At 38.6% G+C, this 72089-nt stretch overlaps 1 protein-coding gene across 1 annotated transcript; it reads right to left on the bottom strand.

Annotated features, from left to right (window-relative positions):
* Positions 1-31822: 31822 nt before the first annotated feature.
* OPRK1 (opioid receptor kappa 1) lies at positions 31823-56293 on the bottom strand. Its single transcript, XM_060775302.2, has 4 exons — positions 55908-56293; positions 54932-55247; positions 37188-37540; positions 31823-34222 (listed from the first exon to the last, which is right to left on the bottom strand). Exons 2-4 carry the CDS (start codon positions 55192-55194, stop codon positions 33684-33686), a joined length of 1155 nt encoding a protein of 384 aa, XP_060631285.2. The 5' UTR covers positions 55195-55247; positions 55908-56293; the 3' UTR covers positions 31823-33683.
* Positions 56294-72089: the final 15796 nt, after the last annotated feature.

Below are 72089 nucleotides of genomic sequence, written 5' to 3'. Positions count from 1 at the left end.
CTTACAACAACCCACTACTTTGAGCTTATTTTAAACTTTCAATTTTAATTTTTACCTCAAATTTGTTACTCTTATTGAAAACTGTTCTGGTGTGGTTAATGCAGTCTTAAAGGTTTTCATAGAATCATAGAATCATAGAATCAAAGAGTTGGAAAAGACCTCATGGGCCATCCAGTCCAACCCCCTGCCAAGAAGCAGGAATATTGCATTCAAATCACCCCTGACAAACGGCCATCCAGCCTCTGCTTAAAAGCTTCCAAAGAAGGAGCCTCCACCACACTCCGGGGCAGAGAGTTCCACTGCTGAACGGCTCTCACAGTCAGGAAGTTCTTCCTAATGTTCAGATGGAATCTCCTCTCTTGTAGTTTGAAGCCATTGTTCCGCGTCCTAGTCTCCAAGGAAGCAGAAAACAAGCTTGTTCCCTCCTCCCTGTGGCTTCCTCTCACATATTTATACATGGCTATCATATCTCCTCTCAGCCTTCTCTTCTTCAGGCTTCTTCAGGTTTTATCTGGGAACTGTTTGGAAAACACCTAAGCTGCCCTTTGAAGTGCCTCATATGATGAACTTTTCTTAGAATGTATTGTCAAACGCTTTCATGGCCGTAATCACTGGTTTGATGTGTATTTTCTGGGCTGTATGGTCATGTTCCAGGAACATTCTTTTCTGATGTTTTGCCTGCATCTATAGCAGGCATCCTCAGAGGTTGTGAGGTCTGTTTAATGTATTGTCGAAGGCTTTCATGGCCGGAATCACTGGTTTGTTGCGTATTTTCTGGGCTGTATGGTCATGCTCCAGGAGCATTCTCTCCTGACGTTTCACCTGCATCTGTGGCAGGCATCCTCAGAGGTTGTGAGGTTAGAATGGTTTATTCAAGAAACAATTATACGGAGAAAGCTTTACCTTTACATGGACAAACAGTAGCAACTGAGAAGATATAGCTAGCTGTTGTGACTGAGGAGAGGGGGCTTTCTGCATTAGAGAAGAAACAAAGCCAAGCAAAAATGACTATTTTTTTCCCTCTGGAGAAAACCCATCGGGGCAGTTGGTAAACTCAGATGAGGGCCCGAGGATTACAAGGAAAGGTAATACTATTAGGCCTGCTAAAGAACTGAAGGGCTGGCTGATTAACACCAAAGGACTGTTATTGAAGGATAGTAATATCATGGATTCAGGTGTTGGGAGAAGTTTGGCTGAGGAACTGGCACAAGCCGAGATGGAGAGTCCTGAGGCCAATTCAACACAGCTTCAGAATGCAGACTGACTGCATTGAACTGGATTATATGAGTCTATACTGCCATATAATTCAGCTTAATGCAGTTAATTTCAATTCTGAAACTGGATTATATGGCAGTGTCGATCCAACCTAAGATTCCTGAAGGTGCTGCGTCAGTGGAATATCAGCATTCTACATGAAACTGAACATTGATTTTGTGCTAGGAGGGAGACTGGGAAGAGGGAAATGAATCAAGCTTGTTAGCAAAATAACATTTCTCCCCCTTTCATCAGCATCATCATCATCATCATCATCATCGCCATCACCCCCCTCCCATTCCCCATCTTCTAAATCATGCTTCCCCCCCCCCCCCAATTAATTCCTACCAGACAGCATTGACTGTAATGGATCCATTTCATCTCATGGGTAATTTAATTGATTTAAATATCTCCTTTAATTTGGAAAAGAAACATCTGGACCTTTCCCTCCTAATTATCAAGTGCCTATCAAGAAACAAATTCAGGGAGGGGGCCCCTGTTCATATGGGTGATATGCTGGGTTTACTGAAGCATTTCATAGTTTTCTCTGAGCTCAGCCTGTCATTTGTTCTAGAGATCTGATAGAAGGCTCCAAGAGTGGGAGGAAGAGGGCAACAACAATAGGCAATCAGTTTGTGCAGCAATGCTGAATGGTTCACGCCTCCTTCATCAGGAAGAGGCAGAAGGCACTTGTAGCCCTTGGGAGGATTGAAGCTAGTTTCCGAGTGGAAATGATTCAGAAGAAATCTCCCACCTAAAGCTGAGTATCTAAAAGAGGGGTGTAAAATATATATTAATTAGCTAGAGGTGGGGAACCTTAGGTTCTCATACAAAACATATCACAGAACAAAACGACAGAGTTGGAAGAGACCCCAAGGGCCATCCAATCCAACCCCCTGCCAGACAAAAGCATACAATCAATCACCCAAGAGAGATGGGCATCTAGCCTCTGCTCAAAAGCCTCCGAAGAAGTAGTCTCCATCACACTTCGAGGCAGTATATTCCATTGCCAAACAGCTGTATCATTAGAAGGCTCTTCCTAATATTTGGGTGGAACCTTTTTTTTTTTTACTGAAATTCGAATCCATTACTCCATGCCTTAGTCTTGAGAACAGCAGAAAACAAACTTTTGGTGTCCTTTGATCATTTTAGACCGAGCTGTGTCACAGCTAGTTAGTAGCCAGCTGCATTAAATCACTACTAACTGAGAAGCCAACCCAGATCGGAGTGAGCTCCTGACAATTATTAGTCAAGCTTGCTGTTGACCTATGCAGCCCGAAAGACAGTTGCATCTGTCAAATAGGAAATTTAGGTACTGCTTTATGTGAGGAGGCAATTTTAACTAATTTACCACACCATAAAAAACCTTCCAGCAGCATGCGTAAGAATGAGGAAGTACTCCACCAAGGACTCAGTGTCACAAGTGGACGGTGAAGCGGCAGCTCCCCTTGTAGCCAGAATTGAGCATACCCTCATGAAGCCGGAAAGCTGGAATGTTAAATATCCTCTGTGTCTGTCTATATATGTTGTATGTCTAATGGGATTGAATGTTTGCCATGTATATGTGCATTGTAATCCGCCCTGAATCCCCTGCAGAGTGAGAAGGGTGGAATATAAAAACTGTAAATAAATAAATAAATAAATAAGTCACCCTTCTCTGGACATGGTCCAACTTGTCAACATCCTTCTTGCATTGTGCCCTATTTTCCACAACATTAGAAATGTGAGTATTGAAAAAAGTATTTCATGGGAAATGTAATTCTTATCACTATGATTTGTTTCATTATTTATGATTTTGTCAAATCGATTCCAAGGCCTTTATGTTAGATGCCATTGAATTGCAAAGTTGATGAGAAAGGAATTAATTATATATAGATCATTGTTTAGAAGGAGTTACTTCCAAACTGTAGATGCATCAATATAGCTGTGTGAAAAACATAGCAAAATGAGAACTTTGCTCCCTCCAATAAGAATTATGTTTCCCTGTGGAAATAAAATTTCCCACCTTTCTAATATTGTGCAGAGTAGAGCATCAAAATTATTTGCACCTAGCACTTTTCTACTTGCTGTGTTTGCATTCCTCTTGTCACTTTCCTCCTTTTAGTTTCACTGTCTACATTTTGTTTCCCACTATTCAGCTGAGGTCTTAAGTGACTGATGTGCTAGTAGGAAGACTGAAGGAAAGCTTCATGGAATGAAGATAAACATTCCTATTTGAAGAGGGAAATGTTCTCCATTATGCTTCTCCCCCATAGCTTCATCTCTGCATGGGAGACACACTACACCAACCGAAACCTGCTGGCTTGTTATGTTATCTTGAGGGCAGGACATGGGGGTTCATGATAGTGTGTGAGCTTGCATTACTTGGTGTCAGGATCGTAGATATATATCATTTCTGGCTGTGATACAGCTTCATGTGAAGCATGTGTTCTTGGGGCTAGCTCCCAGTGTAGTGCTGGATATATTTTTTAAAAAACCAATAGTTAGTGAGCTAATCCAGCCACTGTTATCAGTCAGTTATAAAGCACTCCTCCATGCACACATTTGCCTTTATCCTCCACCCACAGGCAGAGTCTTACCTGACTTCTTGTATTTTTGTGATTATGAGTTAATGCGTTCAAATTTTTGGTCAGTAAAATTTCATATACCACCAATTAACCTGAAAGTTTATCTACATGTTTAGTTAGAACAGCAGCCTCCATATTTCCTAAAATAGCTAAGCTATGTTTAAACACTATAGAATTTTAAAAACTGAATTAAAATGGCACACTGAGCAAGCACAAAAGGGGAAAAGGTTGTTGGTTTCAATTTCTTTTCAGTTTAGTTTGAACAAAATGTCTATAGTACTATATAACCAGGCAGTTAAATAGCTGAAAATTTAACTTCCATAAATTGCAGTTTTTTCTTGAGGGAATTTGTCTTGGTTCTTAAAAGTATGTTTTTGAGTTGTTTTCCCTCCTGTAACAAATGCCTTTTTAAAGACTGTTGCCCACAATTTACCTTATCTGGATCAAGTTATATTTTAGGACTGCAGCTACATGTAACCCTCAGCAAGCAGACTTCAGTTGAGCCTGGTGGATGAATGGATTCTGAGAAAAGTGATAAAAAAGTAAATACATATAATTTATTTATTTTAAGTTGCATATTTTAACACATGGGTCAGATTCCCTACAATATGAACATGTTATAGCAGCAACCAGAACCCTAATGTGTATCTCAGGAAGCTTACTTCCAGATCTCATGCGGAGTACATACAAATATCACACATACACATACACAGAAAGAAGCCTAAATCTTAAATGTTAATCCCAACATCTTGTCAAAACCAATCAATCAATTAGATTTATCTACCTGTCAACTCACTGTATGCAACAATAAGGTGATGGCATTTACTTTAGTTGGTACTACCAAGATTCTAGTTATAGTGTTATGGTTTGCACTAGACTTGGGCCCGAATCACTGTTAATGAAAATATTTTTAGTTTTTGGAGGGCTGTTTTTGTTTAATTCCCAAAAACAGAAAGGGGAAGAAAGAGACGAAAAACCAGTGAAACAGATTCAGAGAGCCGATGTTTTCAGAAAGAGTTAAGTCCACAAAATATTGGAGGGGATCTGTGTCATCTCCCCAGCAGAAGAAGCCTCCTCCATTTTTTCTTGGAAAGTTACTTCCTCTTCCAGAGAGGGCCCTGGGAACTCACTTTCCCAGTGACGTTAGCATATGGTGGCCATTGAAAAGTTCCTCTTGGAGCATTATGGAAGTTGAATTTTTTCTCTGTCTCTCAGCCAGTAAAAAGCCTGGTGATGCCATGCTCTGATTGGCTGAGAATGGATACAACCAGCAACTGCGATTCCCAGAATACTCTTTTGCAGTATGTCTTATTTTTTAAAAAAATGTTATGGTTAAAACTTAAAATAATTCTTAAAAAATCAGTAGATTAGTGAATTGTTTTGAAACTTGGCAGGCCTGCAGTTGTAATTGCAGTCTGAGGTAGGTTTCATGCAGATAGACCTTAAAGTGGATGAGGATTGAGCCTTTAAATTTTCCCATTGTAGCCTATGGGCCAAATCTCTGCCGAATGAAATCTCTCCCCTTTTGGGTAACTTTCCAGTAAACAAAATGAGGGGTCAGACAAAAATGGACCAAAAACATCATGGCTTTTGGCCCAAATGCCCATGCCTAGTTGCACATCTACTATAATATTGTTGTGGTATCTAATAGGCATGTGTGATTTAAAAAATTGGTTTAAATAATTGATTGTGGCACAGCTGGCTGAGTGTCAGCTGCATTAAGATCACTCTGACCAAAAGGTCATGAGTTCGAAGCCAGGATTGGAGTGGGTTTCCAACCAATTGTGTGTAGCCTGTTGTTGACCTTTGCAACCCGAAAGACAGTTACTTCTGTCAAGTAGGAAAATAAGGTACCACCTTAAAGTGTGGGGAGGCTAAATTAACTGATTTATGAGGCCATAAAGAAGACTCCAGCAAAGCATTCCAGCAGGGAAGCATGCAGGAATGCAGAAGTGCTTCATCAGCGTCGCAGATGGACGATTAAAGCGACAGCTTCCCTGGTGGCCAGAAAAAGTTAAATAGCCTCTGTGTATGTCTGTATATATTGTATGTTAAAATTGGCATTAAATGTTTGCCATATATGTGTACACTGTAATCCACCCTGACCCCCCTGTGGGGTGAGAAGGGTGGTATATAAAAGCTGTAAATAAATAAATAAATAAATAAATAAATACATAAATACATAAAATAAACTGTGTTCAAAAGTAGGGGGCACTGGCATTTAATTTCTAAAGTCCTTTCTGAATTTTGGGGGCAAAAATTTCAAAACTTCTGAATCTTCACAAGTACCTCATTAATGGAAAACATTACTGTCAGTGGGAGAGGCTTATCTCTTCCTAATTTTTTAGCTATCCTGATGAAACTTGCTACATCGGTAGAACACATTAGCTCACCAAATTTCAGAATGTTTGTCTTAACCATTGATTTTTGGCAAATTTTCAAAGCTTTTATAAAAACATTTTTAATAATAAAGAAAATCTGTTCCTGGTTTGAAAGTGTTATTTCCTGTGGTCTTTTCTTTGAAAGTAGTTGTTCTACTCCAGAAACTGTCTTTTGTGGCATGAACTATGTTAAATTGGTGGAGACTTAACAAAGCAAAAATATGCTACTTTGTCCCTTGAGAAAAAACAAAGTTTTTTCCACTGTAATAAACTTTCACCATGTTTTTATGACAGAACCAATTAGGAAATGGCATTCACAACCCAGGAACAGAAATCACAGTACTGGCACCATCAAGAGACATCTAGACCAGGCATAGGCAAACTTCAGCCCTCCAGGTATTTTGGACTTTGACTTCCACAATTTCTAACAGCCAAATTTAAAGGAGCTCTCCAAGGTATTCGCAAAATAATTTCAGCACTTTCAATATGTCTCTCAAAGTTTGGGCTAAAACTCAGTGGATTAACCTGCTATGTTTTGAAGCAATAAAGTACATTGTAAAGCATTCCAGCATCCTGCCACACAAATCAATTTACACATCCCTTTAAAATCTGAAACATTTAACTTGAACTTTTCCCACATTTCAGGAAAGAAATAATATAATTTCTGACATAATCCAAGGTTATAAATCCCAAATTGTGCAAATAATTTCTGCTTCAGGTAAAATGATTTATAAAGAACTAATCCATTTTCACTTATTTTTGTATCAGATATTTCTTCTCCAATTTATGCCTTTCTACAGTAGTAGGGGTCTTACAGAGCCTTCAATAATTCATTCATGAGAGGAGTACACAGAATTTATTTGTCACAGGTAGTGATCAATCAATTGCAAATATGATACCTATGTAGATTAAAATGCTGATAAAAACATGAGCTTCAAGAATTCAGCCTAAGGCCCATATGGTACCAAACATGTATGGAGAGGTGCTGCCTTTGATTATCTTCCTGGGGTGAATTCAGTGTAATAAAAACCAAGGTGTATCCAGTCACAATGTTTTGCATGAAGGGACTGAAAGGTATCTAAAGTCTAACCCTTCTACAGCATCTTTGCTTTATGCTTAGTAAGGAGTCAAAGTAGCTACAGAGAGTGAGGCCCTTATTGGCTGGCCTGGTGTGAAAAACAGTAGGCCTGGGTAACAACGGAAAAATTTGTTTCTAAAATCGATTTTTATTTGGGGGGTTTTTTTGTTTCGATATTTAAAATAATTACAAAATTTTCCTTTTAAAAAGTTCGATATTTACGAAATTTCGTAAATGGTAAAAAATTAACGAATCGATTTCTGAAACAATAACGAATCGATTCATTAATGGCGGACGCGACCGCGAAATACGCTAAAAAACCTCCAAAACCTTCTGAAGCTTCCCTCTCCCTGTTGACTGTTGGTGTGATATTATAATTTTTTTTCACTAATTAAACCATAAAACTGGCCCAGACATGCGGAAATAATAACGAAACGACCTCAAAACAATAACAAAACGAATACAATATCGAAATACGAAGCATTTACAAAACATTTTTGAAAATTCGGTTTTTTTAATAATTGCTCCAGAATGGTTCGTTATCGTTTTGTAATTGAAAAAATTAACGAATTATTAACAAATTACGAATTAACGAAACAAAACCGCCCAGCCCTAAAAAACAGAGTAAGCAGATGCTTGTCCTTGTTCATGGCAGATAATGGAAGAATAATGGTAGATATCTTGGAACCTTTTTAATGAAGAACAGGACTCTGGCATTGCATATTTAGGTACTGTGACCTAGAAGGAGGGGTGAGAGGAGTCTACATTTGCAGTAGACCTCAAGATTTTGTTCTCTTTCAAGAAGTCCTTGACTTTAGGACTCTACATATTTGCTGTCCAGTAAATGGCTGATTGGGGAGCAACCCAGTTGTTGGATTGCCCGCAAGGCAATCCAGTATTTTCTCCTAAGACTAAGGAGAAAGTAAAGGGTTAAGGCAATCACACACTAGGTTGTTCCCCATCTTGCTCCTTTCTAGGTTGAAAAAGGATCTGAATAAGTTTCATGTTAAATAAAGCAACACTTATTCGGCCCAGTTATCTGTGTCTGGTTGAATTTCTACATTATTTCTACATTATTAGCAAAATGTTAAATGGATGTCAGTAAAGCAATCTGATTTTATAGTACTTGGTGATGCATGTACCTCTTGAAAATTCTTAGTTTCAGGCTCACTGCTGAAAAATGAGTTGAATATTTCCCTTTCTAAAGGATACCTCACATCAAAGAATCTTATCATTGCACAATGTCCTAGCTATAATTTCTGTAATTTGCAGTGCTTACGATATACATTTGCTTTTATTTATGTTAGGTTGTGAAGTTCAAGGTAGTGCTTTTTTATGTATTATGTTCCTATGGTACAATCGTTAATAGGGGTGTAAATCTTTCCTTGTTTCATTCTTACACATAGAAAAATAGTTTCAACCATTCTCTCCCTGCAACACAAGAATATAGAGGGTTCTTAATTATTTACATAGGATTATTTGCAATGTACAGGATGTTTTTTGCATGGAAACTTGCCAACCAAACTACATTCAATTTTTATAGGAAACAGAAAATAGAAGACCAAGATCCAGATGTAATTGGTTGTTCCAACAAGTGTAGACCCATTGAACAAACAGAATTGTTATTGTTGATTCCCCATCAACAAGAGATTTCATAAAAGTGATTAACAATAGGAATAAAGTCCAAATATCCTGTTCATTCATTGTAAAGCTTACAATTTTTCTATTAATAAGTGGAATACTAAGTCTACTTAGAAAGGAACTGAAGGACAGCAAGATGCTTGAGCTTCTAACTCAGATGTAACATTTATAACCAGATGAACACTTCATATTTGAAATGTAACTTGCAATTAGTTGGACGAACTTATTCAGAAGTGAATTTCACTTCCTAGGGGTAGATTTCTCTCACTTGAAGAGAAATTGTCTCATTTGGATGTTTGTAACTAAGAGACTCCCCAAAGTCTGATCTTCAGCACACAAATATTCTCTGCATCATCATTTCATGGCCTTGGAGTATGTTCACTCTTCACAGGGCTGTTTTCAATTCTCCATAGCTGTGTCTTCAAGAGCCCCCTCCTTTTTTCTCTTTTATGATTGTTTGGTTTGTTTTCTTTGATTTCTTTTGTATTCTACTAATTATGAGAATATCCTGAACTTGCTGATTCCTGCCTCTTGAGAGTGAATTGTCCTGTTTTGGTTTCATTAAATGTCTTCTCATGGAGAATGAGTTGCTATCTATCTATCATCTATCTATCTATCTATCTATCTATCTATCTATCTATCTTTACAGTATTTATATTCCACCTTTCTCAACCCTGAAAGGAACTCAGAGCAGATCACAGAAGACATATATGACATTCAATTCAGTTATACAATGACAAGACAGGTAACTACACACACACACACACACACATATGATAAACTCTTCAGACTCATATTACAACAATATTATTGTATGAAATTTCTGGGTTGTATCTGGGATTTGAAAGATGCTGAAATCATGTTGGCTTGTTTCAAATTAAGACATTGTGCCTTGTCAGTAGGGAAAAAACCAAGTGCAAGTCGGAACTGCATCTATCATTGGAAGCTTGTAATGATAAAACAGTGTTCTCCAAAACAGATATTATTATTACAACTCACAAATGGTTTATTCTTTATGCTCACCAAGTTGTACCAAAAAAATATACAAGTTACTTTCTATAGCATCCCAAGAAAACAGCACACTGACCAACACACATTTTGGTGCCTCAAATGCTAGACCTGTTTCTGGGTATATTGGACCTACTGTACAATGGTACTAGTTTCTCCTTATCAGTTCCAATATTTTAGATAAAGAGCACATACCATATATCAGTTGCCATCTTCTCACTTATAGAAAATCATGATAACCATATATAAGAAATTTGGACTGATGGCGGTTTATCCAATGCAATGGTCTGATTTGGTGCTCCAGATAACCCCAGGAGCAGGCCTAAATAGCAAAACACCAAGAAAAAAACTTTAATAAATTGTTTCATCTAAAATATTTATGTATCAATCTTTATAAAGGGACCATCTTGTGCACATTAACTTGTTTTGATCCTATGGGATAGCTAATGAGAACATTGTAATAAAGATATATTTGTTTGAATTGAAGAGTAAAAATTGCACATTAGACTTACTCTGAACTGAGAAGTATCTAGTTTCAGATAATGAGTTATGTGTAATTAATTCCTCTTTCTTATAATGAAAGTTTAATCACATTACAGTTGTACTTTTACACAGCTATAACTCCAAAAGTTGCAAGTTGCTCATTATAATGTCCCAAAAATGTTGCAACCCACGAATGAACTGTTTTTATGAAGTGTATGTATACATTGATCAAATAAATTGACTCTTCTGTACACCTGCTTTGATTCAATAGAACAAGTAGTGAAACACTGACAGAGATACTTTCCCTTGTTTTTAATATAAAAATGGATGTTAGAGTAATGAAGACCTTGAAGTACTATTTACTAGGGCTGTATGACTGATGAAAAAAGGTTCCAAGCTCATTACAAAATTAGGGGACAGTGGTGTTTTATTTCTAAAGTGTTTCTAAAGTATTATTAGTGAAAATTTTGTTATTATAAGAAGAGTAATGAAATTTCATTACATTTCATTATAGTACACAAGTGGGGAGATTTCAGGAGCTCAATTTCCCCTCATTATTACAGCTATTGCGGTAAAACTTGCTACAATGGTAGAACAAATTTATCACTGTTAGCCCATCAAGTTTTGGAATATTTCACTCATCCTTGGATTTGTGGGGAATTTTGGGATTATTTTCCCCAACGTTCAGAAATATTCATGCATCTACTGATTTTAGGGATTTTTAAAAAGTTTTGACAAAAATGTTGGGTTTTTTTTAAAAAAAAAAAAAGCCACAGCAACTATCTCATTGAATGTCTCTCATATTAACCAATAGAATTTCCATTTAGGGATTTCTTCTCAGCCCAACACAGAGATTTACTTACTAGAAGTATCAGCCAGTCCTCCTCTTTGCAGGTTCAACAATTTATTAGAACTGTGACTGGCTGCTGCTACGGAGGGACAAATCTCTCCCCTACCTTGATTGGGGCTTTCTGTTGTTGAGCAGAATTCTGGGAAATGTTGAATTCTCTGGCATAGGGTTCCTTGCCTTCCCAAACTACATTTCACATTATCTGTGCTTTCTCAATCTATTTCCCAGTGAATTCTGCTTTCTCCTTGCTGCTTCCCTGTCCTAATGGCAAGAGACCATTAATTTAAAGAGGAAAGACAGCCTTTTTGGCTTTGCTTTGCTTGCTTGTGCTGAAAATGAAACTGACTTTGGGAGGCTTCCAAGATTTGCAAAATGCAGACGAAAAGGTATTGGGTAAGTTTCAATTTTTATGTTTTTTGGTACAGGTTGTGCCCGTGAGTTATATGTCGCATTGTAAGTATGAATTTAACAAATTTGATATGACTTATGATGACTAACGAAAAAATTGCACACCCCTACTATTTACTTGTAACAAGTTGCATGCAATTCATCCCTTTTTATGTCATGAAAGTTAATTACGTTATATTATAAAATTCATGAAGGATAACTTTAACTCTTTGGTAATGTAGCCAACTTTTTAATTGATAGTCATAACTAAAGTAGACCTATTGAATCAGTGGAATTTACACAATAATTTAGTTGCCATTTCATTAGACCTTCCCTGGTTGGCACTAGCAATTAGATTTAGGCAGGAATTCCATATATAATATAATTATTAAAATAAAAGTGTAATATGACATAGTTCAAATATTGTCTTTGTTACACTTTTTTGTACTTTTTCTTATCATTGTTTGATGGAGTTTAATGGATGTAAGGGATGATGGGAGGAGATAGTACTTTTTCTTATAGGTTGGTGGCTTCTGGCATTCAGTTTGCCCTGCCTGGAATTTAGATACTTCTGAAAACAGAGGCCCCATCTGCGCTGAATGCAGGTTAACTGCCTTGAAGTGGATTACATGGTAATCCAGTCCAAAGCAGTTAATCTGCATTCTGAAATTGGATTATGTGGCAGTGTAGATCCAGACAGAGAAATATAAGAAATCATTTTTAAAGACATTATATTTGTAATGGCAACTAACTACATTCTGGAAACTTGGTCATATAACTGGAACTGATTTTTTTTAAAAAAAATAGTAATAACATTCAAAACCATGGCTTTTTGCACCAACGTTTGTGCTGTTATACATAATATTTTTCACCCTGTAGATTATTGCATCTGTAAATTATTTCCAGCTATTTTTGGTAGCATACAAAAAACCACACCAGAAACTAATATATGTAAAAAACCATCTTTGTGAGATGTAATTGACTGATGTGGTGCTTAATCTATTCATACACAGACAAGAGGGAACATTATGCATTTCAACAATAAAGTTGTTGTTCAGTGTGTGTAAATAATACTCTCTCTTTTTTGCAAGCAATAGCAACAAACTGCCATAATGCAAAATGTTTTTCTTTATCTGCTGTCAACTTTCAGAAAACACCCACAACTGATTTCTCAGCAATGGTTGTCTCAAAACAAGAGGTATTGCAGGGATTTTAATTTGCAGCCGAGGGCATTTGTAACAGATTTGAATACAACACACTGTACCATGATTAGAAGACAAAGGTTGAAATTCTAAGTGCTGCCCCATCAATTTGATTTCACACCTTAATTATTCTCATCAGTATGCTTTTTTTATACCTTTGCTTAGTTGCCAAGGATTTACTATATTGTTGACTTAGATGATGTGTAATTGGTTGAGTAACAATGTAACAGTTGGAAATATGACATCAACCGGAATGAAATGTAGGGTTTTTTACAAAAGTAAAGGATCTAAATTTTACATTCACATTAGCATGACCCTAATTATATGATTTGTTCCTTATGAATTATGTTTACTCACATCTCTCTTCTCAAAAATGATTTATTATTTAAATATTTTCTCTAAATGAGGCTGAGGCTGCAATCAGCCAATGTTTCTAGGATGGCTAACAATGCAATTCTTTAACACAATCAGAAAACCAATAAATCAACACTCCCCGAATTAGTGAAAAAAAATATAATAATTGAAAGTAAATGTAAAAGCAGCAATAAAAATAATAGTAATAAGATGAGTAATTCAAATAGAATAAAATCATCTTCACAGGACCCAAATGTTATCAAAAGTAGACCCCAAGAAAAACAAAGAATGTCTTTTCTCCTAGATCCAAAGACTTTACTCTCAAATGGCTATTATCTTCCAGCTTTGCCCAAATCCCATTTTCAGACCTTTCCAAGGGGCAGATGCACCAGGAAACAGAACATAGAAGCTTTAAATTCAACCAATGACATTTTTTTTTTTAGATATTCAGCAACTCTTTATTTGACCAAGGCTCTTACATGGGCAGAGACACAAAGGCACAATGGTGGCATTGACATGCAAACATTCAATGTGGAAGTGGACTGGTCACACAAAAGCTCCAACATGGCACTTGGGGACACACAGTATGCAGGTCTATGCTTGGCTAAAACTCTCACAACAATCCCATGTTTAATTTTAGTGCACAGGAACACAAAGTGGTTGGGCAGAAACAGAGCAGTCCAGTGACCACTCACTCCCAACTCAACCCCCACCATATGATTTTGTACTGTCAGTCTTGCTATATGACAGTGAGCCTCCCTCCTACTATTCCAGTCTGCCATTTCTAAAAAGACTATAGTTCTAGCCAGGGGCTACACTTTACATTGACATCATTGTTGCATTTTAGTATGCCAATACACTACACAAGCTTAGAAGAGTTATTTTCTTGAAGAACTTCCAAGATCCTGCAGGCAGCATGGTAATTGCCCTTGGCAGATGATGATTCTTGGAGTTAGCTTCCAAAAAGGAACTTTTTGAAGCTGTGGTATTAACGATGCCCCACAGTCTCCATACTATAAGCTGTTGTGCTAGGTTCCATAGTTTACCGACTATACAACAAAATGCTTCTAAAGGAATTAACAGCATTATTATAGCTGTGAGCAAGCAACCTCTTTGAACCTTGAGAGTTAAATAGGGAAGGTCACCATTTGGTTTATGTACCTATAGGGCTGTGCATATGTCATTGTTCTGTAATAGCATTATGAAGTATTGAACACAGGGATCAGCAACCTGAGACTTTTTTGTGGAAAAAAATATTTTAATTGGAATGTCTACTCATTAAGATAGCAAGGAAAGGATAAGAAATGTTAATACTATACCAAAAGAAGGATTTGAGAGCTATATAGGATGTATGACAGTAGCAATAAAGAATAGCACATTCGTGAGTGCAAAACCATCTGCCTTTTCCCCATGACCAGCAAGCAGAGAAACTATACAACACACACAAGTATATGCCTTCTTCTTTTTTGGTGTTGTTTATGTAGTTGATACAATCTGTTGGACTCCACTTTGCTTGGTGTAGAATTTTGGCTTCTGATATTCAGGATATGCACAGCCCTGTCTATGTGTCATGGGGGTGCATGGATGCCATGCAACAGCTTTGGAGGCAAATTCAAGTAGTGTAGACCCTTTGGAAGGGGTCAAGGCTGGGAAACATTTACTTTCATCCAAGAAACAGCCAAAAAATTCATGGTCAGAGTGCTCCAAATAAATTGGAGAAAGCACAACACAGCTATAATGAAGAGTGGAAAGAGAAACCAGGTGCATGCTGGAGCTTAAAGGGCATTAGACACTATAGTCCAGGCCTCCTGTCTGATGGTGATTCACAAACCTGGGGAAAGACACATTCAAAAGATGCAGAATTCTGATTTCTATCTCCAATGTCATCATAACCAATTTCTATTAATTGGACAAAGGAAAGCTGAACCTCATGCAGCCAGGAGAACAACAAGAGTCTTTTGCTCATGGAAAGGGAGAAACAACTGCGCTAAATGCAAGTTGCAGCTCCACTTTTTGACCACCAAACACAAATCCAGTAAATATCCCAACCTCCCAGATGCATTCATCCTAAGGATGGAAAAAGTGTATCCTTGTGAATTCTCACAGTGTATACAAATAAACAACCCCTTGCGTCCACTGTAAAGCTGGAAAGGACAGGACACAGTGATTTCCATTTTGCCAGTATATTTATGAGCCTACAGCATTAGCTAACTGTCTGTAGTATGGACAATGTTCCTGACAAAAGGAAAGCCAATGTCTCAGGAGTGACAGAACTGGTTTGGCATTGCAAGGCAAATGCATTTTTTAAACCCCAGTGTTCAGATTCCCAATTTTTCTATAATGTACCCAGAGTAGTTTTTACTGACAGGCACTGTAGACATTTTGGTAATAAATAACTCTTCACACAACCTGATATAATATAGTGGAGAATAGGACCATTACTCTTAGCAATAATAATTTGAACATCTTTCTGAACTAATCTAATCAAGAGAGGAGTTAATTTTGTTTTCAAAGAACAGGTCATCCAATTAGGAAAAGATGCATTTGCAATTAACAATTTTAAATTTTGTTTTCTTTATTCTTCTGAAACTGTTATGTTTCCAAATTATGGTGAACACTTTAATTATTCCCTGCTAGATAAATGTAGCACTTATATTTCCTTTCTTCAGTTGGGTGATTAAATTAACACTATTGGCAAGACAGTGAACAGCTGAAAATTCTGTGCACATAAGAAGGACCATGAAAGATCCCCATGAAGCACCATTAGAGTTGAAATATCTCGTCTTTCATCACTTGCCTTTGGAAAGTAAAAGCAGTGGGAACAGCAGGAGCTTCTCAAAGATAACAAGCTTGCAACTGGAAATCAGTTTCACAAAGAGTTTTCTCCCTTTTAGGGCACATTCAGATGATTGAACTAGATGATTCTAGTTCTTTCTGATTTTATACTTTGTTAAAATATGGATTTTAATGTGAAAGATTTTAACTGAAATTTTAGTGCTGTTTGTGTTTAATTAGCTTTTATTTTATGTCAAGCCACTTTGAGTACCCTTTGCGGAGATAAAGCATGGTGTAAATAAATATAATAATAATAATAATAATAATAATAATAATAATAATACAATAACCTGTAGAGCTAGTATAAAGAGTCTCTGTACCAAGGGTAGATAAAGGTATTTTGGGGTAAACAAAATACCCCATTTGATTTTATTTCCAGAATAAAATCAAATGAACATGAACAAAATCTGTGACTTTGGGGTCTTTAAACCAGACTGGATGCATCTTAAGGCTACTATTCTAGTTTCTGCCTCTCAGCTGCAAACATGAAATAACCGTTTACTCCTTTATAGCGCTCCTTCCACATCTCCCAAGTAGCCAACCTTTAGTGTAATTGCATTAGTGTTCCTTCAAGTCATTTCTGACTTATGGCAACACTATCACAGGGGTTTTCAGAGCCACGGTTCAATACATATCACTACACCAAATGTGTGTGTGCCTTCAAGTCACCTGCCAACTTATGGCGATCTTATGAGTTTTGTGGGTTTTCTTAGAGAAGGAAAACTCAAGAGGTGGTTTTGTCAGTTCTTTCCTCTGAAATATAGAAATATAGTCTAAAGCACCTGGGATTCACTGGTGGCCTCCCATTCAGTTACAACCAGGTCTAGCTCTGCTTAGCTTTCAAGATCAGACAGGATCTAATGCCTTTAGGATATAGCTCAGAATAAAGAACAATTTCTCTAAACTCTGAGGGAGAGCTACTTGAGGGTCAAAACTCAATAGTACATTTTTACATGACATGCTGCCTCAATCATAGCTCACATGTATTATTCTTATATAGAAGCCAGATGACAATTATTTATTTATTTTTAATATACAGCTACTACATAGTATTTTTTCTTCATTTCATTTCATTCTGAATGCAGAACTGACACGTGTGTTTCAAGTTACTATTCTCATTGATGTGAACTGGACAAAAAAGAGCAGGACAGAAATGGACAGTTTGGTACATAAACAAGAAATTTGCTGTAGAATAGCATTCTACAATTTTAATACATTGGGATATTCTAACCAGTACCACATGTGAAGGTCTAAACCAATAGCATTGCATCCTGTCCAACAATATGGTGGAGCAGTTTTAGTCATTCTGGACAATTGTACAGCTGTGAAATATTAGATACCATTTATGTACAACTTTTAGAACACTTTATTTTGTAATAGCTTTTCAGGACTTGTAGTGGGGAGAGGATCAAATGCAGATTCAGTCAGCATTTCCATAACAGGTCAGATTGCCATATTGATAGGACATCACATCAATTACTGTATAATATTTTGGTACAGTAATTCATGTATTTTACACAAAACATGCTTACTGGACTGGAAAATTCTGTACATTTTTGCTTGGATTTTCCCCAGTTGAGAAAAATGGCAAGGATTTTGGGGCTGTTCTCTTTCTTTTTCTTTTTGCTGTTATGCAGTAGAGTGGGAAGCCAGAGAAGCTGAGTTCTGTGCTTTTGTGCTGATATGTTATCCAGAGCTTGCTTAATGAATATGATTGATGTTCTCTTATCATATTCTGAAAGGGTGATCCCTAGAGAAAATATTGACACTTACACATGAATTTGTTTAAATACCATCATAAAAAACTCCATTAGGAAGTGAATGTCAGAAGAAAAGACAATCCAAACAAGACTGTTTTCTTAATGTTTGGATTATTGCTATTATTATTGTTGTTTGTTTGTTTATTTACCCTATTTATACCCCACCTTTCTCTACCCCAAGGGGTACTCAAGATGGCTTACATACGGCAATTAGTCAATACCTAGAGACATACAACATTGTTATTGTTATTGTTATTATGATGACAGCTAATACTACTTTTATAAAAGCTTTCAGTAGCTGAAATGTATTTCAAAAGTATAATTCTTTCAAGGCTAAATGCTATTACATGGTTTCTCTGTTACAGTTCTCCATGTGAGTTGCAGGAACATTGGCAACAGAGTTGTCATCAGTGGAAAAATGAAAACACTAAAACCTTGGAATTTAAATGACCTCTAAATACATTTTATGTGTTACTTTGGTGAAAAACTGAGGTTGCAGTTGCTTCTGTAGATTTTTTAATGTCATTATCACATGCAGTTGTCCTTCCGATATGCACATCTTTATCTGAGTCCCTTTTCTCATTCTGAACAAGGTTATTTGTTCAGTTTTCAAGGATTTTGTATTGTAGTTTCTACAGATATAGTAATTGTTCATTCTAATGTTTGTATGTGTCTGAAGAATTAGGATGATAATTTATATGAAACATCTCATATATATCCAACCCTTAGGACTTTCACAAGCAACTACCCATTGCTAGTCTAACTGTACCATGCTGTGCAACTGCTTCAGGGAATTATAGGCACTTGGGCAAAGCAATGCATGGGGCCCTGCCTACACAACCACTCGCGGGAATAAAATGTAAATTATTGATAAAACAAACTTATATTTATTGGTAAGGTAAAGGTAAAGGTTTCTCCTGACATTAAGTCTAGTCGTGTCCAACTCTGGGTGGTGGTGCTTATTTCCATTTCTAAGCTGAAGAGCTGGCATTGTCTGTAGACAACTCCAAAGTCATGAGGCGAGCATGACTGCAGTGTATCTGTCCGAACGGATCTCCCTCTACATCCCACCTCGGAGTCTAAGATCTTCTGGGGAGGCCCTGCTCTCGACCCCGCCTTTATCACAAGTGAGACTGGCGGGGACGAGGAGCAGGGCCTTCTCAGTGGTGGCCCCCCACCTGTGGAACTCACTCCCTGGGGAGATCAGATCAGCGACTTCCCTTCTCTCATTCAGGAAAAAGCTGAAAACTTGGATGTGGGACCAGGCCTTTGGAAACTCTGGCAGCTAAAAAGAAAGACCATAATGATGGGCAAATAATGAAGTAACCTATTGGACCTATGGAACGCGGAACACTGACCATGAGACTGTTTATTGATGTGCTATTGTGTTATATATTGATGTTTTAATCTGTTAATTGTTTAACTATTGTAATTGTTTTTATATTTGTATGTATTTGGATAAGGGCATCGAATTGTGCCTTCTTTTTGTAAGCCGCCCTGAGTCCCCCCTCGGGGGTGAGAAGGGCGGGGTATAAGCAGCAGAAATAAATAAATAAATAAATAAATAAATAAATAAATAAGGAGCACCGTTGCCTTCCTGTAGAAGTGGTACCTATTGATGTACTCACATTTGCATGTTTTCGAACTGCTAGGTTGGCAGAAGCTGGGGTTAACAGCTAATGGCAGGAGATTTGAATGCTGAGGAGAGTGATCAGGAAATTAGTGTAAAATTTTAATGCCCCACATGTTCATCCATTAAGATGGCACTGGGCCTGTAGGTCTTGATTCTTTTTGATTAGAAACAAGAGTGGGTGAAATAACCTAGCTCCTTCTCTTCCTACTCCTCTGCTTTCTCCTCATGGCAGGAAACAACAGCATATTAAAGTACAATGCATACAGTCAGTTAATAACACAATGTAGACAATCAGTACATGTTGAAACAACTAATACATAATTTGTAGTGATGTATGAGTATTCATGACTACAAAAAATAAAAATCAATGTGCCTAAGAGCAATTTTAGTATGGATTCGGACTAGAAGTCAAAATGTCTAATTAGGCTATCATACTTTGAACACATCATGAAATGGCATGACTCATTGGAAAAGATGATACTCAGTAAGGCAAGTGAAAGTCCAGAGTTCACAAAAATTGAACAAGGCTGTTGATTAACACAGCTCATGGAGGTCCTGCATTTAACAAGTCCCATAAGTTGAAGCTGATTCTATGGCAAACGGTATCTCATGCTGCTATGGCAAATGGTATCTCATGCTGCTATAACTGTGCTGGACCTAGATGAGTAATTGGAAATCCTATTAAAATTACCTGCCTATCCAGAGTTATTAAATTGCTATAGTTTGTCTTCCTCAGCATTTTGCAGGAATGAATCATGCAAGAGCTAGATATCAAGTTGGCAGCCATCAGTCCAAGTCAAAGCATATAATATGCAAGACCCATCAAGTTATGTTGGCAGGTGAGATGCAAAATACTACAAGCACTCCTCTCCCATGTGCACTGTTTCTATTATTACTTTCCCTCCCAACCTATCTAGCCAGACCTTCTGGTTTTACTGCATCTGAAGCCATTTCAAATTGCCAGATGGAATTAGGCTAGTCGATGGGAGAATAAATGACCATACTTTAGATTCCAAGTTTATTTATTCGGAAGGGTGGGAAGTATTTGGTTTAGAATTTGGTAAATGATTTCCTTTCTAGAAGAACCTAGTTGGTGAGGTATAAATAATACAAACACAGAACAAAAACCTGTCTTCTTTATCTGCTGTGCTTGTCCATGAATTAATAGAAAATCTCCTAGGCAACAAGTCCAGCTGTTCAAGTTAAACACCGTGGTGTATTTTCTTTCTTTGTCAAGAAAAGAAGTCAAGCTTTTTAAAAATTAAACTTGACCTCTGTGTTGAAATCTCTCAGCTGTATAATTCAAGCACTTTTATATATTTAGCTCTTTGATAAAGGAATATGCTCAGTGGTGTATATGAAGTTAGCTGGCTACCTATGGTCTTAGATGTCCCCTGCCCTAATTTAAAAAGTCATTTTTACAAGCAGTCAAACAGGGTCGGGAAAAGAAACAGAAAGGAAGCAGGTGTCTCCATCTAAACTTGGTTTTCAGGTCTATTCATATTACATAGTTATAGTATGTACTATGATATACTTTAACTGACATGGCAACATCCTGTGCAGTTTGTAGTTTGGTGAGACACGAGCTCTTTGGCTGAGAATTCTCAATACTTCTCCTTGAACAGCAAATCCCAAGAAGATCCCATAGGATGTTGCCATGGTAAAAGCGGAACCACAGTGCAATAACTTTGACTTCAAGATTTGTGGCTGTAGGTTTTTTAGGTAAATTGTGATATTAACTATATATTTGACAACTTTTAACCGAGGAAATGGGATACAAATCAAATAGTGGTGATGGTGGAAGAGGAGAAGGAGGAGTAGGAAAATGGGGAGGAACATTTGGAAATGCTTGAAAATACAGGACAAAGTCAAGTCTCATCTCACTGTATTCTTTGCAATAACAATAGTTCTCTGGGTTGTCTAAACATTTCCCGAATAACTTGCATTTAGGGCTTTGAGTACCAAGATTTGTTTAAAAATCAATTTCTATACCATATTTCATTTCATATTTAATTTTTATCTGAATGGTTTTGCATCTTTATTGCCCATATTTTACAATGACATTTTGTCACAGTTAAATTGGCTTTCTACAACACAAAGGGACCAATGGACAATAAATGACTTAGCAAATATATTTTCTTGATTTGGCTCAGGAGGAATCCTATGCTCATTGCCAGGCTACAACCTCTAAAATTCTATGCTCATTGCCAGACTACAACCTCCTGTGGAAATGTGGTCTTCAAATCAAAAGACAGTCCTTATTCTGATATAGAGTTGTCAGATATCAGCATTTGCTCCATTTTTGTAGTCCTTGGGTTGAGGGGCAGGAATCTCAGGGTGAACGATCTGATTGTATATGTTTTTCTCATTTATTACACTTTGTGTTTTATCTTTATCTATGCTTAATGTATCAGGCGTAATAGCTTCATCAGATGTACATTTTTCTCCCAACATTGAAAATCATAGGTGTATCCATCATGTACCTAGGGAGAAGAGATGCATTGTACATGCTTCTAATATATGGTATTATGGGATAGATGCATTCCTAGCTTGGTTTTATAAGTAGATCAGTAACCAAATTTAAATAATAATAATAATAATAATAATAATAATAATAATAATAATACTTCATTTATACCCCACCATCATCTCCCCAAGGGACTCGGAGTGGCTTACATGAGGCCAAGCCCAACAACACATCAATAAAAACAACAAGCAATAAGCAAAATAAACAATACAATTAATATAACTCACATATAGACAAAACACAGAGAGATTTAAAAACCCAAGGCCGGGCCAAATGTAGTAGTTAAAACTTTAAAATAAAGGCTAGACATGAACAGAGGTAGGATGTATCTAGTAGGAGGATTTTAAATGAGAAGTAAAAGGAGCAATTCAACGGGTAATTAAAGTGCTTCTCAGGATATTTTGCAGGGGATTGTGTTCTTTATTCAGGGAAGGCACACTGGAACAGCCACATTTTCAGGCTCCTCCTAAAGACTGCCAATGTGGGGGCTTGTCTGATATCCCTGGGGAGTGAGTTCCAGAGTTGGGGGGACAGCACAGAGAAGGCCCTCTCCCTCATCCACATTGCTATAAAATGTCTGTCTCATGAAAATATCACAATCATGTACACATTCAATGATCCATTTAGATCTGATATTACTGCCCTACTTTTAAAAACCCATCTTTTCAAAAAGCTTAAAAATAGACTGCTTACCACTTGTCATCAGTGTATCTTATCTAGAGAGCTCTTTTGTATATTTGTAGAAATCCTTCCTCCATAAAGATGATATTTACTTATTTTCTTCCTGATGAAAGGTTTGAGGATGGAAATTGTGGTGAAATTGGTCATCTTATTTTTCTTTAACTTCTCTCTACTCTTTTATGGTTATTTATAAAAGGTTTACTACAAAAGACCCTTCAAGTCCTCTTGTGCGTGTATACCATAAGAGCATCTTTCTCATTATTGAAATCAAATTGTGACTGATGTGAATCACTTTGTTCCTGTCTCATTAGTAATCCCCAACCGCACTTGATGACCTCCAATGATATAAATCACCATGTAGAAAAGTCCCTTCCAGGACAATTCTGCAGGAGCAGGACTACCTCAGCCCACCAGCCCTGCCCCAGAGCTCATTCCATTTGGATCGCTGGAGGAGGCAGCACTGTTCCAGGACGCTCCAACATGTGAGTATGGAGGAGAGCGGTTTGTGTGGGCCCACCCCTTTTCTCCTCGGTTTGGCTCAGGGTGGGGACATCCTGCTTGATGACCCCATTGTTGGTAGGGAGGGGCTTCTTTTTGGCCGAGTAGACCCTTGGATCCAGTTTTTCTTCTCCCCCCCTCCCCACCTTTGTATCTTTGGTGATGGAAGGTCTCAACTTCACAGCGGCCCAGGCTCAGCACCATGGGACTTGGCGGTGGTGCTGGTTACCTTGCTGGCTCACTTCTCCCTATGCTCAGCCCCTCATCTGTGGCATGCAGCCCTGGCCATCCTTTCAGTGGGCCATTTGCACAGTATGGGTAGTCTTTACATGCCCATGCTGTGAGGCTTCTCCCCGGTGGCCCTGGTCGATGTGTAGCTCTCAGTTCACCCACTGGCTGACTCTGGTAGCCTGCTGTCTGTGACTGCTTCCCCTCAATGTTTTCTGCCTTCCCTCCAGCCTATATATAGATGTGTGTATATAAAAAGGCCCCTCAATGTTTGCCACCTTCTCTCCAACCCAATTTGATTATTTATTTTTTTTAAAAGATGCCACACAGCCACAGCCATTGCAGCCATTGTGGTTCCTCCTCATGGCTCCTTCTGGCAGCAACCATCTTGGGGGCACATGACATGTTGTGGGGAGCAGCTGCCTTCTGCCATGTGGCTGCCCCAGTGGTAGCCATTTTGGGATGCATGGGCTCTGATGCCATTTTGAAGTGAGTCCTCCAAGGTCATTTACCCAGCCCCCACCCTTTCATTTTCTTCACTGCATTACAACTGACATTATATTCTGGTTTTTAAAATATATTGTTCCAATTCCATTGCACTCTCAGATTGGTTATATTTTTTGCTGAGTTGTAACCTTGGCATTTCAATCCCTGGTCTGTTGCTTATTTTGCATTGAGAAAGAAAATGTGCTGCAAATTTATGCATGGAAGATTGATTGTCTTGTGTTTGGACAGAGTTCAGCATCTGGCATGGTTGCTGAATGCATTAATGCCATTGCAGCACTTTTTCCAAATAAAATCTACATGTTTGACAAATGGCTATGAAAAACCAGATACTGAAACTGTATTTGAAATCTGTGCACATACACATCCTTAAACTTCACAGGTCTCATCTGTCACAATGTATCATCAAGGATTGGTTGCCTTCTAGAAGGAAAAATGTTCTACTCTGATCTTGTTCCACCATTAAGAAGAAAGAGGGTCACTTCAGGTAACAGAAACATTAGGTTATCTGTCCAAAAGTGGTTGCCAAGCCCAAGGAGGAATCTCTGCTTCTTTCTCTTAACAGTGGAACAGTTATTCCAACCATAAAGATCCAGCTCCGGGGCTTCCCAAATTATAGGGCATGGGACAAATGTGGCCCTCCAAGGTCATTTACTCAACCTCCACCCTAAATTTTAGTCTTAGGGTCAGTCTAAGTCTGAAATGATTTGAAGGCACACAACAATAACAATTCTAATTAACTTGACTATCTCATCAGCCAAAAGCAGATCCATAGTTCCCATTGAAACACTGGTAAGTTAATGTTGGTTAAAATTGTTCTTCATTTTAAACATTGTATTGTTCTTCCATGTTTCTTTGCATTACAAATAAGATATGCAGTGTGCATATGAATTCATTCATTTTTTAAAACTATAGTCCGGCCATCCAGCAGGCTGGAGAACCTTGAACCGGCCTTCTGCTTAAAAAGTTTGAGGAACCTTGCTATAGCTACTGTGGGTTCCTAGAGGAAGTAAAATGCGGTTGCACTCCATTTGTGGTTGCACTTCATTTGAAAGCATACTCTCATTTCTCCACCTGTTCAAACCAGTTGCTTCTCCATGTTCTGAATTCCCTTCTCGTCACTCTCTACTCCACCTGACAGTAGCAGGGGCCTCCCCAGAGCCTTGATGGCTGCTGGATGAAGGAGGGAAGGCCATGGATCAACATGCGTGGAACTACACACAAATATAGGGTCTCAGCCAGGGGCAGCTCATCCATTACGCGAAGTAAGCGGTCGCAGAACACTTTTTTTTGCCAGGGGCACAGAGGCGCCTCTGTAAATGCCCCTCGACTGCCACTTGAGGAGCACCCCCTCAGCTCACAACAGCCCTAGCAGTCTGGGGGGGGGAGCCTCAGCTTTCTTGCCTCGCTGCCGGGCGATCTTCTTCCCAAAGGGGCTGGACTCTTGAGCCTCGCCTAGCCCCTCTCGTTCCTGCTCCACCCGACCACCAGGTGCGCGAGCAGAGCCGGTGCTCAATCGTTCTCCGCGTTAGATCCCTTCCCTATGACTGGCTCCCTTTCCTGATCCCCCAGCACTCCACCCGCCTCCTCTCCTCTCCCCAATCCGCGGATGGGCCAAGGGGCGGAGCCGACCAAGAGAGAGAGAGAGAGAGAGAGCCCCTCCGGCTGGAGGTATCTCCCACCTCTGCTCCCTCCTTTGTTTTTGCGCCTACCTTCAGGAAAGGTGGGCATCTCCACCTCTGTCTCTCTCTCTCTCTCTCGGTGCCAATGGCTGAGGAGAAAGTCAGGAGAAGAGGTGACTTTTGGTGCACGCCCCCAGACCCAAAAGTGGGCCAGGCAAGGGAGCAAATGTGGCAAGTGTAGTTACTGGGATGTATAGTTCACCTACAATCAAAGAGCATTCTGAACTCCACCAATGATGGAATTGAACCAAATATGGCACACAGAACTCCCACGACAAACAGAAAATATATATCAATGATTGGTTGGGGGGGGGGGCAAAATACTGTTTGCTTACTGTTGAAAATTACCTAGGGCCGCCTCTGGTCTCAGCCATAGTTTATTAGTACACATTCACTGAAATCAATGAGATTTATGTGTAGTTTCATTGGTTTTAATGGGTCTGCTCTATAACTAAGTCTTGATCTAACCCAGGGTCCTCAAACTTTTTAAACGGAGGGCCAGGTCACCATCTCTCCAACTGTTGGAGGGCCAGACTATAATTTGAAAATAACATGAATTCCTATGCACACTGCACATCTCTTATTTGTAGTGCAAAAAACCCCCCCACTTTAAAACAATACAATAATTAAAATGAAGAACAATTTAAATAAATATAAACTTATTAGTATTTCAATGTGAAGTGTGGGCCTGCTTTTAGCTGATGAGATAGGATTTTTGTTGTTGTTGCTGTGTGCTTTCAAGTTATTTCAGACTTAGGTTGACCCTGAGCGACCTCCAGGTAAATGATCTTGGAGGGACGTATCTGGCCCCCGGGCCTTAGTTTGAGGACCGCTGATCTAACCAAATGTATTTTATTGTCAGACACACGTAAACATGGATATTAGATGCTCTGCCTCCAATAACTAAAATGCCTTTGTCAGCCTTGGATATTACATGCCTTTGCAGAAAATAAAGTGGAGATTTTGCTGCTCTACTTCAGGTAGCAAAATACGATGAGCCAGCCTTGGGATTTTGTTTCATTTTGGTTTTGTCCTGCCATCTGATTTACACTCTGGTGAATTTCATATTGTCAGAAATAATTTTGGCTGGCATAGAGGAATGGGCAATGAGACAAAACATTTTTTCAGATGCATTTCTATTGTTTGTGTTCTAAAAATGCTAGCTCCTAATTCAGTCTGTCAATTAGAGCAGTCATTTGGAACTGTGATCCTGGATTTTATTCCCTGCTCTCTTGTTGCCTCTGTGTGGTGCTACATTTATTCCTTACTATCTAGCTTCTAGTTCAGAGAGCCAATGTTATTATCTTCTGCCCTGGTAACTGGAACAGAAGTTTTATATAGGGGAAAGCAGCTATCCAAGTGATTTTTTTTTTTTTACAATGCAGGAGGGAAGAGAGAAGTGTGATTATAATTACTCTTATTGTACCTTTCTGCTGTAATGTACTTGGATTAACTATCTTGGAAACATTTTGAGGAATGGGTGAAACTTTCAAAATTATTTGAATCAGAATCTGTAAGGAGAGGGTGCTTTATAACCAGGGTGCAACAGTAGAGGTCATCCCACTGAATATTGGCCTGACTAGTGGAACACAAAGGAGGACACATCCAGAAAGTCCTAAGCTGTAGGAAAACACATACAGGGCGGTGTTCCTTCAATTATAGCCATCCAAGATAATTAAGACTTCAAACAACATTTCCAGCACCTTGAATGCAGACTGAAAGCATATTGATAGCTAGTGCAATTCCTTTAAAACCAATGTTTTTAAGAGGGTGGGATTTTTATCCACCCTTTATCATAATATTTGAAAATTGGCAAAAAGCTTGATCTCATAAGAGACCACTAAAAACATATGCTAGTAAGGAAAGACATTATGAATGTAAACATAAACTGTTTGGACCAAGGTTGGGAAGGCTCTAGACCTCCAATTGGTGTTAGATTCACACCTCATCACCCATGACTACTAGCAAGGTTGGCTGGAGATAAGGAAAATTTAAAGTCCAACAACATCTGGAGGTCTGGCTTCTTGGGCCTTATTTTAAGACTAAATAAATGTGGCAATTACCTTTTTCTTAACATTTCCTACAAAGTAGCTATTTTACTCTGTTGTACATTAGCCAGTAAGGATATTTTTGCCCCTTAATGATGAGCAAATTTATCACAGATGAAGCTATTGATGATTTCAGTGTAATTTATCAGATTGACCAAGTGTTATAGTAAACAGGTAGGTTAAGTGTAATAAACACAAGAATGGCTTTCAAAAGAGAAACTTTCTTTTGCAAGACAACTATTCTCTAAAAAACAAACTATTTTCTTGGATAAGAAACACTGATGTTGCAGAGCATCATACAATGACAGGATTTAGTACTCTGTTGCAGTCTTTAATTTCATAGTGAGAAAGGCCTGCAGTATTCTCAACACTAAGGGAAACCTACAATTCTAGTGAAATGAAAAAAAGCCATCACAGTCAAACACCAAATGGGAATGAAGTAAACAGGAGACCAAAATAACAGTCCAGCAAAATGAATATCATGTCCAGTGTCATTCTTACTGACAGCTTACATATTTTCTTCCACAGCTGCACATGCATAAGCACTCTATTTCAGACATCCTTCTGAGGATGTAGGCATTTGGGTAATGTCAGTAATGGTACAGTTGCCATTTCACACATCTGTAACAGACAACGAAGGAATAGGACATGGGCCATGGCACCAGAGCAGCATATTGACCTCAACCCTAGGGTCAGATATATTAATTAATCATCTCATGGTTGCTTTCCTTTTCAGAGAAAATGTGTGGTATCTACTTAAAACTGCTTGGCATGCCTGCATTTGGCCACTGCCCATCAGTTTCAGCCAGCCCTCTTTATGATTTTAGTTCTGGATAAGCTCACTCTACTATCAAGGATGATGGAGATGTTGCCACATTAAGAATGGCCATGGTTCTTTTAAGACAGGAGTGTATTTCCAAGTGTCACTCCAACCAATTTCCAGGTCCTCTGTTCCAGAGGGCTGTATTCACACCATTCTACCGTTCTAATAACCATTTTTGGCATCACACATGGCAGAAAATCCTGCTGTTATATCCTCCTTCACAATTACCGGGGGGGGGGGGGGGGTTCTGTTAGCTTGAATGCTCTGGCAAGTAGCTAGCCAGCACATTAATATCCAGAAACATTATCAAAGAATTGAAATGAATACACTGACAAACCAAATCTTTGATTTGATTCCAAAGTGCACAGCTGCTACTTGTGCAAATGAGGCCAAAATTAAACAGGGTATACAAAGAGAATAAATTAGACTGAAAATTGTGCAATGATTGTAAAGGTGAATAGAAAAGTTCCTAATTACGAAAAATGAAATTTAATACCTCTTGATTTTGAGCCATGTTACTGGCAGAGTATGAAGAATAAAAGCACCCAATGCAGCCCCCCCCCCCCCAGTGTGTCATAATTAGAGGTATCATTAGGTCCTTAATCTTGGATGGTTTGTCCAGTTTCTTAGTTGCTTCATTTTGCATTCCTAAAAGGTTGCCAAAGTCCAACCTTTCTTCATTTTCAATATTTTTGTAAATTTCTCTCTCTTTCCTACATTAATTGGTTAAATGTAAAGATATTTAAAGATTCTACTCTAAATATACATAATAAAAGATCTGGTAAATTCCAACTAGTTGTAACATTGTGAAATAAAAAATTACCTGTCAATATTAGTTCAATATTAGACCTTAGGGAAGGCTGAGCGAAGGAAGATAGATGCTTTTGAATTGTGGTGCTGGAGGAAAGTTCTGAGAGTGCCTTGGACTGTGAGAAGATCCAACCAGTCCATCCTCCAGGAAATAAAGCCCGGCTGCTCACTGGAGGGAAGGATACTAGAGACAAAATTGAAGTACTTTGGCCACATCATGAGGAGACAGGAAAGCCTAGAGAAGACAATTATGCTGGGGAAAGTGGAAGGAAAAAGGAAGAGGGGCCGACCAAGGGCAAGATGGATGGACGGCATCCTTGAAGTGACTGGACTGACCTTGAAGGAGCTGGGGGTGGTGACGGCCGACAGGGAGCTCTGGCGTGGGCTGGTCCATGAGGTCACGAAGAGTCGGAGACGACTGAACGAATGAACAACAACATTAGTTCAGAAACTAAAGCCTAGAAAGGTTTCACAATGAGATTTGAAAATCTCAGCTGCTAACATAGAGTGTATGATAAAGAAAGTTTTATAAGAATGGATTTCATTTAGCCTAGTACGTATTTTAAATATTATGGGAAAGAATATCTTTATAATAAGAAAGCATTTCCATGACCTATTGCATGTTACTGCTAGTCATATGTAGCTCCTCTCTTTGGCTAATATTTCCTGGGCTTCCATTAGAATTCTCTTGTTTGAAATGGAATATGAGCCCAGGGAAATTAAATATTGTTCTATGTTAGTCTCAAGGGCATGAGGAGCTACAATATAATGAATTGTGAAATGGATGGAGGGATTCTGGCTTTCATTCTTGTATTTCTAATTCTACAAAAAAATGACAATATCTCCACTTATAGCCAAAGGGAATATTATAGGAAATGGGAGAGAGGGGAAGAAAGTTCCAGATTCTGACAATAGTATGCCCACTGAGGAGCTCAGCAAAGTATAATTTGGTGGCTACGTCTTCAAACATACAAACGGTCAAATCATTTTTGTGACTCCATCTTAACATCACTATTTTACACCCACTTTCTTTCCACATTCCACACCCACTTTCTTTCCACATTTCTTTCCAATTTTTTTAAATTAATCATTGTTGTTGTTGTGTTTTTTGTTTCTGATGTATTTTGGGATCGGCCTCTTGTAAGCCGCACCGAGTCCTGCGGGAGATGGTAGCGGGGTATAAATAAAGGATTATTATTATTATTATTATTATTATTATTATTATTATTATTATCTGAAGGGTATCATCCCACATTGAGATCAATAGTTCTAGCCAAGTTTCTTGAAATACAATGTGCCCTCTGCTCTTGATCATTCCTTGAAACACACAGCTGTATTGGGTGTGTGGTACTGTTTGCTAATGTGAAACAAGGCACAGAGAACCTTGGCAGGGATGCTGTTTTAAGAAAATGACCCACAGTCTATAGTCTTCCCGATGTTTCAGACTTCAGCTCTCAGAATCCAGTCAAGTTGACTGGACTTTTGAGCTGAAGAACAAAACTCTTTGAAATCAAACTTTGAGAATTAATAGTTTAACATAGTTAAAGCCTGAAAGCATTACCTATAATTCTCTGTAGCACAAAGTTCCATGACAGGCAATCAGGAGTCTACCAGCAGTTATGTCATTGTAGGAAGTCAAAATGTAATGCTAACCTGGATTAATCAATAGTTTCCACAGAAGAAAGTACTGCAACTGACCTCTGTAGCCTGTGGGAAGTCCCCCCATTGCCACCAATGGGCCAGATAGAAAACATATCTTTCAGCTTCTCAGATTGAAAATGGATTTCTGTCCTCTTGAATTCAGGAGGCCCCCAAATAATGGATCGGTATCCCCACTGAAATCGAGGACACCAAAATGGATCATGGTTTACCTGGATTACACAAGCATAGTCTCCAGAATGTTGATCATTTTATTCACCTACCCCTGGACACCTTCCAGCTTATTAATATCTTTTGTGGGGAGGGTGTGTTATGAGGAAATATGTCAAAATTGAGAACTAAGTAGTGATTGTGAATATTGAACAGTTACTGTTTTGCACTCACCAGTCCCTGATTATGGTCCTCCCCTGATCTAGGTCTATATTTCTAGGTATTTTCATAAAGATCTGTTTCTAAATTTAAAAGCTGTGTAATTTTTAAATGTACTGTTATTTTCCTGAGATGTATTGGAGTAATGCTCCTGAATGCTGGTTTCAATTGCACAGACTATTAAGCAGAAAATGTTGAAGTGTCTTATGTGAAGTGGCAAAGTGCATACTGCTCTTATGTTTCATTATGTGCCTAATAAAGAACTATGATGATGAGTAGATCACTAACTACTCATATACTTTTACCAGTATAATTGTTGCTGGAGAACAGGAAGCGTAAGAGGTAGTTTCAAGTGAAAATCTCATTTGTTTACTCTAGGGAATACATTACAGTTATGTACTCATTAATTTACACTCATAGACTCCATTTTATTATTACAGCAAATATAGATACAGCATCCATTGGCACTTTGCAGAACTGCACAGAACAGAAAAGAAGGGTTAGCAGGGACCAGAGGAAATCCTTTGTCTCAGGTTTTGAAGTTTTATATTGACTACTCCCTTAATTAGCAGTGAAAAGTAACTGTTAAAGTTTGGTTCCCTTTTTGGTGTGAGTAGTATTATAACTAATGGATTTTGACCATTAAAGACTTAACAATATTGTGATGTGACAAATGGTTGCTTGTTACATAGTCTGTCTTTATAACTGTATCACTTAGGAAAAGTATTTGAATGCTGGACAATGGTAATTCTATGTGATTTTCCTTTATCACACCTGAAAAAGGAATCTTAGCAAAGGCATACATAGACTGGATGGTAATTGCATGCAGATTTATAAAAAGACGTGCTTCTGTCATCTCAATTTTAGGTAAGGAAAGATAATTTTATTATATTCTTTTCTATATGATTGATAGTTTTCATCCTCATAAAAGGCATTCTGTCACTCTTGGTAAGTACATTTATTTTGGGAGAACCACACAAAGAATAACTTCATGAAACATTGTGGCTATACATATATGCATTTGTCTTTAGTTAAAAATAACAACTACACTGAAGCACTTTGTTGTAGACAGACACAAATATAAAAGTCAGCAATCATGCATAAATTGGAATTTCATAATGCAAACATATGCCGATAGTCAACAATGCTACAGGCACAATAAATTAAGCATATTTACACACAACTGTTTGGCTCCAAAATTTATGTGACTTTTCTCTGATTTACTTTTAGTGGAAGAAAAGAACAGAACAGAACAGAAGGGAATAGAAGGCTAGAACATCAAAAATATTTCATTTTGGACAAATTAAGGTTTTAAATTAAGCAATGTCTGATTGTTACCTTGTCGCAATGCTGGATTTTGAGCACCAAAATGATGCTACGAGCAAAACCATGAAGGGACACCCAAGGTGGGAAGGTTATGGCAGAGAGGTCAGACTAAATACAATCACTGGGGAAGGTAATGGCAACCCATCCCAGTATTCTTGTCATTAAAACTAAATGGATCAGTACAACCAGAGATATATTAGTATGCCATCGGAAGATGGGACTCCCAGGTTGGAAGATAGTCAAAATGATCCTTGAAGTGACTGGCTTGACTCTGAAGGAGCTGAGGGTGGCCACGAAGAGTCGGAAGTGACTGAATGAATAAACAATAACCCCTTCCTGTTGGATTTCTAAAATAAGATGGAAGGTTGGATATAGTACATAAACAGGATTCACAGAACCCATTTGTGCAGCAATCTTGTGATATGATTCCCTTAGGATTATATAGCTATTAAGTTCATGCAGTAAAATTTATGGATGTTTCCACTGATCAGTTTAAGAAGTAACAGATGCAATCACCATATAAACCAGGATTGTGTGAATTCACCACCAAGGTTCCATATAACTTCACAGCTTGTTAAAATAGAAGACTAAATTCCACATGATTCACATGATTCTTTTCACTCAATGAATGTAAGGAGAATACCATATTTTAAGTTCTGGCAGATACTTCTGATGAATAGTCATCATTGTTCATTGTAAGGTAATATAATAAAGTAATTTCCTTTATCCTTAATTAATATACAGCAGTCACTAAGAGACATGTGAAAGATAACTGGAAAACAAATAAGAGCAGAAAGATCAGACAAATACAAGAAATTGCTACTTCCTTTGCAATGAAAAGCAGCAGTTTTGTGAAGAACTTTTTCCAAAAAAATTGTATTTTTCTATGTACAAAGATCAGTTGTTAATCGAGCCAAAACTGATAATCAAAGAGTGAAAATATAATGATATCATTATCAGGCAATGCCCATATGTCAGTCCAGGCTGTAAGGTCTGTTATTGGCCATTTCACACTGCACTGGTTATTTGAGTTATTCCAAGATCATTGGATTCCTCTCGCCCAGGAGAAACATAAGATGACATTTCCACGACTAGTCATACTGGCTTGTTTGTGCCATCAGCATTCCTAGTATAGACAGGCTCTTGAATGACACTTCGAACTCTGCAGGTGCTCTGTCTATCTGTCTTTGTTTTAAAAGGAAAGCAAAAATCTTTGAAGCAACGCTTAAAATTTTCATCTAGAAAAGCATATAGGATAGGATTTAGGCTGCTGTTGGTGTAGCCCAATGCAATGCAGAAATAATAGCTGGAAATAGCAGCAGTGCTGTGTGAGACATCCCCAAGGGCTTCAACTAACACAAAAATATGAATTGGAGTCCAGCAGATAATGAAAACAGCCACCACAACAAGAACCAATCTGGTGATGCGACGGAGGTTCCGGTCCTTTTCCCGTGACCCAGAAAGAAGTCTCACACTCTTCAAGCGCAGAATCATCAGAGTATAGCAAACAACTATAATTAGCACTGGGATAATAAACGCAAAGACAAAGACACAGATTTTCATAAAAGTGTCCCACCAGTCATAGTCATCATCAGGAAACTGCAAAGAACATTCAGTAATGGCTGGGTCCATATCTGTCAATGAAAAGGGAAGGGGAGAAAACAACAAGAAAAGTTTAAGTGGGCAGAGATTTACAGTAAAGGAGGCATAGATTTTGATAATGTCTCAAAAATGATAATCACTTTGCACAGTCAGAGTCCAGTGTTGCAGGGATTAATCCCACAAGACTGGTATATCTGGCATACATTCCTTCCTCCTGTGTCTACTACTACTTGTCCTTTTCAGATTACCACTAGGCAAGGAGTACAAACATCAAGAATCTTGTTACTGGGAATAAAGCAATACAAGGTGGGATGTGGCTTTCACTAATGATGAGAAGAGAACATTTGTGAATTGCTAACTTTGACTCTTTTCATCAATATGTGTTATATAACATAGATTGTCTAAACAGTAGTTAAGTTAAAATAATCAGAAAGCTGATCATTAGTGGTATCGTAGATACTTGGCTTGGGGTCAGAGTAGGACCCAGAAGCTTTTAGATTAAATGGAAGGTTCCTTCCCACACAAAATGAGGTCAAACATAACAGCTTTGCATATGAGATATTTCCTGAAATGGTTCCTTGCTTCAATACAAAATATTGTAAAATATCTTGTTACTTCCACAAGAGATATCTTTCATTAAAACCTGTGGGCCATGGCCCAGCAGTGGGCCAGAAGAACAAAAATACGGTCCACAAATCTTCTTCCTCTTTATTTCATTTGTTTTATTTCCACTCCCTTCTGCAGAGCTGACCAGCCCCAAACCTTTTGGTACTAATGTTGGAAAGTGATCCCTGGTCAAGTGATCCCTGGTCAAAGTGGGCCTGGTCAAAAAAAGGTTCAGAAAGCAGAGTAGCCTTGGTTCATTGGTATCCTTTACAACAGTGCAAATTCTATTGAGGAGTAGTTTAAATGCTAGGCAAAGATAACAGAATTGTCTCCTCTTGGAAGGTAAGCAGGATCAAGCAGGATTAGGTCTGATTAGCACTTGGTGAACCACCAAAAATATCAGGTGCTAAATTTCAAAGGAAAGTAATGCTAAACTACATTTCTTGCCTAAGAATACTATATGACATTCATTAAATTTGCCTAAGTCTTCAGGGGAATTGAAGGCACAGACACATGCAGGCCCTTGAATGACAGAAAATTGAATGTAGCGGATGCTTCCTAATGAGTTCCAGCATCTTCGATCCCTTAGCCTCAGTAAATTCTGCAGCTTGTTAAACATATTGTATCAATTCTGATTTACTGCTGATTTTAGTGAGTGAACCCTAGCATGACCTCACAAATGTATTGCAAATAGAGAGTTTATTGTCTCTACCTACAGGCAATTTTGTATCTCTCTAATGAACAAGAGCTCTTTTCAATTACAGTGGTTAGAAAGAGAAGCAGACATTTTTAGAAGGGTGGTTCTGTAAGTAATGAGGAAGAACTGCTGAGAGTGGAGATGCATGATTTATAGAGATGAGGAATTTATGGTGCAGGGGAAAAGATCTGCAGAGTCATATAATACTCCAGCCTACTTGATTGAATTGATGACCTTATGGTTTTGCTTCTTCAAAAAATAAGGTCCCAGCTCCCCCCCCCCCCCCATCCCCTATGCACACACAGAGACATACCACCCTGGGCTTGAGATTAAAAAGAAAATGACAGAAAAGTGATGGCTGCTGCATGGAAGTTAACAGCATGTTAGTAGCTGATCTGGTTAATACTATGCATAGAGTCAGGGCCCTTCCACACAACCATATAATCCAGAATATCAAGGCAGAAAATCCCATAATATCTGCTTTGAACTGGGTTATCTGAGTCCACACTGCCATATATTCCAGTTCAAAGCAGAAAAGGTGGGATTTTATTCAACTGTGTGGAAGGGGCCTCTTTGGCATGTAGAATACTACACTGTACAGCATGTGTTCACACCATTATCAGATGTTTTATGATGGACTGTAAGCTCTCCACCAAATAGCCCATAGCAGGAGAAACTAGAATATTATATAAATAAGTAATTTTAAAAAGGCAAGCCACATAGCAATACATGTTTTTGTGGCTACAAGAAGCACCTTTAACAGTTAGGCATTTTCTAGACTCCACCCATTATTGACTAGTCGACTGGATTTGACATTTTTTCCCAATTGAAACACAGAGCACAATCAACTACAAATCAGAATGAAATTAAACTCCAAATGAGAATAATTAAAGTATCATTTTAAAACATATTCCTAAAGGAAGCTGAGAAGAACTCCACTGGAAACTATTGTCCTCAGCAGCTAGTTATTTTATGATACCCGAACAAAGAAAGAAAACAGGCTAATTATCTTTAATAGATAATTACAGAGTCTGGAAGCAACCACTGAGAAAGCCCTAACAGTTCAAACAAATATAACTCCAAGGCTGATGGGAATATCTGCTTGCCTCTCCTCATGAAATCTGAAAGCCATATTATCATGGTAAGATTATTAAGATTATCCAAGAAACTAGATCAAATCATGCTAATATGACACCTATAAGATAGTAAACGTAGTTGAGAGACGGTGTTGTATACTTTAAATTAGATGCAGTCGCAGCTTAAATCTCATCTTTGAAGCAACTCCATACGGCCCTTAATGCTATTCACATTTCTTAAAATGGTAGAAATGCATCAAAAATAAATCAGGCAGGACTGTTTAAGGCTATTTTTAATATGTTATTAATAAACAGCAATCATTACACAAACAGCCATTCCAAGATATTTTATGGCTTGAGGTGAACTATCAAATGGCACCCCATCAATGTACCAAATAAATATGCAGATAGGAGCCAAGACTGCCAAAAGATTTCTTGTGCAATGAGACAGAAAAATCAACCCCTTTTCTAGCAATATAAATTCAGTAATGATAAGCTAAATAACGAATAACTTGCTGTCACGTCATGTCACTTAAATCTTTCTCTGACAGCTGCCTCATTCTATCTAAGGAGAGGGCCAGCCTTCATCACATTCTTTCAAAAAGAGTCTGTACTCACCATCCCTGACCTTGGTGCCTCCCAGGACTATGGCTGATATGCCAACAGATGAAGATAACAGCCAGATACATATATTGATTATCTTTGCCTTCAGAGGAGTACGGAAGTCCAGTGCCTTCACTGGGTGGCACACAGCAATGTATCGATCGACGCTCATCATGGTCAGGGTGAAGATGCTTGTAAACATATTATAGTAGTCAATTGAAATAACAATTTTACACAGCACATCCCCAAATGGCCAAGAGTTCATTAGGTACTCAGTACTTTGGAAAGGCATTGTGGTGGTAACAAGAGCATCTGCCAGAGCCAGATTAAAAATGTAGATGTTGGTTGCTGTCTTCATCTTTGTGTACCTGGAATACAAGAAGAATTTCTATGTGAATATATTTTGCATAAATCAGTGAGGGAGGGAAAGCAATTTCATATATACAGGAGTTGAAACCGGGCCTGACACAATTTACATACAAACACCAGTCCCTAAGCACACCTCTTACCAGTGATTTGTGGTGTTCACTGGCCAGAATGGAAATCTTTTTTCTATGATGTGGGTAACAAACATTCCTATATTTCTAAAGTAACTGGCCAATACTTCCTGCATAGCCATGCTGCACTTCAGTTATCTTATTGCTTGCTTAAGTAATACAGAAGAAATACATTAATGTACTGCCTCCCTTGTGCATCTGCATCTTCATGAGTATGGACAGAATTCTATTTTCAGTCTTCAGTGATGATTCTGCATAGGCACATCTAAGGGCTCATACAATGATTGGTAAAAAAAAAATGGCCCAGTCTTCCATGCTTCTGTATCCCCACAGTCACAAAATCCTTCTCCAGTTGAAGTGCGCATTTTATAACAATGGTTTTTGTGAATGCTGTTCTGGAAACAATCCATGCAAAGGACACAATTTGGATCAATTGCACATGTGAAATTTGATCAAGATGGAAGAACAATGGGGTGGATCCAGAATGTTTCATCTTTATACCAGACTCCCATGAAGAGAGGCATGATTAATGGAAGTCCCATTGATTATAAATGGTTTAATCTAAGTATCTTCCAATGTGGATCCAAATAAGTACAATCAGCCCACTGTATCCATGGATTCTATGTCAATGGATTCAACTATCAGTGACTCCATAATATTGTTTAAAAATCCTGAAAACAAGCTTGATTTTGCCATCTATATATATAAATTTGTTAGGGGCATCCAACAAGGAAACAAAACTCAAAAACCCCCCAACGAAACTTAACCAAAATTCCCATGCTCATAACACAACCCACAAGGTACAAACATATCTACTCAAAATGAAAAACAACACAACAACACACTCAAAACGGCAAAAAAACAAAACTAAAAAAAAACCCAACGAAACTTAACCAAAATTCCCATGCCCATAACACAACCCACAAGGTACACACGTATCTACTCAAAATGAAAAACAACACAACAACACACTCACAAAACGGCAAAACAACTGAGCATGCACATTGGCGCCCAGCCGCAAGTTCCCTGGCGCGCGCACATGCCCTTCTGGCCAACGTTCCCTCTGCGGAAACCATGCCCACTCCAAGCCCCGCCGCGCCGCTTCCCGCACACACACACACACCCCTGCCGCACACACACACACAACCCCACACTCCATCACTCCCCCCGCCGCACACACACACACAACCCCACTCCCCCCGCCGCCGCACACACACACGCAACCCCACACTCCATCACTTCCCCCGCTGCCACACACACACACGCAACCCCACTCCCCCCGCCACTGCACACACATACGCAACCCCACGCTCCATCACTCCCCCCGCCGCCGCACGCACACACGCAACCCCACTCCCCCCGCCGCCGCACACACACACACAACCCCACGCTCCATCACTCCCCCCCGCCGCCGCACACACACACGCAACCCCACGCTCCATCACTCCCCCCGCTGCTGCACACACACACGCAACCCCACGCTCCATCACTCCCCCACCCCAATCTTACCTCCTTTTACTTCACGCCCCCTCCAAACCCCACCCCGCCCATTCCCGCCCTGTCAAAATCTAGGAAAGACAGGAAGGAAGGAAAAAAGGAAGAAAGAGAAAGGGAGGTAAAGAAAAAGGGGGAAGGAAGGAAAGTTAGAGAAAGAAGGAAGAAGAAAAGGAAAGTAAAGGAAAGATGGAAGGAAAGAAAAGAGAGACAGCAGAAAAGAAAGAAAAAGGGGGAAGGAAGGAAAGAGATAGAGAAAGAAGAGGAGAAGGAAAGATGGGAGGGAAGGAAGGAAGGAAGGAGGGAAAGAAGGAGAGAAAGAGGGAAGATTGGCCACAGCAACACGTGGCGGGTAAAGGGTGTTATTTCTATTATTATTATTATTATGCTATTGTTCCTATGAGACCCTGGAGGAATGGGAGAGGTGTCAGGTCCCAGAGGCAATGCATTACATTATTGTTATTGTTATGATGGTGGTAAAATAAAAGGAAATAAAAAGTGAAAGAAGGAAGCAAACAGGGAGGGAAGAAAGGCAAAGGAAGAAAGGGGGAGGGAATGAAGGAAAGAGAGAAGGATGAAACCAAGTAGTGAAAGAAAGAAAGAGGTAGAGAAGGAAGAAAGGGGGAGGAAAAGGGGGAAGGAATAGGTAGGGACCTCTCTTTCATAATAGTCCAGATATCTACCTCAACTTTGATAAGTTTTACTATAGGCCACAGCAACGCATGGCAGGGCACAGCTAGTTTTATATAAGGGACATCATTTTCTGGTTCATTTTATATAATGGGATTTTGATATCCTGGAACCAAATGCAGCAGATACAAAGGGGCCATGTTATGTCAATAACTTACAACTATTTACAGTTATGGAAGCTATGAAAGTTTGCCCCTATAAAGAAAAAAGGATACTGTAACTCTATTGTTAACAATATATTTGGATTCTTGGAAATGTTCCTTTCGTTGCCCCAAAACATCTACTCTCCCTTAAAATATATTTGCCTTTAAATCATGCTCTCAAAAGTTGAAATAAACAGCCATCTTTAAAAATAACAGAGTTGGTTTACTCACAAAACTTCATGTATACAGCATACAGGCATTTTGCTTATAAATCCAGTCACAAAAGGATTTTATTTTATTTTATTTACAGTATTTATATACTGCCTTTCTCACCCCTGGGGGGACTCAAAGTGGTTTTAAGTAGTTTCTCTGTCGGTAACACGGGGCATCATCTTTAGACTCAATAGTCCATAGTCCAATGGAGCCTGATGGCTTCTATATAGCATACTGTTTCTATATTGAAGTCTAAACTGTACGCACTGCTTCTGATGCAAATAGATGGCTTCTACTCTCTCTAAGAGCCTAATGGCTTCTAATGTGAACACACACTTCTCTACATTACTTCTACCTCCACTGAAGTCTAAAGCAAAACACTGCTCTAAAATGGAGTCTTAGTCCTGAACATGTCCAGACCTGATCACATGGTCCGCAGCCCCTCCTACAATAAAGAGGTTAGGTAAAATTGCAAAGCAATTATATACATAACAAATAACTAGTGGAGGCTTGAGAAGGTTGCTATTTCCAACATTCTGCATCTAAACCCATTGAACCCTTGAGACAGGGGTGCTGTTTTAAAACATTGCTTTCAATGGGATCCAATTGTTCTGCGCCTAACCTATTGGACCCTTGAGACAGGGATGCTGTTTCAAACCACTTCTCTCCATAAGAAGGAGCAATCATGCATTTCCATAAACAGGAATGACAGCTCTCTAATATTATAATTGGAACTAACCAGCAAAGGAGAACTACCTGTTTTCTGTTCTACAATGCCTGTATTATGCTATATCTGTCATTAATATTTTTTAAAGAAATTTGCAAATGGAAGGAGTTATTGTGCACTTCTGTCCAGAGAGATGATGACAGCTCACTGCTAAGGACCGCCTATTGGAACGCCCCTTTTCACCATAGCAAGCCCTGAAAAAGAACAGAGACTGTCATGGATCCCATCACATGATTCCATAGTGCTATTTGGCTAAATTCATGATTTCTCCCTGTGGTTACAGATCTGTCCCATTACACAATTGCTGTGTAGTTCTGTGACTGGGGGCAGGAACAACAGTCAGAAGTCATCTGATGGTAGCTGTGGCTCCCAGTAAATTTATGGTAGCTTCCTGTAAAATGAGATGAGAGGACTGTGAGTGTGATGAGGTTGTAGGACAATGCAAAGTGAAAAGAAAAAATGCTAGAGGAAAACAAGAGTAGTAAGATACAAACTGTATCAGGGATTTCTATGTGGAGGGTTAAATTGTTTAGTCTGGGGCTTTGGGGACATTCCAATCCTCATTCCAAACCAAAATTGTCTGTAGCACAAAATCTGGACAACTTTTAAGTAGGTTGCTCATACTGTCTTCCAGATAGGACTGCTGGTACTTATCTCAGCTGAGATTCTATTCTATATATTCTCTTTTGTCCTTTCACTGATTTACTCTTGCACTGCTGTGTTAGCAATTAAGTTTTACTTGCCACAGGCAGAACTGAATTTATGAGTGATTTTAATTAGATTATGCAAATTAGTCAAGCTATCATAATGTTGCTAGATTTATTTTCATCAAATGAGATCAAACAACAGCTAAATGAGAATATAATTTTCCCTGTCGGTTACAAATAGCCCCCTCATCAGTATTGCTCTTCTTTGTAGGGACATCTTACCTATCCTATCTGCTCTATTCTCTATTTCTCCCTCTGCGTTTATGCAAGCTGTTACCATCACCCTATAAGACAACATTCATTACCATTACTGCATTGCCTAAAGCTAAATGGACTCTGCTTGAAGATCTGACACAAATATTTGATTATACTAATTCATATGTTGATATACATTTATTTATTTACTACATTTGTCCCCTGCCTTTCTCACCTTGAAGGGAACTCAGAGCAGCCTTACATCAAGCAACAATTCGATGCCATGCATTTACATATTATAAAATAAACAAAACAAATAAATACAGCAAATTCAAGCACTTAAAAATAACAATGATTAAAAATCAATTAAAATTATGCAATCCAAATCCTAATTCCATTTGTCAGTCATATTAATTCATCTCCCTTATTCCACTTCTCAAATTACTGATCAAAGGCTTGGTCCCAAAGCCACATTTTAAGTTTTTTCCTGAAGGTCAGGAGAGAGGGAGCTGATCTAATTTTGCTGGGGAGGGAGTTCCATAGATGAGGGGCAACCACTGAGAAGGCCCTGTCTCTCGTCCCTACCAATCACACTTATGAAGGAGGTCGGACCGTCAATAGGGCCTCCACTGATGATCTTAACCTCTGAGGTAGATCATATACGTTTGGACAGATAAGCTGGGCCAGAACTGCTTAGGGCTTATGAGGTTAAGCCAGCACTTTGAATTCTGCTCGGTAGCAGACTGGCAGCCAGTGGAGCTGACATAACAGGGAGGTTGTATGCTCCATGTACGCTGCTCTGGTGAGCAATCTGGCTGCCACCCGTTGGACCATTTGAAGCTTTGAAACAGTCTTCAAAGGCAATCCCACATAGAGCTTATTGCAGTAGTCTATTCAAGATGTAACAAGGGCATGGACTACTGTTTACTTCTGTTTAAATACTTACATATGTAAGTATGGACTTGTGTTACATACTTATACATGTAAACAGAAGCAAATTAGTCACTGCATGTATGTGCTCAGGTTTTCAAAGGCAAGCGGAATCATAATGCTATAATTATGTAATGTGAAAAGGTCTAAAGCAAAACTGTTTAGTTCTTTGGATGGCCATCAAAGAACCCAAATCATTTGAGAAGATATTTGTAACTTGGAGAAGTTTCAACACTATTTAATGTGTCAGAGTTGGTAAATACCTTGAAGTTCAAAACCCTAAAGCAAAAGTAGTTTTTTCAGGGCCCTATATGCTGTCCTTGGCAGACCAGCCAAAAGGACATATGTTTTCTACCCTGCTATCTGTTTAAATTGTGGCATATAGCAGCCACAGTAATAGCCAGATGAGATTGTCTTAAGAATAGAAGGACCCCTTTCCATAGTTGCATTTTCTTGATGAATCCCTCAGCTAGAGGAAATCCTGAGAATAAAATTCCTTTCTTTGAAATGGCTGCTGTATCTGCAATAACGGCCCACATTTCCCTCTTGCATAGAAAGATGTCTGTCATCTTTCATCCTTCTTCACATTATGGTGATATGTCCCTTGGGCCCCAACTACACTACAACATAAAATTCAGATTATCTCCTTTGATCTGGATTATATGGCAGTGTAGACTCATATAATTCAGTTCAAAGCAGATAATGTGGATTATCTGCTTTGATAATCTGCATTATATGGCAGTGTAGAAGGGCACCGGTGATTTGAGCAGGGACAGATTGGAAATATTTTACACTCCTCTCTTTTTATGTTTATTTCAAAAGCTAAAAAAAAAAAAAAAATCCAGTGACTCATCTCTTTCTCTAAATATTTCCAAACTTTGACCATCAAATAATCCAGACTCCTGTCATCATACTTCATAGAAAAATCACCTCACTTGAAAATTTATTTCCTGCTGGTTGTAAAGTGCTCAAATGGGGATTCATCTCTTTACTATCATAAAGCCCCGAACACATTTTTCTCATTTTGGAACTTAAGTTGTGTCAAATTTGATTAATACTTTGATGGGAGACAACCTGGGAATGTCAAGGATCTTCAAGCAGGGTTAATGCAAAAATTCATATTTCACTGCATACTTTTGACAACTCAAGACCAAGAGTAAGTAAAGGTGAAACAATGATGGTTAAGGAATTAGATGACAGTTACTCCTCCTCCTGGGACTTGTTTATGCCACCAAAACAACCCAGCTGTAATTCAGATTATTCAGGCCTGGAGCTGCCTCAAATACACACTATTTGCATATCTACCTGTAATATACCACACTGAGATTGGATTGCTGCCTACACCTCAGATTCAAATGGGCATCATTTTTATTTCTCCTTCTTCTCCAAAATGATGTGTCTCGTGTTGCTTTCCCAGAGAAAACAGCACAGAGAATGTGTGACTAGGCTTGCATCCACACCATATAATTAATGGTGTTTTATGCCACTGTAATTGGAATTGCTCAATGTGATGGAATCATAAGACTTATAGCTGTACAACGTCTTTAGCTTTCTCTGCCAAAGAAGGATGGTGCCTCACCAAACTACAAATCTTAGGATTCCATAACATTGAGCCACTGCATTTAAATAATGTCAAACTGCATTAGTTATACAATGTAGATGCACCTTAAGATGTTCTTAGGAGTTCAGAAGAGCAGCTGAAATGCATACTAATATAAGTACTAATTGATAATCTCTGCTTCTAAGAAGTTTCTTAGGAATAATAATAATAATAATAATCATCATCATCATCATCATCATCATCAAGATTATCATCATCTTTAATTATATCCCGCCCCCTTTCCAAAAGGACTTGGGACGGCTTATACCAGAAGGAACTTTTACAACAGCATGAATAGTTGAATCTGATAACATTGCTTTTTCTTTTTCTAGCAATGTAAGTTCAGAAAATATCTGTATGTAACTGGCTAGCCATCCCCCGCCTTCTGATTTAACGCTTCAGAAAATATGAACCAATGTGGTGATCATGGCCTTTTTTCCTTAACTCTGGCTACGTTCATATAATCCATCCCAGAGTACAACTACAAAATGTCAACATAAGTAAGATGTGTGCTCTAATTCCTATTTCAGTTTTTAAACTGAAATCACAGTGGAAATAAAAATAAAGAATTCTTTGCTCTAATTTCAGCTATAAGAAAGCTTCAGTCTGACTGAATTTTGTCCTTCAAGAGACTACCAGGCAAAACTACCTCTGGCTATACTTTCAAAGAAACCCTATGAAATTCAATTTACAAACCAGATAGGTTTATGTAGTTTAGTTCTTAAGTTGAATTTGTATGTAAGTCAGAACAGGTACATTTTAAAATCTTACTCCAGCCAAATATATGTAATAATTGGATTTTGAAAAATTTGGCTTGTTGTGGAAACAAGGATAGATGAGAAAACTTCAGTTGAGACATCATTTCCTCATGATAACTTTTTCAGGAATGAATTTCCCTTTCTGGGGTTAGAGTTTTCTTACTTCCTGTTGTCTCACCCCCATTCTTAACTATGAATCATATGCAAGTTGGATGTTGGTAACTCGGGGACTGCCTGTATGCATTATATACATATATACACACACAGATTATGTACCACTTTTCACTTCCTAATGATGACCTAATAATGTGTTGTACTTTTTGCTTACAGATGGAGGGATTTATTTGTTAGAAGAATAGAAGGATTTCGTTTTGTATGGTTTGGACAGATGCATAACAGGAAGTGTTCTGCGTGGAGGATGACGTTGCTTCGTGTACAGCTTAATATACTTCCAATTAGTATTTCTGTTTAAAATGCATGCCTCTTATACTTATAAATCTGCATATTTTAATAAGCAGAGGTTATATCATTGTTCTGAGATAATAAAGAGCAGAAAACAAGTAATAGAGGATGATGTGCGATCATACTCAGAAGTCCCTTAGTGCTAATTCATTAATATTACTTACGCAAAACACAACTGGTCTAAATCTTGTTAGCCCGACAAGTATACTCATTAAATCAATTAAATCTGCCCACATGATGGCTCACCAATTATAACAGATTCAGTGGGTCTACTCTAGCTGGGACCAAACAACAGTACACAGGCCACAATCAACAAAATAAATGGAATTTTTTTCTGTGATGCCCCGAGTCCCCTTCAGGGTTGAGAAGGGTGGTATACAAATATCGCAAATAAATAAAATAAATACATCCTTTTAATATCTTTATTTGTTCAGGGAATTCATATCCCATCTGTCCTTTGCTTTTCATCAAATGTGTGGAACACAACCTTGTCATCACCTACACGCTCTTCCTCCAGAAAAACAAGTTCAAGACATCATGAAAGCACCCCCAGTCAAAGCATTGGCACCTCTTAGACTATATAATCACACGTGCCTGAGACCGCCGTGACGTGCTCCTCACAAGAGCTATGACAGGTGCTGACAACTGCTGGACAGACCACAGGCTAATCCAATCCACGATGGCTATCAAGATCGCCCCCAAGCACAGACTACAAGGAAAAAAGACAAGGCACAAAATAAACACCCAAGCCCTTCAGGAGCCCTCCAAACGAGCCCATCTCTAAACAGCACTCAAGGTCCGTCTACCCACAGAACACCCCAAAAATGTTTAGGAAAATTGGAACAAACTGAAGACCTCCATCATCCAAGCCTGTGAAGAAACTATTGGATATCAAACCAAGAAACATCAAGATTGGTTTGACGAAAATGACAAGATCCAACAGCTAATTAACAAGAAAAGGAAAAGCTTCCAAACATGGCAGAGAAACATCAACTGTGAGGCTAAGAAAAAGATGTATGGCAGCGCAAAAGCTGAGGTCTGAAGAAGGACAAGAGAACTCAAGAACATCTGGTGGACAAAGAAGGCTGAAGAAATCCAACACCTGGCAGATACCCATGATGCTCAGGGATTTTTCAAAGCCACAAAGGTCATCTATGGACCAAGAAACCATGGCATACAGCCTCTACGCTCATCAGATGGAACCAAACTCCTGAAGGAACAAAAATCAATTGCACTATGTTGGAAAGAACACTACCAAAGCCTTCTGAATTACAGCTCCAATGTGGCTGAAGAAATTCTCTCACAAATCCCACAACAACAAAACAGGAATGAGCTTGCAGCACTGCCTAGTTTGGAAGGAGTCAATAATGCCATCAATCAACAAAAAAATAACAGTGAATTGCAGTGCTCTCTGGACCATCCTCCAAAAAATCGGGTGCCCTAACAAATTTGTGAACATCCTGTGGCTCCTCCATGATGACATGATGGCAACAGTTTTGGACAGCAATGGCTCCCAAAATGACCCGTTTAAGGCGGAATCAGGTGTCAAACAGGGATGTGTTATTGTCCCAACTTTATTCTCCATCTTCATCGCTATAATACTTAATCTTGTTGATGGGAAGCTTCCCACCGGAGTGGAAATCATCTACCGGACAGATGGCAAGCTATTTAACTTCAGAAGACTGAAAGCCAAAACCAAGGTTACAACCACATCTGTTATAGAACTCCAGTATGCTGATGACAATGTCGTCTGTGCACATTCAGAAGAAGATCTACAAGCCACTCTAAACACCTTTTCAGAAGCATACGAGAAGCTCAGCCTGTCATTGAACATCGAGAAAACCAAAGTGCTGTTCCAGCAGTCACCAGCCAACCCCTCTCCAATGCCAGAGATACAGCTTAATGGTGTAACATTAGAAAATGTTGACCATTTCTGCTACCTTGGCAGCCACCTTTCCACCAAAGTCAACATCAGCACTGAAATACACCACTACCTGAGCTCTGCGAATGCAGCATTTTTCCAAATGAAGCAAAGAGTGTTTGAGGACCGGAACATCCATAGGGATACCAAGGTGCTTGTTTATAAAGCTATTGTCCTTCCAACCCTTCTATATGCCTGAGAAATGTGAACTATCTACATACGTCACATGCAACTCCTGGAACGATTCCATCAGCGCTGCCTCCGGAAAATCCTACAAATCTCTTGGGAAGACAGGCGGACAAATGTCAGTGTGCTGGAAGAAGCAAAGACCATCAGCACTGAAGCGATGGTCCTCTGCCATCAACTCTGCTGGACTGGCCATGTTGTCCGGATGTCCGACCACCACCTCCCAAGCAGTTGTTCTACTCTGAACTCAAGAACAGAAAACGGAATGTTGGTGGACAGGAAAAGAGATTTAAAGATGGGCTCAAAGCCAACCTTAAAAACTCTGGCATAGACACTGAGAACTGGGAAGCCCTGGCCCTTGAGCACTCCAGCTGGAGATCAGCTGTGACCAGCAGTGCTGTGGAGTTTGAAGAGGCACGAATGGAGGGTGAAAGAGAGAAATGTGTCAAGAGGAAGGCGCATCAAGCCAACCCCAACCGAGACCACCTTCCACATGGAAACCAATGCCCTCACTGCGGAAGAAGATGCAGATCAAGAATAGGGCTCCACAGTCACCTACAGTCACCTACAGACTGACAAGCATACTAATCCTGGAAGACTATCCTACTCAGTCAACGAGGGATCACCTAAGTAAAATAAGTAAAAAAGAACCTGTGTCCATTCATATTACACAGTTATAGCTCTATAATTCTACTATAACGGCCATGGCTGCATTCTAGAAAAAAAATGGTTTTTCTTGTTGATTTTTAGATATTCAAATCCTCTGGCTGAGAATTGTAAATATTCCAGCATATTGACATGGCAGAAGAGTGGAATCATATCACTATAATTATGTGGTGTGAATGGGCTCCCTTTCCCATGCAAGCACTTCATGAGATGAGGCGATCAGCTGATCAGGTGGTGCAGAGTCAACTTTTCATATTTTGAAACAAGCAAGCAGTAGTCATGTAAGAAAAGTTATTTTTCAGAGTATTTGGTTTCTGCCCAAATAACTGTCAAAAGCAACTTTTAAAGCCAAATTTTAACTTGGAAAATAATTCAAGCCAGCAAAGGTAATTTTACAAACTGGCTATCTCAGCGCCTGATGGCAACGAGCTATTTTTCCATCCCGGGGGGCACTGGCACTAGTATACTAAAGAAATGAATTCAAAATTACTGAATGAATCACACATTGTCAGCAATACCCATTACCAGTTGAAAACAGCCTCATAATGGCACTCTATAACATTGTAGTTCTTATTCCACTTCTGGGTGAAATTTGAGTCTATCCCAAAAATCTTAAATAAGTTGAAAACATTTCCAATTTAGTCCCTACTGTGAAAATAGGGACTGAAATGGGAAAGCTTTTTCTTCATTTATATGATTTCTGGAATCAGAAATGCATCGGAAAACAACTCTTATATCTTGAGAAAGTTGGAGAAGTTCTCCATCTTTGTTGCCATTATAGAAATTAGCTTTATGGAGATCCAGCTTTTTTGTCTTATTCAAAATGAGAAGAGTAAGTTAATATTCCTGTTCTCACTTTCTTAATCCTACTTATGCCCAAAACTAAAAACATGACTTCACTCCTTCTTTAGCAACTGAGCAGAACTGGAAGTACAGAACAGAACACAATTACCATACTGGCACCACTCTTTCAGCCAGACTTAAGATCTCTGCCCTGGAGTGTGGTGGAGGCTCCTTCTTTGGAAGCTTTTTAGCAGAGGCTGGATGGCCATCTTTAAGGGGTGCTTTGAATGCTATATTCCTGCTTCTTAGCAGGGGGTTGGACTGAATGGCCCATGAGGTTTCTTCCAACTTTATGATTTTGTGATTCTAGGATTCTATGATCTCATCAGTCAAAAGCAGGCCATCTCTTCCCATTCAAATACTGGTAAGTTTATGTTGGTTAAAATTGTTCTTTATTTTAAATATTCTGAAGCCCCTGGTAGTGGAATGGGTTAAACTATTGTGTTGGCAAGACTGCTGACCAACAGGGGAGAGTGGGTTGAGCTCCTGCTCTCAGCTCCAGCTTCCAAGCAGGGACATGAGAGAAGCCTCCCACAAGGATGGTAAAAGATCAGGACGTCCCCTGGGCAACGTCCTTGCAGATGGCCAATTCTCTCACACCAGCAGTTTCTCAAGTCACTCCTGACACAATTTTCTTTAATATTGTATTGTTCTTTTCTTTCTTTCCTTCCTTTTGCACTACAAACAGGATATGTACAGTGTGCACAGGAATTTGTCCATAATTTTAAAAGACTATTGTTTGCTCCCCTCAACAATCTGAGGAACCATGAATTGGCCTTCTGTTTAAAACGTTTGATGATCCCTATCCTAGAGTCTAGTACCAAAAATAGATGATTCTAGTGTAATAGTAGTAAAGAAAGCAAAACTAAATATTGGAGAAATTAAGAAATTAGTTAGGATAAAAATGAAGCAAAAGAACAATTTATCAAATGTTGTGAGGCCAAAAATTTATGTCTTGCAAATGCATTATTCAGATGACTGTATGTGGCCATCTGAATGTCATCAGATGGCCACTACATAAATTAAACTGCCTAATTAGGTGTAAATGGAAAAGTTTCATTCTCTCTGCAAAAACAAGGCTAAAGCAGATTAGATCCCCCCCCCATTTTTATTATTATTGCTGTAAACACAAGTAGAGTGATACAAATCTCAAAAATAATTCCGCAAGGTTAAATAGAACAAACAAATAATGATATTCCACTTACATTTTCTCTAGAGCAGATTATGCACAAAACCAAACATCTAAAAATTAGACCATAGCTAAAATTTACTAAATCACTTTGCCAAAATGTAACCTGAAGAATCTACCTGGAGAATATAAAGTTAAGAATAGATTTGTGCTATTAAGCCAAACAGACTATAGAAAAGAAGAACCTTGGACCATAATCAGGGACCCTGTTAGGGTCCAAAGAAAAGCAATAGAGCTGGTTCAAATGGTGCAGATGGAATCCATACAAATTGCAACAAAACTCTGGCAACAAACATGGAAAACAAAACACTGTCATACAGAATGGAAATGAGCAACACATATCCAATTCCCAAGAAAGGGAACACCAGTGAGTGAATCAATCATCATAGCATTATTCTTCCATGCAAGTAAAGTAATACTCAGAATTTTACAGCAAAGATTTTTACCATACATAGAGAAATGCCAGATATTCAAGTAGGATTCAGAAAAGCAAGAGGAACCAGGAATTACTGTATGTACTCAAATATAACCCTAGTTTTTCAGCCCCCTTTTAGGCTGAAAATGCTCTCCTTGGCTTATACTCACGTGAAGGTTATTTATTATTTTACCCTGTTATTAGTATTATTTTATTACATTTATTATTTTACTCTAATTTATTATTATTATTACATTTACATTATTTTACTCTATTTTTATTTTTATTACATTCATTATTTTACTCTATTATTACATTTATTATTTTAATCCATTTTTATTATCACATTTATTATTTTACTCTCTTAATTATGATTGGAAGGATGCGTAAGCAGATTTACATTGAAGAAAGTTAGAATAATGGTTTGATCCAAGTTGGACAGTCTTATCTTAAATTACAGTTTTATGTAAATATTCATAAACATTTATTTATTTATTTATTTATTTATTTATTTGGGATGCTTCTACCCCGCCCTTCTCAACCCCCTAGGGGGGACATTTAACCTACTGATGCCTCAGTTCATGTAATTTTGTTGATATCTATTTTTATTTTGAAATTTACTGGTAGCTGCTGCATTTCCTGCTCTCGATTCAAACTCGAGTCAATATGTTTTCCTTTTTTTATTTTGGGGTAAAATTAAATGCTCTGGCTTATACTCGGGTATATACGGTATATTGGAAACATATGTCAGGTAACAAAGAACACCATCTTAATCTAGTGCTTAATGATTCCTTAGCAGGTTCTCTGAGCTGCAAATTATCAAATAACATGTTCCAGAAAGTCCTAGATGGGATTTGGAATCCTGGGAAAGATGTTATACTGTTTGGCCTACATCAAGCCACATGTATAACTTAAATATTTGATTCACAGGATATTAACAATTCAGAAGAAATCTAAATATGTTTTGCCATTAGAAAGAAAAGTGAAAACCTGGTTATTTGAACAGGCATTTGAATAGGCAGTGCAATGAATTTTAGGAAATGGAACTACGAATGACAAGTTTGGATCATGATTCTAGTTATGAGATGCCAATGAATGAATGTTTATAGTTGTTTAATTGCTTAGTCTGCTATTGTGTTGATTGTTTTTAAATACCTTGTTATGCTGCATTGAATTTTTGCTATTTTGTTGTTAACCACTATGAGTCGCCTAAGGGCTGAGAATAGTAAAGTAAATAAAGTGAAGTAAGTAAATAAATAAATAAATAAAGATCTTTAAATTAACTTAAATGTCTATTGTTGTTCCCATAGGTTGACATTCCCTTCTTCCCTTCTTCTATCTCTAAGCTATTCTGGGACTGGTGGAAAAGTAGGAGGAATGGCAGAAACATCTGGCTGTCCCTATAGCCAGATGCAGAATGATTATATCATTCACTGAGACCTCCAAAGGAAATATTGACATTGAGATTGAAAGGCACTGTGTCTTTAGAGGACTGTGATGGGATTGAAATGTTGTGCTGTTGTCTATACAACATTGTAGAGAACTCTTCTTCACCATTTGTGTATTTCTTCTCTATCACCCATCTGGCTTGTTGGGAACTGATAAACGAAATTTGATCATGTTTTACATTCAATTGCAATCTATAATGGAGGCCAGCAAAGGTTTCAGTCACAAGATGAAAAGGAATGAAAATTCCCTACAGTGAAATCCATAAAAGAAACTGTTTTAAAATTAGAGGAGAAATTAGTACAATACAGTACCTATTTGCTCTAAGCATGCTTGTACTGGAGGTCTGCAATCAAGGTTTATGAGGATTTTTAAAAATTTAAAACAGTTGTTTGTTACTCTGGTTTTGACCTGCGAAGCAGTTCAGAAGAAAAGATGTTTCACCCTCCTCTCACCACATATTTATCTTGATCTAAACTATCCCTTCCTGAAGCTTTGATGATCTCTGCAGGATTGGCCAGGAGGTCCTAATGTCATTCCACAAAAGAGCCATCAGCAGTCCTGGAGAGTTACTCATGGCCTTTTAGATCAGGAAATTGCCTGATGGACATGATGCCCCTCTCCCTCACTTAGCAAAAAGAAAAACCAATTCCATATTTGCCTTAAAATTGAAAGGGGCAAAATCTAATTACATATTCCTCCTATTGCATCTGGTTTTGTATGCCCAATATCCATCATCTATACTGGAAATAATCTTGTGAATTTGTTCAAAGCCTTTATACAAAGCATAAACCTTCTAAAAAGAATGATTTTGTGAAATCTAACAAGAATCATGGATTTAAACTAACCATGCACACATTTCATACACACATATGTAACACGATAACAAAGTGTCAAAGAATATAAGGTCAATACAATACAAGATAAGATATATTAATTGATATGAGTAGAGCAGCAGTGGCTAATGGACACTAGGGCTGATAGGATAGAGGAGTCATCACTGACAAAGCAAAGAACCAATGGTATCTCATTTTCTATGTCCTCATAAGCTGTAAATATCATTTGTACCACTCTGGAGATAGGAAAGACAGTTGAGGGAATAAATGGGCAATGCTCAATTTGCCTAAATAGAAGGATGATCCAGGGCAGTGCTGGGGACCACTAGGATGAATGAGAGATCATTGTGATACACTTCTCAGTCCTTCCCTTCCACTTAGAGCAAATTAGTCATTTTAATTAGTATATTCAATTTGTATTGAAACCGGGAAGGTTGGGAAGGTGAGATATGCACCTACGCTACTTTCACCCAAATGACTGTATGCATATATGCTTGAGCAACAATCATGTATGGGACAGGTGAATAAAATAGGCTTGAGTTCAATTAAATCTTTCTTGCACAGGATCTGATCTTAATGAACCAAACATCTCATTTGTGAACACACACACAAAGAAAATATGTTTTTGAAAACAATATGCAGATTTGAGGTGTGTATATATTATATAGAGGGGGGGGGGAGAGAGAGAGAGAGAGACAAAGGATGGGAAGAAAAAGAGATATGTGATCGAGTGTGTTGTATCTGCAATAGTGGGAATAATAATAAAACATTAACCACTTCTTATCCCTGGGGGGAGCTCTACTCATATATTTCTGCAGAGTTTTCCAACTTCTCTGTCTCATCCTCCAAGCTATACAACTTACAACTTTGAAGTCAGTTTTCCAATTCAGTTTTATTTGCCTTATTTATACCCCACCTTTCTCTACCCCGGGGGGACTCAATCCACAAGTTAGTTTTCTCTAACTCTATTCTCACAAGCCAAAGGAGACAGCCTCTAACTTCTACTTAGGCCACTGCACATGTGTTGAGATGGCAGTTTCTCCCACAGTAATACTAAATCTGAATTTTCAAGGAATGTGTCTAAGAGAATAAATTAATATACAGGTTTTTTTTTCTCCCACTAACAGTTTACTCATTGGGGTTATGGCATCTGTAAGTGTGATTCTTCTAGACATTGTATTGTTTGGATCTGGCAGAAAAGTATTACTCAGATAAAATTTTTACTAGAAAAATAACACCCAAGACATCAAGAACTTTTCCCTTCATTAATTTATCCTTCAGCTCCTTTTTCTTCACAGTTTACATGGTTTTCCTTGAGAATTGGAAAAACTGTATTTTTTCGTTCACATAAGACCATAAATGATATGGGTCCACAGACATGTAGCCCGGGGGGGGGCTTGAGGGGCTTCAGCCCCCCCCCCGAAATTCTCATGGTGGTTTGTGAAAAGGCCTTACTGGTGCATTATTTAAACAGTTATGTTTATTCATATCATGATCTGATCACCATACTCAATATATCCCATATGCATGGGGGTATTGGGATAACGATACAAAAGATTTGCTAGGGTAAACCCTCTTTCACTCAGTCTCAGCCCCCCCCCCCGAAACAAACTCACCCCCCCCCCCCCGAATCGAAATCCTGGCTACGGGCCTGGGGTCAGGGAATCAAGATTTCTCATTGACATTATCATTTCCCCAAGCATCTTTCAAATCCCTTGAGCTGGCTTTTGGGCAACTCTCACGATTGCTAAGGAGAAGGGACCAAACAGTGCAAGTGTAACAATAGATGCTACCTGAAAAGACCTAAAGAACTCACCAGACACCTCAATAATATTGCTTACCTTATGATGACAAACATCACTAGAGAGTTGCCAACCAAGCCCACCACAAAGACCACAGAGTAGACTGCAGTGATGATGATGGGAATAGCTGGGGAGATGTTGGTGTGGTTCTGCTGTAGGTCTTCATACATGCCACTACCATTGTTGCCATAGTCTGCCAAGTCCAAAAGCCTACTTTTGCTGCTCGGAGTTGGAAGTGAGCATGGTCCAGGGGAGCAAGTAGAGCTTTGTTCCTCTCGGAAAATGTGCACTGGGGGATCCATGGAGAATTCCACTTCAAACTCAAGAAGGGAAGAGACAGGAACAGCCAATAACACTGGAAAGAGAAGGAGATGATAATGAAAGTGCTATTCATACAGAAGTCCCTAAACAGAAGTTCCTTCAGTTATAATTCCCGAAGTCCTAAACACCTTTAAAAACACTACAAGTGAAGAGAAATAGAAGTGAAATAAGATAACACACAGTGCTCAGAAACAATTTTTTAAACCACCATGAATTCAGAAACATGACTCTCTAACAAAAAAAGGAAGGCTAATTCACATTTCTGTTTTGTCAAAGATTTGTTTTAATTTTATTTCTCACCTTGTAGGACTCGTTGAGGAAAAGCCTTACACTCTTGATAATAGGTTAATGAAGACAGGTTTGAAACTCCTTTGGACTTTTAAAATACTGTGCTGGAGCATCAAAATGTTAATGAGTTGCCCAGATAAGTTTCGTTCATTTTCCATCAAGCAACATGTTTTAAAGATCAAAATACAGTTCTTTCTGATCTCTTCTCTTTCATCTCATCATTTACCTGTTCAAACAATATAAGGGATCTTTCCCAACTCAGTAACATAAGAAGAGGACACAAGCTACAGTTGTGTTTTAAATGTAGGTGGAATACAAATATTACATTTCAATAATAGGTCAGCAATAAAGATTTTAAAACACAAGAGTAAAGAAAAATTAAGAAACAAAAGAGTAGCAACATTACCTGTTTAAACTGAAAGAGGGAAAAAGTATGGTCTCCCTGAGAAAAATCCTCATATGCTGAGCAGCACCCTCTCCCTTTCTGTCTCTGATTCACTTTTGTAACTTAGAATCTGAAGGATTTGTTTGCACTCCTGGAAATGAAGAACAGCTGTATCTCCGAAGGATTAGCTCTGGACCGACAGCAGCAGCAGCAACAGTCCCTTGTAGCCTCCACTTTACCTTTGCAGCAAGCAGACTCCCTCACACACTCTGTCTCCAACTCTCACTCTGCCAGCTTTGTCAGTCCGTTGATACTCCAGCAGCCCCTGCACACATTCTCTTCTCAGCTCACATGACTTTTTCTCTAGACACCAAAAGGCAGGCAAAGTATGAGGCAAGAGGGAGACAGCTTGTTCTGTGCACCTGAAAGATTTGTGCCACCCTCTACATTGCTTTCACATCCATATCTTAATCCTTCCCCAGATTTTAAGGTTTTTTTTTAGCAATTAGATCCCTTCAACCTATTACTGCTGTGCTGGTTCCCACATCATTAGTTATATGAGGTGACAAAGAGAAATTTCAGATCCAGCATATTCACCTGGCCACATGATATGTTCTGAAAGAATTGTTCTCTTAGGTGCAGACACTATGTCCCCTGTTCTGTTCAGTCTGTATTAAGGAAATAAAAGTGTCCTCCTTAAAATGCAGCAGAATGAATGAGGCAGATTCACACTAATGCCCCTATAACTGAAGTTATAATACTAAAATGTGACAAAAACATTGTGATATGTAATGGATCCCTAAATCCATTACATATCATAATGCTTTTGTCACATTTTAGTATTATAACTTCAGTATGTTTGTGAAAAGAACAAAACATCTTGTCACTCTTTGCCTAGTTTTACCTCTCTATTAAACTTTCCAAGTAGTCTAAGATGCTTGGAAGTATATTACCATAAACTGACAGTTATCAGACTTTTTTTGTAATGTTTGCCCAGACAAGACAAAGGTAAAATTGTTTGAACCTATCGAGTCTCATTATTTGAATCTACAGGTTGTGTTGCTGCCTGGAGGAAGAGGAGGAGGAATTGGAGTAGCAATAAAATCTTGTCATGGGTCTCTGCTAAAAAATAAGATCATGGGAAATTAGCATCGGCAAAAAGATTAGCAAGAGACAAGATGAAGTGGTTGGAGATGAAGTGGTTGGAGGGTTCAAATTCCCAACTAGCCACGAAAACCCATTATATGGCCTTAGAAAACTCATGTTCTCTCAGGCCCCTTCTACACTACCCTTTATATCATAGGATCTGATGCCAGATGTGATGAATTGCCTACCTTTGAGGCCAGGGGAAAGCTCAGAAAGTAGGCCCAGGATTTCGGGAGCCATTTTATGAGAATGGTGCAAGGAGGCAGGCATCTTAGATAACCCATTTCCTAGAGGGGACAGAGCTTAGGAGCAGCCTGGAGGGAAATGTGAAGAGCCTTTGTGATTGGCTAGGAGAAAGTGGGCAGAGCTTAGCCAGAGTGGAGAAAAAATTGCCTGTAAGGGTGCGTTTTCAAATCTGACAGCTCAGTTAGCGTCTGGTGTTTGAAGAGTTGAGTCAGGGTTTGTCTGGAGTTTTTAGGAATTATAGTCAGAGGGAAGTCTGATAGTTTCTGAGGGAGTGAAGAGTCGTTTTTGGAACTAAGCATTGAACTGTTTTTTAAAGTAACCATAGGCATCTACTCATTATCGCAACCGTTAAGCTTAAGTGCCTGTATTGTTGAAGTTCTCACAAATAAACAACTTTGTTCTTTGTTAAACAACAACTGACTCAAGAGTGCCTCTATGTGAAATAGTTCCATAGCAGTAAGGGAAACAGAATTTTAAGATTGGTGGCAGCGTTTACTTAAAAGAAACTCAGTGTTATTTTACCTCAAAGTTCAGAGCTCTGAGTGTGAATCTAGCACAATACAGCTTACTTAAAATCTCTTGCCAAAACAGAAACTATAAATTACTTTTAGGTGTGGTGGTAGCTAGTGATCACAGAACATTAACTAAGAAAATAATGTGTTTGTGGAAAAATCTCAACAGCTTCCAAACACTTAGTTGAATTTATATACTAATCCTTAACAATTGGTGATACAGTAGTGGGATGAATAAAGGCCTCCTGCCAGAAAGTCATTTGAGTTTGGAGTCGAAGTTAATTAATCAATCTTTATTTGATTAAACGATGTGGTTGTCTTTTACATTTTTGGTGGTACAGCATTGGAATTGTTATAATAAAATTCCCCATTTGTTTCACACCAGATTTTTTGTTCTTCCCAGATTATATGACAGTGGAGACACATATAATCTATTTCAAAGCAGATAACCTGGGATCAGATCCTGGGATACAGGACAGTGTAGAAGGGGTCTCAGATGGACCTTAATGACACATTCACTCTGAATTCTTGCCAAACATTTGGATTTTGATTTGGAGTAAACTGTAAGGTTAACAACAGCTAAAATGCCAGCCCTACTTTTATGCATTATGAGGTGGCACCTCAACTTCCTGATGTTGGGAAATTGTGGCAAATTTCTTTTCTGCTGTATTCTCAAGAAGTTCCTTTTCCTAGGACTGCTAAAGCAAACCATTTGAAAGACAATGAGCCACATCTTTGAGAAATCCCTCTGGGAGAAGTCCAATCCTGAAATACATAATTGTTCAGTAACTCTCCATTTAGTATATCAACTATGCCAAGGGCACAGACTGAACCAGAGAGAAGAGAAAGGACTGCACAAAGTGCAGAAAATTTAATTATGCAAACATGCCCCAAAGGCAAGTTTAAACCTAATGGGCCTATAGAACGAGGAAATTTGCAGTGTAGACACATCATCCATATTAGCTTACATGACAGATTCCTTAATCTTGTTCTTAATACTTTACATTGTATAGCTTCTAAAACAGCTGTTAATTTATGAGTCAGTATAATTGAGCATTATATTTTCACATTTTGGTCTAAATATACATGGTATTCCTACTAATTTTTATAGTACAATGCTGCTTGGATACAATGTTGGCCTTATCACATGGGGGAACTCACCCCCCCCCCCAAGCACTATTTCACCAGCCTCCGTGGTGGAACAGCAGGGATGAGAGGTGACTCTGTCACACAGGGAAATCATCGACGAAGCGGTGTGGATTCATGCTGACTCCCGTGTTACAAGGGAAGTGCTGTATGATGCTTCCACTCCAGTTTTGGATGGACTTCCAGCAGAAGTCCAAGGACATTGTATGAGGGGCAGCATGCTCATCCATTGTTGGACTGGCAGGGAAGCATCCTAGGATGCTAAAAAAGCCCCATGTGATGAGATCATATGTCACCATTTGTAAGTTGAAAATCCTTGTAGAAAGAGATCTCATGATATACAAGTTGTGCTTAACTGAATGCTATCTCTGCACATACCTTCATGATGGAGTAAGCACTGATGTATCTTGTAGTTTAAAATATGATGAGACAAAGTGAAATTTTGGCTAAGAATAGATTTACCTCTATACAGCCTAGACTGGTCCTCCATGATGCTATATTTCAACCAAGTCCTCTAGAAGACAGGTTGGTTTTAGGATTGATTATAGGAAGCTACGTTCACCTGTTTTGCATGGGCAGACTTATGTCAAACAGGACAGGCATACTCAGCAGTTGAGTAAGACAAGGCCAGGGCTGATGTTCTTATTAATTTTGGGTCTGCACCCCATGTGCTCCCAGTAAGTTTTCACAGGATACTATTGTGTGCAGCTATTTTGTGCTTGGTGTTCAAGCAGTGTTTCCTATATGCTAGTGTTCAATCTAAGATATTTAGGATGGAAACAATGTTCAAGCTCTTGACCTTCCCAGGTGACTTTCAATTTCCTGTTGGCTTCATGGCTGCGTAAACTGGATTTCAATTGTTTCAAAGTCTTTTGCTTGTGTTGTTAAGCCAAGATCATCAGCATATATAAAGCTCTTTGTGAGTGGGGTTTGTGGCTGATCGTTAGTAAAGATATTAAACAAGGTCGGTGCAAGAATGCTGCCTTGGGATAAGTCATTCTTTTGCCTCCTCCATCTACTTTTCCTGTCTTCTATGTTCTATGATAAATGAGGGGGACATGGGATGATCAGCTGTGGCATAGTTTCACATGCTACAACTATTCTATGTTGAGCCTGACTGGATTCTGGACATTGGTGGATGGATGAATGATGCTCAGAGATTGTAGTAGTAGGTTAACACATTTAGGTGATCTCTGATCAGCTAACAAAATCTAATTGGGCCAAGCTCAGAATTACAATACAGCAAAGTAAAATACAACAAATCTAATTGAATTGCATTTACATTAGTAATGGAAATGAATTCCTAGGTTTGTGGTAAATTAACATTTATATTTATTATTATTTATACCTGCATTTAAGGCCTTCCCAGAACAAAGCAGGGAATGCCAGTCATGATTATTACAGATTACTTGCTTTCGTGCATAGATCCTTGCAAAAGTTTCAGGATTAAGAGCTTCAAAAATCAGTTTCATAGGACAGATGAGGATCTTCTTTGTGGGCACTTCTTAGAAAATAGGAAGAGAACCTGGATGCAAAGAGGATCACCTCCTTCTACTAACCTTACTACTTTTATGTTTAAAATCATTTAACCTTGGAAATTACTTATGCTGTTCTAAAATAAGTACTGCCTCACACTTATGTAATACATTATTTAATTCTAAAATTGTGCTAATGTTGAAATTCCAAATTAAGTCAATTTAAAAATAAAGTTTTTTTATTAGAAAAACATTCCATCTTAATTAGCTTTAGCTAGTTAGTTCCTAACTAACTAGCTAACTAACTAGAGTTAGTTCCTAACTCTAATGAAGCTTGTAGTTCAAGCCACAATTAGTCTTAAAAATTGAAAGGTTTTGCTAGAACTGATGCCCATCAATCAATTTTCTAATTTTTCCAGCCCTCTGTAGCTTGTCTTCAACCTGATGAGTTGGTGTCTCTGTCCTGGCCTTTCTGAGTTAGCATACACTCAACAGGCACAGATCCTCTTTTACAGTCCCAGTTAACAACAACAGTATCTCAAACAGAATCGTAAATTGTTCCCCTTTTTGAAAGACTTAAACATACAATATATGCACTGCAGTCTTTAAACATTGGTTTGAATCCCTTTGCCACAGGTAATGACAAGCAGCTTTTCGGCTACAGTAGGAGGAATGTCTATTTGTCCCAACTTTATCAGATAAAATGTAATAGAAGGACTGCCATATGCCAAGTCGAAATATTTTGTTTTGTATGTAATAGACTCAGTACCCTGGAAACCAATTAATAATAATAATAATAATAATAATAATAATAATACCCCACCACCATCTCCCCAAAGGGGATTCAGGGCGACTAATATGAGGCCAAGCCCAGAATTACAATACAGCAAAGTAAAATACAACGAATAAGTAATAAACATCAAAGTAAAATACAAAAAATAGCAAAATGTACAATAAACAAATGCAAAAAAATAAAATGGTGGAGGAATAAAAGCACAATGGATGGACCAAATGCACAGAAATAAAATAGATAAAACCCTGGGTGAGATAAGTAAATGGAGTAGTGTGTGTCTGAGGGGAGAAATCAGAAGGGATGAAACAATCGGGTTGACCTTCACTAAGCGGTGAGAGAAAGTGCATCAGGAGGACAGACCTGTATTGGGACACACATGGTATGGGGGTATGTGTTCATTCCACTATGGACTAATGCCTGCTCCCAGAAGAAAAGAAAAAAATAGATCAAAAAGTTCTACTCCCAACCTTATTTCATTTTAATGCATACACTTGTAATGTACATGAATTACATGCAGACTAAAGATATTCATGCCCTGGTGATCAGGCATGCCCAAAACAGTAGCTGGACACAACTACTTCTCTGAATATGCCACATGTTCAGGACAAAGCTGCAGATACCATTTCCCAGCGCAGTGATCTGTAGCAATGTCAGCTAGATTTTGCCAGGTTGAAAAGGTGGGGTTTGGGCAAACAAGTTTGATCTTTACAGTAAATGTGAACCTCTAGCATCTACAAGAGCATACATACATAGCTGGATACCATAACTGCTGTATGCAATGCCAACCCCAGGTCTCTTGGCATGTTAAATTTAGTAAAGTTAAATTTAGTGAAGTATACTTTGATATTCTCACCTGAACAAAGCTGAAAAGCAGAAAAATATCCAAATGATCATTTCTCAGATACACTATCAGTTCTTGGGAAACAATATTCGTACTTAAACAACAGATGGTGCTTTTACAAATACAAAAATCTTTGTCTCAAGGGGTTGGCAAACTAACAAATGATGCAGAGGAGGCAGATCGTTGTTATGTGTATAAGAAGACAGAGAAGAAAGAGATGCAGCCAGCCATCCATAGCCTGGCTCTTTTAATACCTCATAGAGCAACAAAGAAAGAAAAGTCTCAGTAATGCAAGGAAATGTTTTCAGACCTTCATGTAGTTTTTGTTGCTAAGGGAACACATTTTCTTTCCTATATAGATTTACAATGCCTTTGGGAAATCTGACTGTCATGTAATTCACAGGGGGAAAGGACATACAAGATTTTTTTAAAAAACTTTTTATTTTGAATGGGTGAGATGTATCAAATCTGTTGATGTGACATTCATATAATTAGATGCAGTGCATTGCAAATGCTGCATACAGGGTTTAAAGTTCAGTTGCAAAGGGATCTGTCATGTAGGCTGTAAATTACGACACTACAGTAATGGGTAACTACTACTCTTTCCAGCTAGCCTTTTATTTTGTAATAAATCATGGTCTTACAGTTCTTATTCCCCCAAAAGCAGAAAAATATCCAAAGTTTATCAGGACATAAATGATCAGAACTCGCAAAATATCTGGAGTACCTACTCAAATCTTGAGAGGCAGGAGTTAAATAAAATCTTCCAAATAGGTGATAAATATAAGGTTTATTGTAAGGGAAAATGACTATAGGGTACTAACTACACTCCACCCTTGGTGTGAACATTCAGCAGAAGTGTGAACAGACGCCATACATATAGAAATATGCATTCTCAAGCCTTCCCTGGCAGTGTGCATGTATGTATGTGTGTGTGTGTGTACATATGTAGAGGGGGGAGGGAGAAAGAGAGACAGAGGCTGGATCTACATTTCCATTTCCATATAAAATCCAGATTATCTGCTTATAACTCCATTATATGGCAGTATAGACTCATATAATCAGGTTCATAGCAGATAATATGGATTACCCACTTTGATAATCTGGACTACATGGCAGTGTAGACCTAGCCAGAGATAGAGAGAGAGACAAAAAGATAGAGATAAAGATACATACACAGCTTGAAAAAGTTACATTTTTGGGTGAAAACTCATCCAAAATTACTGGTTGACACATTAAAGAAATTGTAACCCAAAAACTAACTTATCGATTCTCTGGCTAATAGTTTAAATGCACTCTGTGTGTGTGTGTGTGAGTGAGTCAGGAGTGACTTGAGAAACTGCAAGTCATTTCTGGTGTGAGAGAACTGGCCATCTGCAAGGACGTTGCCCAGGGGATGCCCGGATGTTTAATATTTTACCACCTTTCTCTCATGTCCCCGCATGGGGAGCTGGAACTGACAGAGGGAGCTCAATCTGCTCCCCCCCCCCCCCAGATTTTTGTCGGTCAGCAAGCCTGCTGGCACAAGGGTTTTACCGAGGGCCCCACCATTTATGATGAAGTTACTCCAGTTCTCAAAAGCAGATATCCGCTTCATTTTTGTTAGTTAAACAAGCATAAATACTTGAATACTGAAGTTCTCCCTTTGATAGCTGCTTCTTCAAGGATTACATCAAGGCCCCTTCTACACTGCCAAATAATCCAGATTATCAAAGCACATAATTCACATTATCTGTTTTGAACATAATTATATGAGTCTATGGAGCCCCCGGTGGCGCAGTGGGTAAAAGCACTGAGCTGCTGAGCTTGCTGATCGAAAGGTTGCAGGTTCGATTCCGGGGAGCGGCGTGAGCTTCCGCTGTCAGCCCTAGCTTCTGCCAACCTAGCAGTTCGAAAACATGCAAATGTGAGTAGATCAATAGGTACCCCTCCGGCGGGAAGGTAACGGCGCTCCATGCAGTCATGCCGGCCACATGACCTTGGAAGTGTCTACGGACAACGCTGGCTCTTTGGCTTAGAAATGGAGATGAGCACCACACCCCAGAGTCAGACATGACTGGACTTAATGTCAGGGGACTACCTTTACCTTTTTATATGAGTCTATACTGACATATAATCCAGTTCAAAACAGATAATCTACATTTTCTATGGCAGTCTATATGGGGCCCAAGAGCAGTGCCCCTTTTAAACTTCAAGATGAGAACTCCTTCTATTGAAAGAAGGAAATGAGAGGAAAAGGGTATCTAAGGTATTGAGTGAGAGCAGAGCTGGCCCAAGACATTTTTCTATCTGAAGAAAACATAAAGTTGATATCTCCTTTTCATACAGAAATAAACTGAGTTCAACCTTATTTTAATAGGAGATGTCTTCTGTCACAATGGAAGGGAACATGTAATCTTAAATAATGTAGTACAACTACACACTGCACACAGCTTCAAAGAAGATGAATATTGACCAAACTGGAAGGAAAGGAGGAACAACTAAGACTTATTCCTCATACACACTTCAGCTTTTGCTTTTCATCTCTTTTAATTGTATTCACCAGTTGTTAGGATATTTCCACTGAATTTAGCATTGGTTTTTCTGGAACTGGTTACAGTGCTTCATTTGTTTTACTGTACGTACAACATTGTTAAATAAATTTGGAGAAGCTTTTGAAACACTGGTGTATGGTTTCTGATGTTTTTAATACACTTACTGAATTATTGTTAACTAGAGTGAATGTTATTGTGTATGAAAATGTTATTGAACATTACCCCAAAAATGCACAGATGAGCCTAGAAAACAATGTTAAGAATAGATTTATCTGTAGCAATATAAGGCCTTCCTTTTCTTTCTTTGCTTGTTTAAAATATTTATACTCTGCTTTCTGTTGTGGGATTTCAAGGCAGCATACAGATAAATCAATAAACTAAAAAAGGGCATTGCTCCTTGTACTCTTGATTTTAACTTTCCATCCTGCCTGTCTGTCTCCTAGTGCAGGACCCAAGGCATGAATTCAACATCGATTAAGACTGACAGCTGTTGCACTGAAGAACAGCAAAAATAAAATAAATAAGCAATTATATTAAAAAGCAAACACACGTTAAAGCATTTCAAAGCATAACAAGAACGTGGGGAAAGAGCAATTTACACACAGTCTTTAGAAAAGACCCTTTTACAACAGCCCATTGTGACCAAAAAACATGTCTACACTAAAAAGGTCTGTGCTTGATGGTAGGAGAACATAATAGCCTCCCATGGAAGGTAATTCCACAGACTGAGACAGCCAATAAGGAAGTCCACTCCTATGCCATCTATAAATATGCCTATGAAGATGGTTGAGATGAAAGGAAGTCTCAAAACCCATGCAGACTCAGATCAAATATTCTCAATGAAGAAGCTTTGACTTATGCATTACTCAGATAAGGGTCTTGCAGTGTATCAACAAGGGTGAAAAATGCAAAGATGACTTAAAATTATTTGGAAAAGTTTATCCCTTACTGTAGCTCTTGTTAACAGCTAACATTTTCCTTATAATTTTCATATCAGCCACCTTACTTTTTTTCACTGATAGAGGACAATCCTGTGGCCAAGATGGCCAAAGCTACTCTGACACTAAGCCAACACTTACTTACTTGGGTGATCTCTCATTGTCCGAGTAAGATGGTCCTCCAAGTTTGATGTCCTGACGGTGGGTACGTAACAGTGGAGCCCTATTCTTGACCAGTGTGAGGGCATCAGTTTCCAGGTGGAAGGCAGTCCCGGTCAGGGTTGGCTTGATGCACCATCCTCTTGGCACGTTTCTCTTTGTATCTCTTTTGCCCTCTATTCGTGCCTCTTCGAATTCTACAGCACTGCTGGTCATGGCTGATCTCCAGCTAGAGCGCTCAAGGGCCAGGGCTTCCCAGTTCTCAGTGTCTATGCCACAGTTTTTAAGGTTGGCTTTGAGCCCATCTTTAAATCTCTTTTCTTGTCCTCCAACATTCCATTTTCCATTCTTGAGTTCAGAGTAGAGCAACTGCTTTGAGAGACGTTAACCAACAGAAGTGGTGCTGAATCCAAATCCATCTCGGATTAGGAAGTTGGAAATGATTTAGAATCTGTCTGATTTCTCTCCACTATCATTGTGGCTACCTTTATGGGTTGAAACAGACTTGGGTCTAGTACAGTGGTTCCCAAACTTATTTGGTCTACCTACTGAAATCATTTTTCCTTAATCTTCTCTCCTTTCTTTTATGCTTTTACTGCCCCCTTACAGTTATTCATCGCCCCCAAATGCACCTGTGGCCATTACCGCTCCCCTCCGCCCCCGCCGATCACTGCAGTGCCGACCAGGGGGCGGTAATGCCCACTTTGGGAATCACTGGTCTAGTATAACTTGATTCCTCCTTTGCCCATTTTCCTTCTCTGTCACCTTAGCTTCTGATGTCTTAACATACCCAGCAGAGCAGTTCTATAAGAAGACTGCTCTTTCAACAAATCTCCAAGATCATTGGTACAAGAGGCTACTGACAAAAGAAGAGGCCTGTGTCTATTTTTAACCACTACAGTTGGAGTTTATTGCAGTTAAGATTATGTTGTTTGTTAAAAGCCAATAATCTGTGCCCATGAATTTATTGGATGGAATGGAAATATCTATAATATGATCATAATATAATATAATGATATTTTTTCTCAGCAATCATACTTTTTTCAGGCATGAAATTAAATGGGCACAAAGGTAACTGATCTGTTTCAATCAAGGTAACCTAATGAATTTGTTGCTTATCTGACAATTCCCACATCGAGTCCCCTTCGGGGTGAGAAGGGTGGGGTATAAATATAGTAAATCAATAAATAAAATCATTTGTAGCTCCTCCAGAAATGTATGAGTGAGACCAACTGCAAAATGTTGTAGCATGGAGTAGTCCATCCAGAATTCCTTCCAGCCAGCCAGCCAGCCAGCCAGTCAACCAACCATTCCTTTGTTCCATTTATGAGTGTTGGCTCCTAGGTGAGTTGCGTCATTCAATGTAGATCTTAAGTGGGTTATTCAAAGTGCTGATCCCTGTTTTCCAAACAAGATCAGCACTTTGAGTAGCTTCTTTAAAGGTCAAGTTAAATTCCTGAGTGGATTCCCTATTCCGCAAGCTTTAAAACCACCAGCCACCCTCTTCCAGACAATCCATTCATTGGCCATGCTTGTTAATGGGTTGTGGATGTTGTCATCCAAACAATAATGTTTCCATACACTGCATTTGGCTTATGTACATGCTATTGTATGGAGGGCAATCTGAGGTAAAAACCTAAGTATGGTACAGTTTTGCTGTGTCTAGAGAACTTATCTATTTTAATAACCATTTGCTCTTGTCAAGTATATTGGGAGCTGTTGTTTTATCACCCAATGACAGTTTTCAGTATTTTGCATAGCATTTGAAACCATGATATAGTGGAGTGTAAAGTCAATATGGGGTTGTAGAGTATGGTAGTTAGCCCTCTATTTATAGTCAAAGCTGAGATCAGATAGATTTATAGCTCTTAATGTTGAAAATGAAGCTATATATAATGCAAGTTAAAGCACTAAATCCCTACTGAAAGAACATTTAGCTTGAAAATAATGTGGATTATGTTCAGCTGTGCAGTTCTGAATTATTAATTTAAAATACATGGCTAAGCTGATCACCTTCACAGAAGGGCATGTCCAGAAGTGTGGTAAGTAAAAACACATTGGGAAATTGATCAACAGTGATTTAATAGAGCATGCCATTTCAGCAAGAGGGCAAAAATGGCAAAATGCATTTCAGCAAGATGTCAGTTGGCATTCTATATAGCCAGTGCAGATATGTAACTTAGGGTTATATATTCATAGTTGCTCTGTGTCCAGCAAGACCATGTAATCTCATTGTAAGACAATTTAAATGCTCATTAAGACAGCAGCTACAGCGAGCAAAGGAGATCCATTCAGTTGCCATTTGGGGTCCAAGGATGTTTCCAGCCCCCTCCAACTAATGAACAAGATTGTAAAAATAGAAGCAGGACTCCTGTTGCAATTCCTGGTCACAGCCACACTCCCTGGTAGAAGGAGAAAGGAAACATCCTCCTTGCACCTCAATATGCGAATGAAGAGAATTCCTGTCCAATGTGCAAATATAGAGGCAAGATATAAAACCATTGTAATGACTCTTGAAGTATGAGCAATGTAGAAAATTGCCTGTATAATTCAAAGCTCTGGATGTGTCCCAACATGGATTTTCCTTTGCCAATAAATGGGGTTTTTAATTAATTCTGCAATCAAAAGAGAATTAGAAATAGGGAAAAGTATTAGCACAAGGAGCAAAAATATAGGACTGCACTTTCCTTCATCAATCTTTTTTTCCAGTATTTTTTTTATTTATTAAGAATAGTACAGAAAAAGAAAAAGTTTAGAGTTCCATGTAAAGTGTGGGAACAATTGTAAAAAAGAGAAGTAGAAAAAAAGAAAAGGAGTGGATGGAGAGAGTAGCACACTAAAGAGTCCAAATATGGATTTGAAAACCCCCCAAAAAGCAACAAAAAAAAGGGGGGGGTAGATAAATAAAAATAAAATGGTGACTTCCATCTAGTCCTTTGAGGTTTCGAATGTGTTCCGACTGTGATCTTCCGAGTAGTAACTAATATTGATATAAGAAGATATATATATATATATATATATATATATATATATACACAATATGATATGAGGGTTGAGACATTGGACCTCCTTGTGTCCATACTTAATATGTTGTTTTTTATTTGGTTTTTTTTTCCTTTTTCTCTTTTCTTTATTTTTCCACCTGTGACCAGTTTGTTTGTTTAATAGGGTTCCCAGAGTTTCTCTTTAATAAGAAGGTTAACTTGTCTATGTCTTTTATTTAATTTATTTTCTGTAACTACTGATCTATATTCAGTATTTCCCTCTGTTTCCAAAGTTTCACATATATAATCCTAGCTGCTGTCAACAAATGCATAAAGATAATGTCTTCATTTAAGTCCAATTTTATATCTCCGTCAGTTATTCCTAGTAGGTAGTATTCAGGTTTTTTGGGGAATTGTTTTTTAAAGATTTGTTGGCACTCATTATGGATCTGCTTCCTTGCAAGTCCACCATAGATGATAAAAGCTCCCTTCATGGTCATTACATTTCCAACAGTTCTTAGAAGTATTTTTATACATCAAACTTATTTTTTTTTTTGGTGTAATGTACCACCTATGGAACATTTTAAGCCAGTTTTCCTTTAAGTCAGCTGAGTATGTACAGTTTAATTTTTTATTCCATATTAATTCCCAATCTGCTAGCGGTATCGGTCTTTTTAGGTTCTCCGCCCATTTCAACATACAATTTTTAATTACCTCCCCTGTGGACCACTCTAGCAGTTTATCATATATTTTTGTTATACATTTTTTCCACTTTTAAAATTTTGTTCCAAAATTCTTCCTTCCTATTAAAACCCAATTTCTTGTCCTGATTATAATGTTCTTTAATTTGCAGATAATCTAACCAGGTAATGTTTGTAAAGTTTTGTTTTAATTCTTCATGAGATTTCAGTTGTTAAGTCTTTTTTCAAGAGGTTTTGGCAAGTTGGCCAGTTTGCCCAGCCCAAAAGTCTTCTTTGGTTTGGGGAAAGCCATAATGGTGTTTTAGAGTAAAAATATTTTTATATCTGTCCCATGTCCTTCATCAATCTTGAGGTTGTGTTTTTACTTATGCCCCTCCCACAAATTAAGTTTTTTCTAGCAGTATTCTTCCTCTCTCAATTGCTATTTCTATGTTTCTGTCTCTCTTTCAAAATAAGTACTTTGTTGAGTAATTGCATATTTGGCCAATATTTATTCAGGAACAACGGTCATCTTTTGATAGAATCTTCCTATTTCAGAAACTGCAACATTCTAGACATGTCTTTGTTTTCTGCAAAGTTCACATTCATCACTACCCTTTTGTTGTAGCTTTTATCATAATCATGAAAGGCCATTTCCATTTTATCTGAGACACTTTAAAAAGAGCAGGTTCAGCTAAACTGAAGTTTATTTTCTACAATAGTACCAAATGTTTTGAATAGCTATGCTCCAATAACCATTATGTCCTTTAGAAAACTAGGTGAAGAAGCAACTGGCATTTCTCTGAAAATCTCCTTGGTGATTAATATGAAAATTCTTTTGCTCAACACAGCTTGACCGATGGCAATATTATTCATGTCTAGAATGCCTGACTTTCTGTCTGTTAGTCCTGTCATTTCTGTCTTCAGTTAGGATTTATCTCAGTGGTTCTCAACCTGGGGTCCCCAGATGTTTTTGGCCTTGAACTCCCAGAAGTCCTAACAGCTGGTAAACTGGCTGGGATTTCTGGGAGTTGTATGCCAAAAACATCTGGGGACCCCAGGTTGAGAACCACTGAGTTATCTATTGATCACTATAACATTTCTAAGCTAAATTTCCAAATTATTCCAAAATGCAAGTGCCACATTTTGGGTTTTTACCACCCAGTGTACCACTGAAAACTTAAATGAGGCAGTGATCATGTTACTTAAGGTAAAAAGATTTTCAAATATTTAAATCACTGACCAAAGGATCTTCTTGTGCATTAGAAAACCCCAATAAAAAATAGCATATAGGTGAAATTCTTCAACATCAAGAATTCTGTGTAAAATTTTCTGCCCAGGAAACTTGGGATTTTTGTACAGCAAAGTGGGGGAGAAAGATCTGTAGAGAAAACTAGTCCCTATGCAGAAAATCATATCTATTTATGCAAAATTAAGCTTTCTGTGCAATGAAGATTTTTTTAATGCAAAAGGTGTGTGTGTGTGTAGTGGGGAGTGATGATCAGAATAAGTTCCAACTGTGAATCTGGTTTGGAGCTATGTATGTAACATGTATATGAAACTACCTAGGACCCTTCTACACTTAGCTAAAACCCTGGAACAAGCAGGTTAAAATAAACCTTTTCCTCCTGGGTTTCCATTCACACCCGCTTCCATAACTCAAGGCTTCCCCCCAGGAGGTGGCTAGATGCCATCCTGCCCCCACCAAAAAACCTCCCCGCCAAAAAAAAAATCACTCATTTCCAAGCATCAGGAGGACTGTGCAGAGGAGCCTGTGCTGCCTTCAGCCCCTCTGCTAAGGATTTTTGGTGGGAGAGAAGCTGGGGGGAGGGGGAAGGGATGGGCATTTTCCCACCCCTTCAGGCTCCAGGAGCCCGAGGAATTGGGATGGATGTAGGGATTGACTTCTGGGATTGCAGAATGCAGGGCTGTCAATCCCCACAGGTTCCGTACCTGAAAAGATCCTTACCTAAACTTAAGGTCCAGTTTTCTAGGTGTTTAATTAATGTGGAGTAAACTGGGAAGCCCCAATTTTCTCTGCATTCATTCTCTTTTGTTTGGTGCCTCAGGTAAAAGCAAGTCAGGTCCTGTGTTTGGGAACTGTCTGGAAGGGCCCTTAGAGAGATTGCCTGGAGTTCTAAGGTTTGGTTGTTTGATGCCATCATTATGCAAATGACACCCAACTCTATTACTCTTTTCAACTCCAAGCGAACCATCTAGGGACCTCATCAAATTTGCCACCAGAATAATCATGGATCATGGTAAATTCTGCAGTACTTGGCACATCACCCAGCTTCCCCATTACCTCATCCCATGGGGGAAGCATCTGCCACCTGGTTTCCCTTTGCTGATCTCTATGCAACATGGAAAGCCTCCCATGTTGCTGCCATGATGGCATAAGCCAGTTCCACTTTGGTTTTCAACAGAGTAGCACTGGAAGTAGATGAATATCATGGGATGGGAGCTGGCAGGCTCCATGGCAAAACTAAAGGGGAACCAGCATACGCTGATGAATTTTACCCTTGTGATGAGGTTGTTGGTCTTAATCCATTGTCTGTCATCAGCCATTTCAATCTCAAATCAGTACCTGTCACCAATAAGAACAACAACAATAACAACAACAACTTTATTTATATCCTGCCCCCTCTCCCCAAAAATACTCAAGGTGGCTTACAACAGAAAAAGCACAATATAGATAATGATAAACAATAACGCTATGTAACACAATTTTGTTCATGTATTATAAATG

This window comes from Anolis sagrei, chromosome 4 (assembly GCF_037176765.1).
Source record: "Anolis sagrei isolate rAnoSag1 chromosome 4, rAnoSag1.mat, whole genome shotgun sequence".
NCBI classification, from domain to species: Eukaryota; Metazoa; Chordata; class Lepidosauria; order Squamata; family Dactyloidae; genus Anolis; species Anolis sagrei.
Note: the sequence above shows the minus strand (reverse complement) of the source record. Positions and strands in the feature narration are given on the sequence as shown.

Coding starts and splice junctions, on each gene's coding strand:
- OPRK1 (XM_060775302.2), bottom strand. CDS start 55,194: ATGGATCCCCCAGTGCACATTTTCCGAGAGGAACAAAGCTCTACTTGC. Junction 37,541..54,931: donor GTGATGTTTGTCATCATAAG/GTAAGCAATATT, acceptor CTTGTATTCCAG/GTACACAAAGATGAAGACAG. Junction 34,223..37,187: donor AGGCACCAAGGTCAGGGATG/GTGAGTACAGAC, acceptor TTTCATTGACAG/ATATGGACCCAGCCATTACT.